The sequence below is a fragment of the Anomalospiza imberbis genome, chromosome 4 (genome assembly GCF_031753505.1).
Source record: "Anomalospiza imberbis isolate Cuckoo-Finch-1a 21T00152 chromosome 4, ASM3175350v1, whole genome shotgun sequence".
NCBI lineage: Eukaryota > Metazoa > Chordata > Aves > Passeriformes > Viduidae > Anomalospiza > Anomalospiza imberbis.
This window is the reverse complement of record NC_089684.1, coordinates 8304262-8376350: the sequence shown is the minus strand read 5'-3', so window position 1 is coordinate 8376350 and position 72089 is coordinate 8304262.

The following is a 72089-nucleotide window of genomic DNA, read 5'->3' as shown; positions in this document are numbered from 1 at the left end:
TTCAGCACAATTGAATAAACTAACACCAGCATTTATTTTTAGCCTTGATGTGTCTAACTTTTAGTTGACAGTTTTTTCTAATTTAGCACCTGCTTAAGGCATTTGTAATTCTCTGTGAAATAGTTGGAACAAAGTCTTTTAATCTTGTTCTCAAAATAAATTATTCCTTCTTTTTTTTTTTCTAGATAGTATTTTTCATATTAATATGAACTATACAAAAATGACTTTCTGCATTTTGAACATTGACTATAAACAAGTCTAGAGTGTGTTAGAGGAATGCAGACTGATTTAAAACGCATTTTAACCAAGGTTTGTCAAGACGTTGGTCAGTTAATGACTCTAAAGCTAGGTACTGAATGTACTCGTGGTTTGCATGGCTGATTGCACACTGATCTGCTAGTAGAGACTGAATACCATTTGTTTAACTGAGGGTGGGAATGAGGTTAGACTTTATGATGAATATTCCGGGCATTGTGTCTGATTCTGAACATTTGCATATATGAAATTGTCAGGAAAGTTAGGAAGAAAATAATTACTATTATCCTAAAGAGTCAAGTTGTTATTTACCAGAATTTTTCCTTCAATCTGTAACCAAAAAATTGTATCAGTAAACATATGTGGTGAAAAAATTTAAATGCCAACATAGCAATTATCTTTAATATTACGATTTCTCCAGTAGCTTTTGATTTCTTCACATCCTGCAGAACATAGAAACAGATAATTTTGGCAAATTTATTCTGTTTTTAGCTTCTGAGTTCTCCATGCTCTGATACTGTCATGACGATTTAGGCATTTTTCCAAATTTTCTGATTTTTTTTTTTTTTTTCATATCATAAGAGTAATTATCTGGTCATTTGTTAGAAGTTTTGTTGGTTGGTTGGTTTGTTTCTGGGTTTTTTTGTTGTTTTTTATTGGGGTAATTTTGGTAAAGTAAACCAATTTGCTTTTCGTTCTTCAGTTATCACTACTTCTTGAATCTCACCTGACAAGCTGGGAGGTAAATTAGCATGGTTCTTTGGGTGTCATTAATGAGACCGAGTGTCAGAGAGCACTGAATTTTTTTCTAACTGGTATAGTGCTAGATACATATGCTCACTAAACTTATTATTTTTACTGAAAAGAAATATTGTTTTGCTTATCTTCTAAAGACAGTTTAATCCTTTTCCAGACACAACAATACAGCAGATTTCATGGCACTACTGATTTTTTCAATATATATCTACAAAGAAGACTAATCATTCTTCCAACTTCTTTCTACAATATATGACTTGCTCAAATATTTTGGGAAATGTACAAAAACAACTGTACTATCTATCAAGTTTTTATATTTTAATTCCTTAACTTATCTCAAGATTTTTCATTATTTTCTTTGTGGTAATACAGGCCTTTACTTCTTGAATAATACAGTTTTGGAGAAAAAAGTAATCTCTCCTTTAGCAAAAGTGGTCTTATTAATTGTACTACTAGTGACAATAATTTCTGCACTAACAACTTGCATACCATTTTTACCTCCAAGCACTCAAACCTTTTCTGCATTCTAGATGAAAATACTGAAGATTTAAAAACTAGTAAAGTGGAAACATGCAGATTGCCACAAGACAAAAAAAAAAGGTGTGGACATCTAATTAAAGAGAAAAGGTAAATGAGAAAGGCTATTAGAAATGAAAGGATACAGAAGCAGGGACAAAATTAGTGGCGACTCTGAGATATCACTTTGACAAAGATAATTTCAAGAAGAAAGGGAAAAGGTAATAGATAGGAAAGAAACAAAGTAGCAGAGACTAGCAGGATTTGCAGTACAAGATTGTCTTTCAACACAGTGCAGAACAAAAGCATCTGACTTATCAAAAGGAAAAATGGAATATTTCGAACACAGAAAATAGATGGAAGCTCAAGGACTGCTTATTGGGTTTTGTTTGAATTTTATTATACTGGTCCAAATCCCTAAACTTCAAGTGATGTGAGTTCTGCTTTTGTGTGAGACTCCCGTTAGCACAGCACTGCTACAGATTTTATCTGTGTTTAACAGCTTTCAAAGTACTCAGTTTTATGTCGGAATGACAGCAAAACATTTTGTGATTTTGAGTGAAACAGAGTCAGATTACTTGATCCTCAAGTTTTAAGTTAGTCCTAATCAGATGCAAAAAACTGTCAAAAATCTTGTAACAGAAATCTTCATAAAATCAATAAATCACTGCATAACAACCTGAACTTGAAAAACTGTATTTTGACAGATTGCATGTTGGCAAAAGTATTTTGGCTATTTAAAATTTAGCTAAACATTTTCTTTGGGGCTGTGAACTCACTCCTTCCTTTACATTCTTCCTCAGAGACCTCATTTCTGAACACAAATATCTACATTTTAGTTTTCTGTAAGCTTAGGAGGTCTGAGATAACAGGTGTCTGTGACTGGATCCAGAAGAGAAAACTACAACAAAAGTTTTGTGAAGCAAATAATATAGCAAAAGATGAAGAAGCATTTGAAAAGCTATTTTCTTTAATGAAATAATACCCTGAATGATTTAAAGTGTTTACATCAAGTTCTAGTTCACTTCATTTGAATACATAGGAATAAAATGTAGATATGTTTGAACTTACTATATAGGAATACTGGGTCTTCACCCTGCCTAAAGCTTTTATGCAAATGCACAGGTATGCACACACACACAAAGACACAGACACAGGTGCACACACACACACACATTTTTTATATTTGTGTCTGTGCTTTCAATATTTTCAGTGATTTTTTTTTCTTTAAACTAAACTGTGGAGGTAAAAATAATAGATTGATATCATATGATACAGATATTACAGAAGTTTCCTTGAATATTACAGAAGTCCTTGTGCTTTAAATGGCAGATAATGAAGCAAACATTTGTTGCTGGGGGTTTTCATGGACAACACAGTCTCTTTCAGTGTAGCCAAACACTCATAGAAGTTAGAACTTATATAATGGCACCAGTAATAGATTTCTGTGCTGAATATACTTTTCATACGATTAAAGTTTCTGGTTCTTATGTCTGGTATTCAAACATTGAAAACCATGATAACACATGGTATATGAATATGCCTATGAATAACTATTTACAGCATATATAAACAAATCTATTAGATAGACAACAGCAATATTAGCCAGTGTAATATGCACACAAGCTAGTATATGTTTCTACCATGCCAAAATGCCAAAAGTACATTTAGAAATGTAGAAGGCACAGAATATATGGTTCCTTCATGCAGGCTCTCATAATTTAAAATTGAATTTATATATGAATGCTTCTTAGTAGTAAAAGTCCATAATTTAGAATTATATATGTATACACAGAAAAAAAAAATGCTGCAGCATCCTTTGCTTTAGCTTTCTCCATTGGCTTTAGAGACACTTTCTGGATTCATTTTTAAAGAACAGGAAGAAATCCTCAGGATTGGCTACATAATGCTACCAAAAGTATTTGCACAAACTCAACGAAAAATGTCAATTAATGTTGCAAACTTTTAAGATAAATTTCTGTTTGATGTTATGCAATAATCTCCCTGAGATAATTTTAAAAATGCACTAAAATTTTTATGCTATGGACATTAAGCAAATACGACATACATGTTATAGCTTTGAAAAGACAAAAGCAATAATATTTTTCTCCTTTCTTATAAACAAGTACATTGTTCTTCACTCCTATTAATACGTATCACATGAAATTGCCTACAAAAATCAGTCAGGTTGCATCAGTATAAAGGCAAACTGAGCTTATAATGAGGCATGAAAAGCTCTTTCATCACTTTCTAAAACATTAAAAAGAGAAACATTCCCCTTAAGATCTTCTGTTTTCTTTTGAATCCTTTATTACTCAACAGTTGTGCTTCTAGAATAAAGAAGAAAAAACCCTTTTGTGTAAGTGACTGCTTGCAAAAATAGTCTAGATATTAATTTTAATATAAAACATTAATATTTAAATGAATCAAACAATTTTTATAAATAAAAAATGTGCACTGGTTGTAAAGTTTTAGGATATATATATAAGTTACTAAAAATTGTCTTCAAACTATTTTCTTTTTCTTTTTAAATTAAGGTTTATACCTCATACTTATTTATGGGAAGAATTACAAATAATATCCTGGAGTATAAAAAAGAATCTTTCCTGGATTCCTCTAGTAAAATAGTGTAAAGTCACAGACTTGTACAGACAAAATCAACGATTTCCTTCAATTGAGTACAGAAGCATGTTGAAGAAATAGGTGTTTCACAGAATCACAGAGTCACAGAATGGGTAAATTTGGATGGGACCACATGGAATCATCAGGTCCAGCCTCCCTGCTCAAGCAGTGTCATCCCAGAACACATTGCACAGGATTGCATCCAGATCATTCTTGAATATGGGGGAGACTCCACAACTTCTCTGGGAAACCTATTGCACAGTCCAATGCTCTTCCTAATGCACCCCTTGACCTTCTTGGCCACCAGGTCACACTGCTGGCTCACGGACAGCTTGGTGTCCACCAGAACCCCCAGGACCTTCTCCACAGAGCTGCTTCCCAGCAGATCAGCCCCAGCCTGAACTGGTGCCTGGGGTTCTTCCCTCCCCAGGTGTGGGACCCTGCAGTTGCCTTTGCGGAATTTCGCTGGTTCCTCTCTGCCCATCTCTCCAACCTGCCAAGGTCCCTCTGAAGGACTGCACAGCACTCTGGGGTATTGGCCTCTCCTCCCAACTTTGTGTCATCAGTCAGCTTGCTGAGGAGGCACCTGCCCCTTCATCAAGTCATCGATGAACAAATTAAAAGATAGTGAGCCCTGTACTGACAAACTCTTGTTTGTCAATAGTCATCTTATCTAAATTTCTGCAAGATTCTTCCTCTCAACATTGACTTTCTTTTCTGACAGAGCTCTCAAAACCTTTATCTTTAGATGTCTTCTAAATGCTGAACCACTATTTGAAAGAATGAAAAGTGTCTTAAATTTTTTTTATTTTATTTTTTTTTCTAGAGATAAAACCTACATAATTAATAAATACAATTTAATAATATAAAATTTATATAGCCAGAATACAGAAATTATAGCTATATCTCATCCAATTTCAGGAAAAATCTTTTTGCTACTTTTGTGGATTTGGGTAGTGTAAGATATTCCTAATGTCTTTGGGGCATCATTTTATATCAGGACACATGCATTTCCAAGGGCATCCAGTTTTAAAGAATTTCTCTTACTTGTCTTTCAAGGTCCATGTAGAAGTCTGTTCAATGAACACATTAGTTTGTCCAACAGAAAAAAATAGCTTTGGTACATAAATTTATCTTTTTTGCAGCCATCTTTGCCTTAGGAAGCCCCAAGGCCATGCAATTCAAACAATATCTGAGAGCATCGCTTTGGTTCCTTAAGTTTCAGCTGACAAGGTGCCCTTGGTGCAAAAAAGCTTAGGGCATCAGACTAACACAGCTTTAGAAAACTGTCTTTGAGAAAACAGAAAGAAGGGATATCTTTAGGAAAACTGGGAGGCCATTGGATTTGAACTCCCATAATAAGTCAGATAATTATATTAAACCCTTCAGTTACAGCCAACGAATTGTGCACTTTAGGATGTTAAAACATGCCAAATAAAAATACAAGTAAATGAACAAACAAATAAACAAGCAAACTTCCCCGAAGTTGCCTTAGGGCATCAGCTTTGTTCAGGTAGCTTTTTGCTAGGATACCCCAATGGCATAAATGAATAATAAAAAGCAGTAGACAGACCATATCCCAGATGGACCGCACACAAATGAAGTGAAAGATAAAGGAGCTCTGTTTTCACTTTTTTTTTTTTTTTTTTTTTTTTTTTTTTTTTTTTTTTTTTTTTTTTGGTAAGGTAGGAAGAATGGGAATTGAAAAAGAAAAAAGAAATGGATGTTAATAAAGATAATTTGAAACAGAAATGAAGAAAGCAGAAGGCACAGCAGAGGATGAGGGTAAGAAAATAGAGGAAGAAGTGATTAAAAAAGAAAAGAAAATAGAGGAAGAAGTGATTAAAAAAGAGAAGGAAGGAAGGCAGATGGTTCAGGAGGGAATGACATGAGGTTCTCTGTATGTTATGGTATTACACACTATAGCAGAACTTTATTATTGTCATATCCTCTATTATATGTAATAACATTTTTACAGAAAAAAATTCTTATATAAGCTGACTAAACTTTTCAAAACAGAAAGTAAAATTTTCATCTTCAAAAGATTATACTTTTACTGAGATATAAGAAAAGTATGCAATTATAGATCAGCCAGAACACATGAATTATAAATAGGCTAAAATACATGGCAAAAGTAGTTTATTCAGGCAGGTCATATGTAAAAGCTGAATATACAAAATAACACCAGAAAGGATTCCCATATTTTATATTTGTTGATTCTTGTAGGAATCATGGCAAATGTCTTTACAGAGACTTATGAGAGACAGATGAAGATAGAATGAAAAAATAAGAGGAAAAAAGCCACTATAACAAAAAATCATTAAATCACTCTTTCTAGTCCCATCTTTAGAATAACGATAATAAACATATTTTTTCTCCTTCTTGTATTAAACTAAATGTTGATTATGCAATAATTCAGTTCAGTTTAAGCTATTAAGATCTCCAATAATTGGTTTTTAATGTCCCAACAATAATATAAATGTTTTGCTGCTGTTGCAATCCACTTCTGTATTACTACCCCATGTGATTTTATTTATTTATTTTTTCTGAAGATATGAATGCAGAAGGCGCAGAGTTTTCCTATCTATTATTTCGTCTTTGTCCTTATACAGAATATAGAGTGTTTCCTTTCAGGAACATACAAAATTAGTTTGCAATAACTCTGGAATTTACTTTGTGAATCATGCTGCATATTATTTAAGCCATATAGCAGAGAGTTCTTATACACAGGCAGTAATTATGTTTATCCCACTGATATTTACCACCTCAAGCAATTCCATGAGAGCTTGAGCAAGAAGGGCAAAGAAAAGTTCTTCCCACCTTGCAGGATCAAGCAAGCTGATAATACTAAGGGCTGAGATAAGCACTTGTGACATGTAAAATATGGGATATACTATCAGTCTTACTGATTTAATAATCTTCATTGAGTAAGGAAATGCTTCATAGAAAGAATGTTGCTCCAAATTATTATACTTAAAATTTTAAGGCAAACAGCTGGTATTATCCCAAGTATCCCATTCTTGTGACTTGCAGAATTTTTATTTAGCTACAAGCTAGTTGCTTTAAACTAGAATTTAGCCAGTGTTAAGAAGGCAAAGCAGATATGACGACGGCATATGCATATTTAATTGACTTTTCTGAGCATAAGGAAATAAGGGCTTTTGAAGTGAGAACCTCAGAAAAATAGACTTCTCTTAAACAGACTCCATATAAGATATTGATTCCTTATTTGGCAGTAACTGGGCAAGCTAAATGTTATCTGAAGGACTGGATTTCTGCTAGCTGCTGAAAACCTCAGACATACAGCTTTCTGAAAGAATCCTGAAATGTTTAGAGAATAATTATTACAGTGTCATTCTTCTCAAAACCATCCACATGATACATGCTACATAATACTATTGCAAGAAGTAAGTAAAGAAAAGTAATAAATAAAGAAAGAAAGTAAATAAGAAAAAAGCATTCGGAATGAATTATGCTTGTTTCGCAGTGAATCTGCCATCTTTGTCACATTGCTAAAGGTTTGCATTTAAAATCATGTACTAAGAGAATGAAGATTAAGAAATCTATATAAAGATCATTATTTGTAGAGTATAAAGAATATTTATAGGTTTGTATCATATCCATGTGTATGTGTATTTGTATGCATAACACATGTAGAATATGCATAAAGTAAAAGTATAAATCATAATGAATTATAGCATGTTTTAAAAGTATTCACAGAATTAATAATATATTTGTAAAAATTTACATCAGTTTCAATGTTTTAGGTGTACATTAAATCCTTAGTATCAACATAAATGGAGAAAATAAAAAGGAAGATTATTAGAATAATTATTTCTTGTATGTACTTTTCAGACTTATATTTTAATAAATAAAGGAGCATTCAGTTGAACTTTTAAGTTTATTTCAGTCATTAACTTTTAATCATACAAACACTTGCAGAGGCTTCTGTTGTTTGCTGGAGGAAAAATAGAGCCTGCTTCTATGTATCTACAGGGTAAACCAGAAAATTCTAGGTGAATTATTTAACTGTCCTTTAACACTTCTAAATCTGAAATGGCTTCAAGGGTCACAAAGTATACAGAAAAATATGCGAATACTATTATGTTGAAATTATATATACAGGGAAAATCTATATTCTTTGTGGTTATTCATTATTCTATTTTTTTTAAATGCTGCTGTTTAAACTCTTTAACACAATATTCCTGCCAGACAGATAATCAATCCCTCTCCTTTTATGATCCTATTACTTATTTCCCTAATTCTTGGTTAGCATGGCATCTAGACATGAAGTACTATTTATGTTTTAGTGTTACCAAAACCATCCAAATTATGCTGAAGGAAAATGGGAAAAAATATTATATTAAGGCCATTAGATGAAGCCTCTATATTCAGAACAGTGAAAGGAATTTAAATCCTGGAACCATCTGCATAAAAGTGACATCTGAGTGAGATTGAGAAAGGAATTATTGAAAGGCTGTTAGATAAATGAGGGATTAAGACAAGGATTAAACCCTGGAAGACAGATAGCATGAAAATTCTAGTACATGGTGCAGGTCATAGCATCATAGAATATCTCAAGTTGGAAGAGAGCCTTAAGAGACCAAATTCCTGTTCCTCACAGGACTACCTTAAACTAAACAATATGACTGAGAACATCATGCAGATGCTCCTTGAACTCTGTCAGGATTGGTGCTGCCACCACTTACCACTTCCCTGGCTAGCCTATGCCAGTGACCAGCCATCCTCTCAGCGAAGAATGCTTTCCTAATGTCCAACCTGAACTTTCCCTGATGTGGCTTCTTTCCATTTTCTTGTATTGTTGGTCACCAGAGAGTAGATACCAGCATGACCCTCTCCACTGTTACCTTTCACAGCTGTAGGCTGTCATGAGGCTACCCCTCAGCTTTCTCAGAGCACCCTACAAAGTTGTCACTTAATGGAAAGAATTGGTGACAACAGCTCGCTCAGAATCACAACATGGAATAATTGGACAGACAAAGACAGATAAAAGGACCATAAGGGTCGCAACACAAGGGATGTAATATTATGTATTGTTTCAAATACTTTGTACAAAAACATGTGAAAGGTTGTGTTCAGTTCAGATAAGCAGTGACAGCAGCAACAGCAGTGGCAACTCTGCTAAATTCTGGGGCAAAACACTACACAGGGCGTTCCCAGAGTCACAGAAACCTGTTGAGACAGCAGAGACATGGCAAGCCCCAGCAGCTCTCCGGGTAAGGCTGAAATCATGAGGATGTTGGCAGAGCAACCTAGGGAGATGGAAATGGCTCTGGGGAGCGTGAGTGATCAGGAACACAACAAATGGCACAGGCAAGCAGGATTGTGTGACAATCTGTATAGGATGGCACAGCCACTCTCCTGACTCCTGGAGCAAGCTCACCTGGTGGTTTTTGTCTGCTCAGCTAGAACAAACCCAGGGATGGTTTCCACACAGTTGAAAGCCATCGCTAGAAGGAGCATGGAGACCCTGATGGAGTTCTATTAGAAACATGAAGCTGTACTGGTGTCTGGCTGTAGGGAGTATTTGAGCCTGATGTTAGTACCAGAGGGCAGCAGAGGTGACACCTGTATGCAGCTGGGTGATCAGCTCAGCCTGGTGGCAGAGCTGGAAGTGGAGAGCCTGAGGAGTATCAGCGTGTGAGAAACTGGTGGAATTGCACTCTTCCACCCCTGGGAAATGCAGCAGGTGGAAGCTTTGCAAGAGTCAGAGGAATTTGTACACTCTTGTCATCAGGCAGAAGGAGACAACCTAAAAGACAGGGGGAAATGAAAACAGGGCCCTGCTTGGAGCAGCAGAAGTTCCTTCTGGCCTCCAGTACCTTTGCAGATGCCCTTACAGAATAGAAGGTATGAGGGTCTGGAACTTGATAGCGAAAATGAAGCTTTAGCCTGGGGGTTTCCTAGAGGAAGTCAGTCAACCTCAGAAAATGATATTTCATGTATTTAATAACATATTAAGGAATAACATACAGTTTTATAATACATTTTTTCTTCTGTTTATCTTGGTTTTAATCCAGATGTTCTACTTTCTTAATCGCTACTTCTGTCGACTAATTATACTTTGCTAAAGCAGGACTGTTTAGGAATAACTTGGACTTTGAATATGGATAGTCTCTATTAAGTAGTTTTATGGTTCCTGAAACTATAAAATAATAACAGGGACATAACTTTTGTAGTCAGTAAATGTAGATGTCCCCAAACAGTCATTATAGACACCACTGGTTTATTTGATGGAGATAGCGCATTATCTGTGGCTGAAGTATGTGGCCAAGCACTCTTAATATTATTTGGGAGTTTATTGTGAAAGTATTCAAATGATATGAACCATATTTCTCCCTGTAGATTAAGATGATTTTCTTAGAAGAGTACAGCAGCTTTTTGCTTTGTGAGACATAAAATGGCACTTATATACAAAACAAAACAAAAAACCCCATTGTAAATCTATTAGAGATGTTTCATTTTGTAACATAATGTGTTTTCCATTTAGGTAAATATTTGTGAGGGGATGGGTTAAAACAATTATGACGATAAAATGCTAAGAAGACCATGAACACAAAGGCAAGTTTGTATATTTTTGCCATATTTCAGTGATATTGAATTTGAGTACTAAAGATGCATGCAATCTGATGACTTATAGGCAAAAACATGTAAATGTAATCCTGCCAACGTTTATGCATGTGCTTACTCAGGTCAGTGAGACAATTTATGAACTGCAGCCAATAGGTCTATTTTTATAAGCAGTTACTACCTGGCATTGTGCTCACTACTCAAAGGGTAATGGATTATTCATGGCAGCAAACACATAATCTACTACCAAATGATGGCAGGATGGGTCTTAAGACCATTTGCAAGATTCATGTTGTCTGTTACTAAATTGTCTCTCCAAGTAAAATGAAGTTTCAATGAGTTGCATAGGTATAGAGTAATCAATGGGTTTTGAGGCTTATCCTTTTACATTGCATTAGCCTCTGTGGAAACTGGGCTACATTTACAAGTCCCTAAGGTATTTTTCAAACTAAATATATGGGTTTTTTTCAAACACTATTAGAAAAAAAAAGTTGAGCACAAGTTGAAAATGTTAACATCATTGTAACTAAATTCACTTTGTGTCCTTTCAATTTTTTGCATATACTATGGTGAACAGAGCAGTTAATCATCAGAGTATCAAAAACTGATGTAAACTAAAGGGAAATGGGTGTAATTTGCAGGAATAGATATATATAAATGTAAATATACATATATATGTAAACATATATATACATGTTAAAAAATATATTTTTGCTGATTAGTATCATGCCATAAACATCTGGTTAATGAGAAAATCAAACAGTGCTGAAACACATATTTATGTTGTGTAGATATTAGTAATGTTGTAGTTATAGCTATGATGGTCAAAATTTCCTTAAATGAGAGAAGGTGTGTACAGAAAAGTTAGACCAGCTTTAGATCAACTAGTTAGATCAACTAAGAAAGCCTGAGAAAAAGGAAAGGATTGGTGGGGTTTTTTGCCAGATTTTCTTCAGACCCTTAAGCCAAAACCTCTGCTTATTTTCTATTTTGCTGGAGTAGCTATTAGCTATTAATTTGTCATTCAATCCACACTTCATTCATTTGTTTCTCTATAGCTGTGACAAGTGGCAAATCTGATTCAAGCTCATTTATTTGTGCCTGGAAATGTAAATCCAGCTACATGTTCCATCATCATACAGCAGGGTGTCAACTGGATCCAAGAAGGACTTTGGGATTCTGACAAACCACTTTCCAGTCTTTTAATCAAAAATGTATAGAAAATAATACCTATTTATGATTAAAAAATAAAAGAAAATAATTATTCAGTAAGTTTGAAGTTTATTTCCAAGAAGAGGGGAAGAAAAATTTAAAAAATATTCTAACAGGTTCCTTTGTAAAAATTATTCTTACTATCAATGAAAAACTACTTGCCATCAATTAGATTGTTAGTAGAAAGAAAATATGTGCTTCTCAGAAAAATGTGAGCAGTGATGCAAGTTCCTTTCTGCCACCAAAATTAATATCCACCTGAGACCCATCATTCAAAAGTAGAAGACTGTGAAATGTATGCAACTGCAAGTTTATCCCCTGAAATTCATTAAAATATCTTCTAGAAATAGACACTCTGTTTTTATTCAGAATACAAAGAGTATATACAAAGTTCTAAAGAGCAGAGTCAAGAGATTCATGGCTCTAGGTCCCGAATTCAGAAGCAGTTGAATCCTTTTCCATGAAGTGAAGCACATTCCTACATTTTACCTTGTCCTACTCTGTGTTTATCAGAACTGTCTGAAATACTGATATTGAAGAAGATAAACAACATTATAAAGTTATGTCATAAATCAATCAGAAAAACTGAGAGGACTAAAGCACAGAAAACCATCAAAAGAGTGAAGCTGTTAAGGATGCATTGAGCTGTGGGTGAGGAAACTAACTGAACTCCCAAACACAAGAATTCTGTCTTACCAAGAAGTTTCCAGGTGTGCTGGTACAATAAGAGATGCAGCCTAAAGGCATGGGGGCTGCTGGTGATGCCTAATCAAAGAGAGGAGCAGGTGCTGTGCTAGAATCCCCCTCAGGCTCTAGAGAACAGTGCTAGAAATCTTTGCAGTCACAGTGTACCACAGGGAGGAATTCATTGCTAATGTGTGTTTTGGGTAAGAAAGTGAGGCTAATTGTATTTTTTATGTCAAGACATGGTGTTGGCAAAATGAAAGCTATATGAGGATATATTTTAGGATGTGAGTTTATTCATACCTTCATACCTGAGTTATCCCTTTTTAATGCAGCTCCAGACTTAGTTCCACATATTCAGTTTTGAATGTTACTCATCAAGATGTTGTGAAAAGTCATAGATGCATATAACAGAATTTCTAACGATGAAGCATAATTTCCTAACATTTTCTGTGATGCTTCCACAAGATAAATTGCATACATGTAAATACACATCTGGGGTTCATAAAAGCTTTAGGAATGCATTCCACAAAGTGTTGCTTTCAAAAGTATCATTATGTTTGCTCTCACTTTAAATTCAAATAATTTCTGATGAAAGGTGTTTGTAATTAACAAAAATGGATTGGGAACTAAATGAAAGTGAACTTTATGTGAGCCAAGGGAACAGGAGTAGAAGCAAAAAGCTAGCAGCAGTAGCAGATATATATCACAGCACCCACAAAACCTGCTTTAGTTTTCTAAAAATACATTGCAGTGCACTGATGTTTATAAAATATGTTTGAAAGCACAATGCCATTACAGAAATATACAAGGTTGCATGCTGAAAGCTGTGGTTAAGACCATAAAAATACAAATCAGGGCATCCTCAGCAGCAACACCATCAACATTACATTTCAGATCTTGTGCAAATCAGCATGAACATTATACAAATTCATATCAAGGTATGTTCAGAGTAATATCTTGGACTCTTACTGTTGCAGCTAACCCTTTTCTTTTATGCCTCCTGCCTTTCTTCACAATATTTTGCAATGTGTTAAATTTATAGTTCTCATAAAACAGGAACTAGTCCATCTAATTTACGTGTAAAGTCAGATTATCCTATGGTGAAATCCAGATCACAACAGATGTTCACATAAGCAAACACACAAAATGTGTGTGAAATCCATATGAAAAACTGTACATACACAAACTCTAGCTACCTTGAAAACGTGTATATTTAATCTACTTAATAAGAACTTCACTGAACAATTTACTATAAACTTTTTGGTAGTGAGGCTTCAAAATAAATGCTGTTCCTCTTGCCACTTCAGGTTTGTGAAAAAGCATATATACATGAAAAAAATGACTAAACAGAGATTTCTTTTTCTTTCAGGTTTTGTGATGTTAACATTTTAGAGTATTAGCATTTCTGTGACCACAAGAGGATTTTCAGTAACTTTATGCATATGTGATTTAAAACTTGAATTTCTTTATGCTATTAGTCACTCTCAATTTACAAAGAGCTGTTGAAAAAACTGTGGATCTTGCATTGCAAGATTCTTATCTCTAGAAAGGGCTAGATTTGTTGCTACATACAATTTGTCATAGAGCTAATACAAACGGCTAGCATGTTGTTGTCACTGAAAGAAAACACATGAACCCCAACCCTTTCTTAATAACAGAATTTTACATTAGAAGTTGGCTCGGGAGAATCCTCATATAAACAGTATCTCATATAAAGAAATTATGTTCTGCAATTAGGTTGGCTGCTGCATAATAAGAGCACAGTTTAGGTGAAGACATGCGTCCAGTTCCATGCCTTTATGTCACACACACAGTTATGAGTCTTAATAGAGCTGCACCATGTATATCAAAACTGTTGTTGTTTATAGACCCCAGCAATCACCAAACAGGGCAGTCAGGCTGTGGTCTCCTGGTAAAGACTTCATAGAAACACTACAGAAATATGAAATACATGTGAAGAACTGGGTTAAAGTTCACTTGAGACTACATTGCCTCAAAGAGTATTTTTGGAGACATATATTCTGCAATCCTTGTATTGCTTGCATAGTCCAAAGGAAGAAAATTATTTTAGGATGCCTGATGCTTTGGGATGTATATAGACAAGAAAATTTCCAAACCAATACTTGTTTCACCTGAAGTAAGCCAGTCACTATCACTGCAGAGTCTTATATCAAATAGGGTGCAGCATTTTTTTTTAAGTGTTTTTTCATAGTTACAACTTGCTGCTACTGCTGGATTTTAGAGACACTAGTCTTTAGAACATCACAGCCTCTTCTGTTCTGAGGACAACTTTAAAAAATGACTGGATATGGCACTCAGTGCCATGGTTTAGTTGAGGTGTTAGGGCATGGGTTGGACTCTGTGATCTTGAAGGTTTCTTCCAACCTAGTTATTCAGTGAATTGTGGGAATTCTGTGAACTTCCTGGCAGGCTGAAGTGCTATCAGAAGTAGATAAAGTTAAGGAACCACACTAAAAGCATGGTCCTAATTCTTATGTGTCCTCTCTCAAGTTGAACACAATGTTTGTCTTTTGCTTTTTCTTTTCTGTCTCTTTTAGGCAATTTGAACATCAGATGACAGGATAATATTTCTATACCTAAAATGACTTTAGCAAAATTTGCCCTGGAAACCCTCATTAGGTTGTGGCCTCTTGTCAGAAAAAGACATTTGAGTCTAACTCAATAGCAAAGAACTCTCAGAAAGCCCTCAGCATCTAAATATGCAAAAGATGGAGATATTAATCAGAATAGAATAGAATAGAATAGAATGGAATAGAATAGAATAGAATAGAATGGAATAGAATAAGTGCTGGACTTGTCAAATTCTTGCCTAGTAGTCTACAGGTATCTGAGACATGAGAAAACAAAAAAGAAAAGCAGCATTAAATGGTACAGGAGAGGAAAAGTCAAGATATGTGACAGGGTTAAACAGGACCTGCAAATAAAACAAAAGTGTTGTTTCCAACTGTTAATGCCCTACAAATATTTTATTCTGTTCAGAAGAAAACCTACATTTTATATTACTAACGTGGGTGGTCACTCAACTTGACAGACATATACCAAATTTTTTTTCCTGTGGCAGAAAAGTAAATAGAAATAAAAAAAATATATAAAAATATTTATCAAGAGGATAAATGATTCCAAAAGAAAAAAAAAAAAAACCCACCCTGTCTTTAGTGCTGTCTGTTGACTGATAAATCATAGATCAAAATCCCTCCTATAAAATATTGAAGCAAGACTTATACTCCTCAAGCATAGATTCACACTTTCAAGATTTGCACATAATAAAAACCATTTAAATTCAAAATAAATTTAAAATCCTGTACTGGTGTCTGATTTAATTTCAATTTTATCATCATCTGCTTGTGACAGCTCCAATCATAAGATTTCTGAAAAGAAGATGGACATTCATAAAGAGTGCTGTTAGATATGCAATCCATAGTAATTTTCACTTTAACAGTATGCTTAATTTTACTCCATTATAGACCTCCAGATATAAGCCGGATATATGGTCAGTAGCTCACGTGTCTAACCTTTTCATCATACAAACCACCTTTCATCTTCAACGGATTTTTTTTTTCTACTTTGTTTTCTGGAATAATTGGCTATTGTTTTCAGACAGGAAAATTACCTTTTTATTCTGCAGATATTCCTTCTGTTAAAAGAGTTCTCCTGTCTGTTCACAAATGGTATGCCATGTTTTTTGCAATAAAAGATGTGCAAACTTATGCAGGTCAAACATATCAAACAGATAATAAATTGCTGTCAGAATTGGCTTGCCAATGATAAAAGCTTGAACTAAGGTTGTGACAAATTTTCCTGGAGGCCTTAATTGTGTACTTGAATAGAAAGCCAAAATTTTTTTTAATAGGTGACATCTGCAAAATACTTAGTTGTCCTCTACTCTTTCATTGAATTCTCTTTGGCCTTAGAAGATACACATACTTTTTAATTCTTTGTTCACTTGATTAAAAGGCAGAACCCATCAACACAATTAAACTACAATCAGTCTTCAAACTAAACCATGTGTTCATTTTTTCCTCATTACATAAAAGAAGTCGCAGGCCATTAAGTACCAAACCTTTGCACTTAGAAATATTTTTGAGACACTTGTATGAGACCAACTGTTTTTATATATATCTGAAACTGTGTATGAAAATCCTGTGAAATAAAAAGCACTTCATACTTGTTCACACTTTAAAAAGTTTGACCACCATATTCAAACTGCTTGGAGCAATGGTCCCCAGGGATTGATTTTTCATTATTTAAATTGATGAATTTTGTTCTACACAGGAAGATTTTCCCATAAAAGAAAATCTCTGATTTTATTTTATACAGAAGAATAAGGCATTAACATGCTTTAATTTAATTTTAAGTCCCAAAGCAAAAAAAAAAAAAAAAATTAAATTCTGCAACAATATTATGGAAAATTAGCATTTTTCAACTATCACAGTTGATAGTTGAAAAATTCTTACACTAGATTTTTCAAGTTTAGTCTTAAATCAAGAAGTCCTGTGCTCACAATATTTGATTTCAGGATAGTGTCAATATAATAATCATTTATTTATTCTCAGGTAAGGGATAAATAATTTCATCCATAAAATACTCTGAGTTTTTTTTCATAGGGTAAATTTTGGGCATGTTCTCTGCTTGGATAAACTGTTCCAGTGCCATCAGACAGTCTGTTCTGTAAAGTTATGATAATACCAGAGAGAATACATTTTCTATCTTGGCAGGCAGATTTTAATAAGAATTTTCTAAGGGTGAGCTACATGAAGTAGGACTTGCTAGAAAGAGCCATTGTGAGTTTCCAAGACATTAAAGAATATGCATTGGCAAAGAGAACAGTGTTATCCTGGAATTATCCATCAAGCACTGGTGCATTCATAGCTTCATCTGAATCTGTGTGGAATTTGCAAGATAAGTCTGACAAGTTCAAGGAATTACTGGCTTTCCCACAGGGACATCTCTTCCTCTGAAACACCATTTTCCTCCTGCTGTCGTCTTTGCAGAGCAGTATTCACAACCAGTAGTTGAACTCTGGCCATTCTTAATACAGTCATGTGTCAATGAATTCATTCTTTTAGCACTGTTTTCTCCTTTTTGTGTCAGATATAAGAAATTCTGTCCTCAAGTCTATGATAGAGCCTGGCAGTTTGCAGCTATTGCTTGTAAGTACATGTTCCAAAGATACTGCCTTGTTTGTTCACTAGCTCTTGTGTTTTGGAATTAGGAATTTCTCTGAGTAAGACGATGTCACAAAAGATTTTCTTCCCTAAAGGTGTTTCTGCATAACCAATTTCATTTTGTTGCCTTTTTAAAGGTGTTTTTAAAATTGTGTCTACTCACATCTGGCAACTGTCTGCTGTATTCAGCAGGTAAAGGGAAAGATCTCATCATGACTGCAGAGCTTATGACTCCCAGGGCTGAACTAATGCTTTCCCCCTTATATTGCTGAAAAGATTACTTATTGCTAATGCCAACATGAACACTAAAGCCAGTCTTCATAGCTTAGATGAGCGTTGCTATTCCTCATGCAGAGTCAGATTCCAAACTATTTCTCTTTCCAGCACAATTTGTAGGTGCTAACACACAGAAAAATGAGGATGGCCAAACATGAAAGAAACACCTGTTCATTCAAAGAGTTTTTTGCTTTTTTAGTGCCCCCACATCACTCAGTGGTATCTGACCCATCCAAGAACATCTATGGCAGTTTGTGCGAGTGTGTCACTATATCAGCTAATGGTATTCTAGGTATTTCAGGGGGAAGTATTAATATGAATTTGTAGAGCTCTCATGATTTTAATTTCTTAAACATGACATGATTTGGAAGTGTTTCTGATAAGGAAAGTAGGTAAATAGATGAAGCCTGAAGAGCCCTAAAGGCACTTAAGACTATTTCGGGTCTTGGCACTATTCCTTTACCTAAGGCAATTCTTGCCACGATGGTAGTAGGATGCTTTATAACCTTTAGCTCCACAATAAACTTTTCTGATGCCAGCAACTGTGGCACAATTAGAGTTTTAGGATTGAAGACATCAAGTACAAAGTTATTTGGGGCCAAATAAACTGATGGACTAAGATACCTTACATAATATTGGAATGTAATGAATGCAAAAACCCTCAAAGTTCACTCAGCTGCCATCCCATTGTAAGGATTTTATGTCCAAAGACATTTGGGTAGTTTATGTCCTACAGTTCTACTTTAGGAGAAGTCTTAAAAAGCCTGAAGCTTTTACCTGATTGAACAGTTGAATATTGAGCATGTCCAAATCTCACTAGCATTCACAATTTGGATGTATCTGTACAAGAGAAAGAGCCTGTTCCACTTGGTATCCTCAGAATATATCTGCCCTGAGAGAACTGCCAGATAAACAGATCCATTCTTCTTCTTAAAACATAAGTGCTGAAGGAAAGTACAGTGGAGGTTGTAATGTCCCACTCTTTCTATAAAGGCAAGAGTAAAACAGTCTGACAGGATGTGAAAAGTCAGAATCAGCTCTCCTCATCACCTGCCCTCCCCACCTGAAAGAAATGGGAGCCATACCACCCACCTTACAAATGAAGGCTATTCTAAGGCATGTGAGGCAGGGAACATCTCAAAATCTTAATACTAAAGTGTTTCTGCTTTACATGAAATATTTGAAAACTTGTGTGGAATTAGAGGATGCCATAAGAATCAGAGGGTCTTATCATCCAGAAAGAGCATCCTTGTTCCAGTTCCAGCTCCAAAGATTATGTATTTCAGTGGCAGGGGATGTATGAGACTCTTAAAGGACAAAATGGAACTCAGAGGTTCTGCTTTCACGTCACTGTCTTTTTTGCTAAATAACATTAGAGAAGTGTACTGAACCCTGGTTCCCTCATCTTATAATACAATCAAAAAAGGTTGAGACGAGATAGCTCTATCAGCTTTCCTGGCAAAAACACCTGTGTTTTAAAGAAAGAAAAGAGACAGTGGAGGGAGGCTAGACCTTTTTTCAATATTTTCCTACCAGATTTTCTAGGTTAGTGCTTAAGCACAGTACCATTGCTGCTGTGGTTCCTATCTAACATCCCTGAGTCCCTCCATCTCAGAGGGAGTTTCATCTTCCACAGCGGCAATCAAAGCTGCAGGAAGAAAACATTCAACAGAGAGCAAGTTTACTATGAATACCTTTTTAAAATCCTTTATGCCAGTACTGTTACAAAATATGTTAACATGGTTTCACTACAATAATTTAACAGAGGTTTCCACACAGTTTTCATGCATTTTGCATGAAAGTGGTCTGATGAGACAGAGCTGAAAATTATGAACTTCTGGTGTCCATGTAATATTCATAGTTTTTATCATCCTATATATGGTCTTGTTGCATGCTATTCTGTCATATATCTTACAAGAACTGAAAAGCAGACTTGTTTTTCTAGCATTTTAAATTATATTTTCTATGATATTAAACATTGTGTTATATCACAGAAAGAACGTTTTTACAAGGCAATCTATCATCAATTTCTTATTTGGGCTAAATATCATTAGCTCATAAGAAAAGGCACCAGAGCAAGAAAAACTCTAAAACTCTTTATTGTGTTACTTTTATTTAAAAAAGAAGGAAAAAAGGAAAAAAGAAAAAAGAAAAAAGAAAAAAGAAAAAAGAAAAAAGAAAAAAGAAAAAAGAAAAAAGAAAAAAGAAAAAAGAAAAAAAAAGAAACCATACAGAATACAGTAATTTTGCTCAATTCTTAAGTGAACATGAACTCCAACACTTTAAAGACTACTGACACTAAAATGGTTGAATGAAAAATGTTATTGAATGTCTCTGATCTCTAAACTTTGACCTTACAGTAATTATATTTTCATTTTCTGAGACATAAACATCTTTGTTATATGTCTTTTTATTTGATCCCCATACCGATGCTTTCATATCAGACTATTCAGCATTGTATTTGTACTTTTACCTGCTGATAACACAGTAGCTGCTGGATTGCAATGAAACTGCAAGATGCTCCAGTTCAGAGCCTTGCTAATGCTGACAATTGATTTAGCATTGTAAGCTACCTCAACAGTGCTGGGCTGGTTTTTGCTCAGAGATTTCAGTAGGGAGTTATTTTAAGGGATATATTTCCTTTGTTGGGGCAAAAAAGCACAGTTTGTCTTAATTATCCCTGACGTTTCAAACCTCATACCAGGCACTTCCTCCAGGGACAGAAACAAACCGGTCTCCTCCAGAAACCAAGTGTGAAATGAATAAATAGAGCTCTGGTTTCTTAATGGCATAGTGCGGTTACGATTTTTACTGTGGGGGAAAAGAGGCTGTCTAGATTGTTTCTTTTTATCTCTGAGGAAATTCAGGGCATTGATAGGTGAAATATTGTGGACAATTAAGAAAGAAAAAAATCTGGTCTAAAAAAGCAATATTTGGTAGGTACTTGGTTGGCTGGTATATTCAATCTGAGAGCTAAGTTTTTCTCAAAGGAAAGAGCAGGAGCAGAGCAGCTATGTATCACAAACAGAGGCTGCTGCTGTTTTTATCTGCAGTCTGCTGAAGATGATAGTAATTAGAAGCTTCTCTTCATTTTTTTTTTTTTTTTACTTTTTTGGTGTAGATTTTAAAGTAATTTTAATTTATATTTCATGCATATTTTTAATGAAATGTCCGGTGGGGACCTACTATTGTCACATCTATCTGCAAATTCACAAAATCTTGCCGAGAATCTTGGTGAGGCTAAGCATAATGATTCCAGTGAAGTAGATGATTATGGAAAAATATTTTTTCCTTATTTAATGCTGGTAGATCAATAGATAAATTGAAGAGCTCCTTTTCTGAGCTGAAGGTAACTATTAGGTCTTGATTAGAAAGGTCTTAGGGCTCTTTCATCTGTTTAGGAAATTCTGTGTTTCATGACAAGTACTAAACTTAATTGAAAAACAATGATCTAGGAGTAAAAAAAAAAGGTATTTCTGTTTTTTTAGAGTTTTTCATATGTTTGTGAAGGTGATGCTCTGTCAGAAATCTGTATTGCTGATACTTACTGTGATGATTTCAATGAAGGCAGCTCTAAACTGAAACCTTGGTGCAAGGGCATTTGTACCAGATTCTCAAGGCTATTCCTAACCAGATTCAAGGGCATTTCTCAAGGGCATTTCTAGTCAGATTCTGTGGGGGTCTAGTTCCAGGGCATAGAGGACAGTCTGGTGTCTTTATTTTACTTAGAGTATCATGCTCATGCTTGCAGCGTCCATATGAATGCAATGCTTGCTTGTGAATAATCAGAGAAGTTCTGTGTTTTAATTATTCATTAAATCTATTTTATAGCACTTCATCACCACAAAGCAAACTTCAGATGGTGGCCAACTGAAGATTCAAGATTTTTGTCTCTCACAAAATTGTCGGGGGTAAACTCAGAAAATGTGGAGTGGATAAGTGAACAGTGAGATGAATTAAAATTTGGTTGAATCCCAGAGGGTCGTAATCAGTGGCACAGGTTCTAGTTGAAGGCCTGTTACTGATGATGATGTCCTCCAAGGTTCAGTGCTGGGTCCAATATTTAGCTTATCCTTGAACTTAGATGAAGAGGCAGGTGCCTCCTCAGCAAATTGACTGATTACACAAAGCTGGGAGGAGAGGCCAATAATCCAGAGGGCTCTACAGCCCTTTGGAGGGACCTTGGCAAGCTGGAGAGATGGGCAGGGAAGAACCAACTGAAGTTAATGAGGACAAATGCAGAGTCCTTCACCTGGGGAAGAATAACCCCAGGCACCAGCACCGGCTGGACCTGAGCTGGTGGAAGGCAGCTCTGCAGAGAGCAGTCTGGGGGTCCTGGTTAACACCAAGCTGTCCATGAGCCACCAGAGTGTCCTTGGGGCCAAGAAGGCCAGTGGCAAGCTGGGGTGTGTTCGGAAGAGCATTCCAGCAGGGTTAGACAGGTGATCCTGCCCCTCTAGTCGGTTCTAGTGAGGCTACATCTGGAGTGCTGTGTCCAAGTCTGGGCTGCTCAGTACAAGAGAGACATGGAGAACCCGGAGAGGGTCCAGCAGAGACAAATGAAGGTGATTAGGGGACTGGAGTATCTCTCTGGCTAAGCAAGGCTGAGTTGAGGCTGTTCAGCCTTGAGAAGAGACAACTGCTAGAGGACCTCATTAATGCCCGTCAGTATCTGAAGGGAGGGTGCCAAGAGGATGGAGCCAGGCTCCGCTTGGTGGTGCTGGGCAATAGGACAAGACACAATGGGCAGAAACTGATGCACAGGAAGTTCCACCTGAACATGAGGAAGAACTTCTTTATTGTATAAGTGACCAAGCACTGGAACAGATAGTCCTGAGAAGTTTTGGAGTCTTCCTCTCTGGAGATATTCCAGAACCATGTGGGCACAGCCCTGTGCAATGTGCTCTGGGATGGCCATGTTTGAGCAGGGAGGTTGAACCAGGCGACTCCCTGTGGTCCCTTCCAAACTTATCCTGTCTGTGACTCTGAGTCTGAGTCTGCAATGTTTGTGGATTACTTTTATAAAAAGACAGTCTTTGAGTACAAAGAGCTGAAATAAGCAGTTCTGCCAAGACTTAATTCCATTTGATGACAAAACATGTGGGACAATCTGCCAAATGATATTAGTGAGGCTGTAGTGCTGCTCTCTTTGTGGATCTGTATTTGTTGAAGAATCTGGACTATTCTCTACTGAGACAAAACCTTAAGCTAATTCTGACAAGGGAAAAAAACAACTATGGAAGAGAGAGATTTCAAGGATTTCAATGTATCCACTACCATGATAATTAAATTCAGTTATTTCCTTCTGTATCCACAGTTTGCCACTGTTAGTGCTTAATTAGTGTATAAAACTTGCTAGTGAAGGTTTGCAGAGAAAGTAGAAAAGCATCATGCAGAAAATCCATACCTGGCTCTGAGCATTTTGAACACACTGAAATTCATACACATATCCTGAGAGGATTGTATGCAAACTTTGTACCCAAACTCATGCGTGCATGTCTGAATTCTAGTTACAGCAGTATTCAAGCACTTCTAACCCCATATAATAGAAAAGAATACCAGATGCATTTGGTGTGAAATGAATAAAATGCAAAACAGCTTTGAAAGGTCCTTGCCTGAAGACAGAAATCGAAGAATGAGTATTTATTTGCTATGGGGATACATATGAGCTGAAGTTCTCTAAATACCAGATATTTTCAAGATCATTAAAAACAATGTTATCTTTTTTTTGTTAATATTACCAGTAGTATAAGACTGACAAAAAGACAGATGAGGTTTTAAGGACTGTAGCACCACTTTATTTAGTGATTAATATGCATTATTTTATAAGGCTTAATCTATAAATATATAGTTGGATATAGTTCTGTGATTATATCTTGTCCATAATTATCTTTTCTGTCCTGTTGGCATAGAAATTTTGTGCTTATAATTTTTTTTCTATAATTAGTGAAAATTTGGCTTCAATAAGAGTCACTTGAATGTACCAATTTTCATTTTGTTAATTTAATAATGATTTTTATTCCCCTATCGTACTAGGCATACAGTAGAAGTTAAAATTAATTTAGAGGTGACAAGATAAAATTTACTCCAATAATCAATGTTTTAAAAATATGACCACATCCTCTATGAAAATGCTATCTACTAAAGTTAGACGACCATGCTTTAAAGATAGGGTGGGTGTGCTCAGTTGCACAAAAGTTACATTACTCATCAGCCTATAATAATATTGTAGTCTATAAAAATACTACAAAATTATAATGTTGTTATGTGCCAAGACATTATTAAAGGATATTAAAAAATTCTATAAAATATAAAAAATAGTGATTATCTGCTCAATGGCTAAAATAGTGAGACAATTACCTTGCTTCCATTCATAGTGAGGTCAATAAAATTTTTTCTTTGTTATTTTGACCTTACCCATTACAGAAAATGAATTTCAAATGACAAAATAGCACCGTGCGAATTCTGGAATCTTAAGTGCTACAGAACAGAAAGCAAATATTAGCCTTAAGCTATATTAAATAAAATTATTTTAGATAAAAAATATATTCAACTGCTTATTTAATAGTGATGCCTAAGATACTGAGAGAAAATAATTTATAAATTTTTGCTTCTTTCATATCCTTTTCTTGTAAATGAGCTCTGGTGCCAAAAAAAATCCAGCTATATTCCTTTGTCATGCATTACAACATTTTTTGTTTCTATATATACTTTTTTTATTTAAAAAAAATTATATATATATGTTTATATAAAATCTTGATAGAATTAAAAATCTTTCACAGTCAGATCTCTTCAAATGGTTTTAAGGACATGGTCTCATTTTTTTTCATAACCACTGAATCACAGAATAGACTGTATTGGAAGGGACACACAAGGATCATGTAGTCTGGCACCTGGCCATGCACAAAATCGTCCCCAAGAATCATGCCTTGTGCCTGAGTACACTGTCCAAAAACTCACTGAACTCTGTCAGGGTTGGTGCTCTGGTCACTTCCCTGGGAAGCCTGTTCCAGTGCCCAACCACCCTGTGGGTGAAGAACCTTTTCCTACATCCACCCTCAACCTCCCCTGACACGACATCCAGCCATTCCCTTGGGTCCTGCCACTGGTCACCGCAGAGAAGGATCAGTGCCTGCCCCTCCTCTGTCCCTCACGAGGAACTTGTAACTGCAATGAGATCACCCCTCAGTCTCCTCTTCTCCATGCTGAACAGATCAATAAAATACTACCTAAGAGCTGCACTATACTCTGTTTGAATTATTCTGAATCTTCTAGATATGTTGAAGGTTTACAGACTAATTTTTTTTCCAGTAAAATACTTTGCTCACAAGAGGCAGCAAATACAGATATTTACAGTGGACACTAAGCCTACACCCTGTCTAGGGACTATCTCTGTTAACTCTGTTCTTGTACCTGTTTGATTTTAGGAAACACACCATAGTGTTCTTGTTGATTTCTTGCTTATCATTATTTACTAAGCTACAATACACAAAAAAGTTACAACTGAAAGGCAGATTAATAATTCATACCTCTATTATAAAAATCTGTAAATTGTATTCCGAGCAATGAGCTGCATCTGTTACCTAAAAATAAGAAGACAGGCACAGCATGGTAACAATTTAGAATATAGAGCATTGCACGGCAGGAAAGTTCCCGTTGAGATGACTTTGGCTTAGATGAAAGTCCTAGCTGTCTACCTTCTTTGATTGAACAGTCTCATTTTTTAAAGTAAACACTACTGTATATTCTGTGAATATTGCCTGTCTCAAGGAATGTCAATAATCCTTTCTGACAAAGCCAAACTGAAAAGAAGAGGTTAGGTTGAGGGTACAGCACATATTGTCTTACAAAAATTAAGGGAAATTTCTTCAGGAAGCTGTCTGTTTCTGATATATAAGAAATATTTGCCTAGAGACTAGAGTCATTTGTAATGTATTCTGTGTTGGAAAAAGTAATAATTTGTATCAACTTCAGTTACAGAAATTTATTAGTTGACTTTAACATCCTGGCTTCTGAAGCTATTACAAAACAATCTTAATTCTGTCTGCAGTGTGGATGAAGAGGGACAATATATCACATCAAAAACTGATGAAATACAAAAGAATTTTTCCAAATTTCATTTAGATCTTTGCCTCAGGAAAACAGTGGCAATCTCACAGCCAGTCTACCCTGCTCCATGTGTGCTGTCATGGCATTTTGTATACAGACCTATACATGTCATCCTAGGTAAAAATCAATGACATTTTTTCTGTGTTGACATTGAGGTCAAGGTTCTCTATAATTTTACTGGGAAGTAGCATGCAACATGCTTAGATTTTTTCCTCAAACTGGATTTTCAGAAACTAAATTTAAACTTTAACTGAGTGCACTGTCCTTCTTATGTGAGTACAATGACTAGATAATAATATACCTTTTCTCAGTATTTCTGTTCTCCATTACAGAAGTGCAAAACAAAACACTTAGATACAGGAGTTCTTAACCATCCTGAAACCATCCTGAAGAATCTGGCTGCTTTAATAATAAACCAAGTACCCAAATTAGTGAAAGGTCATTTCAGTTGTTTGGAATGTGGGTTTTTGTTTGTTTGGTTGGTTGGTTGGTTGGTTTTTTTTTTGTGTGTTTTTGTTTCTTTTGGGTTTTTTGGTTTTATTTGTTTGCTTTTAAATTAGCATAATTCAGTGGCAACTTTTTGCCGAAGTTCTTTCAGAAATAAAACAATTCATACATACTACTCTGATGATGTAACATAAAATAGTATTTGATGACTTTTTAAAATAATGGCAGAAATTTCCCAAAACACAGGTATCAGAAAACAAATAATTCAGTTAAAAATTTTGGTCCTGCTTGTACATGCTCCCCGTGACCCAAAATGTCTCTTCTGCACAGTGGAACTAGGTTCACAAGAAACACTGAGAAAATAATGTTCCAATTTTTCATTTTCCTTCTACCCTGAGGTGCAGAGAGGCAAGTATTTTGGGGAAATCTCAGATACAGAAAATTTATTTTGAACTCTGCCTGGCTAAAGACAGACAAATTGGAAACTCTATGTTCTTCTACTCAGGCATCTTATTTATTAAATAAGCAGAAATATATAATAGAAAGCTGCTTCTCCTTTCTTTTTGGGACTAAATAAAATAATAAATAAATAAATAGATCTGGTGTGAGGCTCCTGGCCTGAATTCCTAAAACTGCTACAGTTTTAATGCAGACATCATCTGCAAAATTTTACTTCAATCACTGGGAAAAAGAATCCTGACTTCTGCTAAAGCAAATAGTAAGATATTTGACTTCTACTTTCTGGAGAAAAAAATTGTGTTGTTTGGAAGCTTTTAATGAAACGAAGATATTAAATAGAAATCACGTTTACAAACTGTACTGATCAGTCATTAACAGATCTAATAAACAGGTATCAATTTCAATAGTACAATTCTTTTGTGGTAGATTGTGTCTAGTCTTCTTGAAGTTTTTCTTGCCAAGCCATTTGCTCCTGATCTACTGTCCAGTAAGCCAAGACAGTCCATGTGGCCAGGATGGATAATGGTGATGCACTTTTTGTCAGCCTCACATGAAATGTCTCAGTCACAAGAAAGAGCACGCCTTAGAGCTGAAACATTTCTCGGGTTATTTGTTCAGCAAGGCAAGCTAGCCAAGCCAATTCTATTGATAAGTTAAAGGTGATAATGGGAGGTCAAGTAGCTCTTTTTGCTTTGGTTACAATTAACATATTGTATAACTCTGCAAGCTTCTTTAAAACACATTTTTCATACATGTGACATTTAGGTCATGGAGGTATTGCATGATGCTAAATTACTGTAATTTTTGGTGGGGTTTATGAAAATGCATGAAATTTTACTGCTCAGAGCTTTGCTGAATGCTAAACACTGATTAAAAAATAGGTATGCCAAAATGTTTTCTTTTTCTGGGAATGAAATTGGTTGTGGAGTTACAGCACACTCTTTTAGACTGTATGGTAAGGAGAAAGGGCAAAGTTTGTATTGTTTTTAGAGTGCAAGTCCTGTCCTGAGATAGTCTAAGTCCTGAGATATTTTGAAAACCATCAATGGTAAAGTGACGGGAAGGCCATCCCTACAGGTTGTATCTCCTTCTATTCAGTGGATTTTCCTGCCCCCACAGTCTGGAGATGTAGATGGGAAAGAAAAAAAGTGATCAAGGCTAAGGTGCCCTCAGCTTCATTTTCACATTCCCTTGTAGAGTAGGATTCACAGAACAATAACAGCACTATTCGCAGATAAAACCCAAATAGTCCCTTTGGAACCCTTAGAGTGGTCTCTCCTACAATTAACTCATACAGCCAGTTCTGGATGGCTTCAGTCAACTTCTTTTCTAATATGTTCTCTTCAAAAGAGATTAAGCAATTACTCCTTGGTGTGTATTAATCATGAGTGATAAAATTAAATTAAAAATTAAGCTTGATGGAAAATAATAGCAGAAGGTTTTGAAACCAACATAGAGAAATCATCATTTGTTCTGTTTCACCATAAAAACCCTCAAACTTTCAAAGCCATGACGTGTCTTATAAAGACATAAAGCTTTTGTTCTGTATTTCAACTTAAAAAACAGTCTAAAGTGGATAGCAACATTCTGAAAACCTGGGGTTTTTTCCTAATATGAATATTTTTGCAATACACCACACTCTGTGTTTCTGTAAAAGACACAAAAGTTCTGTCCTTATCACTCATATCAGCACCACATGTTTGCACAAACCTGTGAGCTACTCAGTTTACTTGCCTAAGAATGTCTTACATATGTCCACTTTAGGGCTGTAACTAGGGCAAAATAGATAATATTTGTTCCCACAATGAATTTCTCTGCTTTATAGCCAACTAAATTTTCAGGCATTTAAAAAATAAAACACTCCAAACCCACAAATTTTAACTCCATTACCTTTAGCTCTTATTGTGCATTATATTTAACACTAAAAGATGGCTTTCTCGACTTCCTAATATATCCTGATGCTTTTGTTGAAAACAAATGCTATTAGTCACCACTCCAAAGAAGTTTTATCCTTAAAGTGGAAAGTTTGAATAAAAAAAATTTTGAATTAGGGACAACAATTGTAGAGATTGCACTATGAAAAACCTCAGTTCTTTCAAAATGTTATCCTCTGCACATGGAAAATAGCAAGCAATGCATGTTTTTAGTCATAAGTACTTTATTCAGCATGTTGCCTTCAGGTCATCTACACAGAAGGTTGTTTCATACATTTGTCTTCCAACAGACATCTGTGTTTTATTCAAGTTCTTTCTAACCAGATTCACAGTCTCTGCTCACAAAATCATCTAATTCCAACAGTAAATAAACAGACCGAGAAGAATTCTGTAACCTTGTGTGTAGGATTAGATAGTTTCTCTGCAGCCATCTTATGTCCTTGGATGAGAGAAGCTGCAAACAGAATGTAGAAAATTTCCAGTAAATTCTGCAGCACAGAAGAGACAAAGCCAGACTGTATTCAATTCTGATGCATTCACAGAATTCACTGTGTGGGAAAAGAGGCAGCACTTTTTTTTTTTTTTTTAATGTGATATATGTGATTTTCCAATATTTTGGAAAAATGTTATGCATTCACTCATAGAATACATGAATTAGGCATAGTTCTCCCTTACTAGTATCTTTAGTTTCTTTCCCTGTTTTCTGTGTTACCAGGTATGTAGATTTGACAGAATGTAAGGGTCTTTTAATTCTCTGTGTTTTTTAAATTGAGGATTGCAAAAAAAAAAAAAAAAGTTCTGTTAGCATATCTGTTCAGATATAATCTTGAATAAATTGCAAAATTGCTCTACAGGTGGTGGGCTATGACCAATATTTAGATGGCATTGGAATGTAAAATTACTTTTACTATCTCCTTTCCTTTTTTTCTTCAGCCTTCCTCCTTCCCTCTTCCCACTTTCCTATTCCTTTCCCTTCCTTTCCCTTCTTTCCCTTTTCCAGATTTTCAAAAACTGCTTAAAATAATAATAATAATAATAATAATAATAATAATAATAATAATAATCTGGTTTAAAGTGCTTACCCCTTCCTTAAAATTAGCATTAGCTAAAGAAAATTGTTTATGGAGATCCAGCAAAACTTAGCACCTCCAACTAGAGCACAAATACATTGTCACAAAGCAGGAAGCAGGTGGGGATGTTTAAAAAGTAGCTGAGGTTCTTAATGTTTAGAAACTGGATTTTTTTTCTTTATATATTCTCCAACACCTTAGTTTCGGCATCATTCAGGTACCTGTAGATTAATACAATGCTGTTCAGTATTGTGGTTTAACAATTTCTTTAAACATTAAAACTGTTTATTGCAATTGGACTGAATATTGTTTTTCATTTGCCTTGAAACATATTTATATCTAAAGGTATCCAACAAACTAAGCCAGACTTTTCTGCATAAGTAATAAAAAATATTGTGCAAGCTAGTTTTTAATTAAAATAAATCTATATTTCAATAGCTATCACTGAAAAAGGACATGAAAATAAAAAAATTTGGAACTATTGCTTCATTGAAATGACTGGAAAATTATTAGAATTTTATAGTACAGAAGGAAGCAACAATGAATTATTTGTAGCAAACAATTTGTTTGTGGAATCCAGGGCAATTCTATTTATTATACACAAACTGAACATAATCTTCATTCATTTGTCCATTTAAAAAAAAATGACATGCTGCTATTTCAACATACAGATTATTTGTTAAAAGTCCAACTGTCTGTGTTTCCATGGAAATTTTTATGCATCTTATCACAGGGCATTCTCAAAATCCGAGCTGTGTTATTTGGCATTTTCTTATATATGACTTATAGCTCACATTATGTTGGTTTCAGCTTTAGTTTCAACATTGTTTTGCTGCGCCCACTGTACCAACAATGAGTATTGGACATTAAACATCATAAATTTTAACTGCTTTTGCCAACAGGAATTAAAATGGCAAAGTCAGAGTACACTGGGGATAAACAATTTCTACTACTGTCATCCGCTGTTTTACATTTTTCCTTGCGTTCTACATCCTAACAGAAAACTGACCTATGCATTCTTATTATCCTGTTCTTCTGCTCACAATGTACACTTCAGTAGGAGGTGCGGGTGTCCAGTGACACTGAAAATCAGGCAATTAGTGTCTCTGTTTTGGTACTGAGGCATGATTAGCCTCTGCCTTGTGAATAACCCCTTTGACTTGTGAGAATTATTTTCATGCAGTTTATTGCTGTAGTTAAATTCCTAGTTTCAGCTGGGGAACAGTTTGAAGCTGCTGTTTTCTTTTTCCAGTAGATGAGTTTATATTTTAAATAAGCCCTCCATGTATTATTAATAGTCGATCATATTATAAAAGGAACACAGACCCTGGGAAATACATAGGTTTTTTTCCCCACTCTCTTATAGTAGAAAAGGCAACTCTTCGAGTGAGAAAGGGGCAGTAGCTGCAAACAGAAGGTGGGTTTGACTCAGGAAGAAGGAAAAGGAAAGGAAGGAGGGGGAAAAGGAGAAGCAGCAGCACTAATTTCTTTAGGAAAAAGGACAAGGAGTGCAACTGACTACAGTGAGCATGGGCCACAGACTGACTTCTCCAATACCTCCTTGTCTAGGCAGTTCTTACAGATAAGCATGGGTTTTTTCGTGTTTAGTGCTGCCTGAGTGAGTCCACAGATTTCTAGAAGTGCCAGATAAAAGGATAAGAGCTCTCTGTGTAGACTTACTAAATTATTTTCTGTTTTTCATAGGGTACAGAACAGCAAATAGAAATTTTACACTAAAGCCTCTATTTCTATGCAACCATTTCTCCATGTTTATTATGGAATGCTGATACAGATTTTGATATCTACATGCAGTTTTACGTGTTTTCCTCTTTTCTGACAAGACTTACAACCACACTGGCAGCAGTAATAGCACTTATTTTTGCTCGTAGTCTAATTTTTACTTACAGCTACAAGAGAAAAAAATGACATCACTGTTCTACAACATGAAACAGCTGTCAGGTGAATTAAAAACTTGGACTGTTCCTGGCTTTCCTGCAGAAAGGATTCAGCCCTGCTTATATCCCCACCTTGACTTCACCTGTGCTAAATCACCTCCTGAGAACATTATTTTTATAAACCCTAAGCACAAGTCTAATTTGTATAGTAATGCTGCAAAATGGATTTTCTTTGTCATATCACTGTGTCTTATCTGCTAAGTAGGATAGCACCTTAGTTACTGCTGTAGTCCTCCTCTTTGTCTTAGTGAGCTTCTGCTGAAGTCTGCAGAAACACTCCTGTTTCCCTTAGTGGGAGGAGAGTTTTGTCAGCACTTTGTGAAAACCATATGGTGAGTGCAGAAATAGCCATTAGATTTAATCTGAAAGTATACATTTTGTTTAAAAAATTTCTACCACTGTAGCAACATCCATTAAAAAAATACTGCATTCAGTGCACACAGTCTCCATAAGCAACACATAACTTTTTTTTTTTTTTTTTTTTTTTTTCCTGGAACTAAATTAAAAGGAACAATGGGTGACACTCCAGGAAGCAATCTGAACCTTAGTTTTAAAATAGATATGACTTACTGCAATTCACATGCAGTTTCTGAATGCAAGTAAGAAAACTAAAATTTCAGCGATACAACATTTGACAGAAATCAAGAAAGCTCATGTTATCATGGTCTTAAACACCAAAGACCAAAACTCTTGTCTTTGGATGACCACATCTCAAAGTTCTGTCTTAACATTTCTGATGCTTTTAACAATAAATAAAGAATCGCTCTCAAATTTTGAATTATTTTTTCACAATTAAATCACAATTAAATCACAATTATTAGTGACCACTGTCACACTATAATACCAGTCTTTACAGCAACTATACCTCTAATCAAATTGGAGTCTTACAGTAGATTATGTGTTTTTGTAGAATAATTTTTTTCTCTTGAATTCAAGGCTACAGGGACCTTACTGCTATAGTGCATTGAAACCTACATGGAAAATCATTTAATAAACTATAACTTATAATTCTCCAGTTCCACAATTGTTAAACCTATCAGTAGAAAAAAAATCTTTTTGAGGATCCCCAAATGCCTTGAAGAAGCTGGAGGATGAAAATCTAGGATCCTACATATACATATACATATACATATACATATACATATTCCAAAATACAGTCTATCATATCCAGTTAATTAAAAGCTTTTCTAGAAATTAAGTGGACAAACTAGCAAACACAACGGACCAAAATAAAAACACATAATCAACAAACAATGGAGACACCCAGTCACAGCTGGAAGAAGATCCTTCACAAGAAATACTTTACACTTGACCTCTCAGTCCAGGATGTCTAAAGGAATATCTATATAATAAATTCAAAAGACAAGCCTAGGAACTAAATTTCATCACTCACTGGACATTAAAAACCATAGACCTTCCTGGAAATACATGTTAAATATTTTTCCCTGGAGGTTGGAAATCTCTCCAGATTGCACAAGACCTAAATATTTTATTGCTTATTCCTACTACTCTACAACTGCTTTTATTTATCTTCACATTAGTTCTGATTAGCAAGTTCACATTTAATTCAGATATTTTGTTCTTGAAGTCTGTTTATAAGATTTTCTTCTACATAGAAGTTTGATATTTTTATTCCAGATTTGAACCACTATCATGCAATGAAATGTTCCAGTTTTTCATCCACTGTATCGGTCCTGGACTAAAATATATTCTCTCTTTCTACAAGTTTTGCTAGAAAGTTCAGCAGACTCACCAATTTTGATTTCAAGTTGAGCAACAATAATCACTGATCACATATTTGGCTGAACTCCAATTTGGAGAATAAGAGGGCATACTGCCACTTCTAGGACTTGTAGAAACAAACTGCAACCACCTGATTCCTCCTGACAGGCCTAAATAGTGTTCTGTTCAAAAAGGTTGGATTTTTTTTTTTTTTTTTACTAAAAATCTTTTTGTTGTTATTTTTTTCCTTCTCATTTATGGGGTGGAGAAGACATAAAAGACTCTCCTCAAAATGCTTGATTAAATTTTGAGAACTAGTATCTCTAGAAAGATTGAATGATACTGTTACTGAACAGAAACCTGTTTAGTTTTGCACTAAGTTCTCCCTTCCGTTTCTGTGAGTTTGACACAAAGACTGGTCAGCTGACTTCATCTGAGTCAAAAGGATACTCCATGGCTTAGAGCTCTGCTTCCAACACTGTGATCAGCAGGTTTTGGAAGTCATTCACTTATCTTCTCCAGAATGTTTCCTAGACATGGGCACTCTGTTCCTTCTTCACTGGATATGTAACCCTAGCAGCCAGAATTATTGATGCATACTAACTGATATTGGGACACATTTTGACAGATTTCTAGACCCACATCTAAAACTAGATTTTAAAGGATATTTGAAAGGAACAGTGCATAGTACAAGCAGGAACATAAACAGTAAAATTAAAATCTTCATTTTTTACTTTCTATTATAAGAAATTTTGTAACTGCAACACTGTCTTGTTGCACCTTTCTCTTAATTCTTGATCCAGGGACAGGTCCTCAGTTATTTTAAGTTATGCAAGAATCTCCTCCTGCCTTTTCTATTTTACATACTCTGAAGAATTGTTGATTTCCTTTTTTTGGTCTTGGAGAGTGCTCATCTCCATCACTAGGGAAAGCCTTTCTGTAGTTTTCTTATTTTCTTCCCACACCATTCTCTATTTCTCTAATGTTCTTTTCCTAATAAGTACTTAAGTAATTTTACATTATTCTAACCTCCTTTACAGGCAGCAGGCATAGAGAAAACCTCAGCCTTCAGCTATTATGTTCTCCTATTATATTCTCTCAACTGCAGAAAAAGAGATTTTGTGTCATTCTATTACATATAATAAATTTTTATTATGTGGACATTAACATGAAAAAAGTGTTTCATAAAAGTAACTCCACAACATGAAACTGAAATCTCTGAGCATCCAACAACAGATTCCACAAACATTGTCAGCATCTTAAAACACAGACAAGACAAGAATTCAGTAGGGCAAAATAGGAAAATGAGGCAAGAAACACCAGCTGTAATGATGTCCCCTTAACCTTCTTTTCTTTGCAGCTCATTGAATACTTTCATATCCAAAATGGTTTTGGAATGTTAATGCACAGACCATGTACTCATCAAGCAAGGGCAAAGCCACCTCTTCATATGACTTTATAATCTTTAGGTAAACAATATAATAAGCAAATCTTATGGTTTTCTCATGGTTACAATACAAACAACAATGGGTCCAGGTAATAAATAAACATCTCCCAAAAATCAATGTCATTGAGGTACAATTTTGTACTTCAACACTTGTGACAGTCAGTGTTCTTGGCAATTACAGTCCTGGTATTTACCTTTTAAAACAGATGTGGGAGAAAGAATTCAATCAAATACCACCTATCCTTTCCTCTACTCTTCTAAAAAGTCCCAAATATCCCAAACATCATATTGTGTCTGGTTTCCCCATAGGTGCTTGAGTAAGGAGAATACAGGAAAATTTATGATCTGCATTTTTTACAGGTAACATCTCATCTCTGCTATATTCAATATCTAGAAATAGATACCTTGCTTTATGTAGCACCATTCAGAACTTGACTGGAGAATTAGGTGTGGTATATGACAGATGTGCAGATAAAAGATGCTTAAAACAGATAATTGCCCTTTGCAATATTTTATATCTTCTTTTTTTTGATAATGCAAATAATTGGGTCAGCTAAAACAAGCTACATGCATTTCCCCAAGGCATATAACGTCGAGATGTCTGAGTCCACTCTACATGGTTGGCAGTTTGTGGCATTTTGTATGTGTGATTTAAGAAATGAACATGTTTTTTCTGAAGAACAAATCAAGCTTTCAAGCACGAATTTTTTAAACGTAGAGGTTTAACTACGGAAAGAATTTCATCCCATGTGTTCAAGAGAGATTTTGCTTAGGAGGGTAAGGTGGAACTGCAAATATTCAGATGATTTATTATAATTTCCCTGAAACAGAGAAACAAACAGAATATGAGGGATGTTATCTCCATCTCATGCGCTAAGGAGCAGGCCCATACAATGATACACAGAAGCTTTATTAAAAATTCATTAGACTGTAAAGTCTCTCATTTTGTAATCAGAATTAAGTAGTTTTCCAATGTCATTAGCTGGAAGACAATTTAAACCACTATCAGCAGTTGCAACACACTCCAAAATGCTAAATTGAATACAACAAATGTTTTCCACTTATTTTTTATTAGAAATATTAGAATTTCATATTATGACTCAAACCCACATGGCAGTGATATCTATAAGAAATAAATTTCCCCTGAATTTATTTACTAGTCACATTTACGTTGGTCAAAGAAAGTGAAGGAGTTTCAGAAACAGAAATCCAGTGCCAAGTTTAATTTCTAAGCCAATAGAATATTGATGCATGGAAAAGCTCAAAAGGTGTGCAGTTTTCTCCTATAGGATAGCCAGGTCCCTTGACAGTAACAACCAAGTGCAGTAAGCTACAGCAAAGAGATCCTAGAATAAAGAAATAGTAACTTTCAAAAAAAAAAAAAAACCACAAAAACTTTTCAATATAAGAGTATTGTATTAGTTACAAGGATAGTTGATACTAGTAGAAGCCACAGCTTCTCATGTATGTAGTTGAATTTTATTTGCTTCTGAACTTAGGCAGCAGCTGTGATCTTAAACAGAATTTTTATGTAGGCAGATATAGCTTTTATTTTTTCTAAAAACATGCTTATACCCAAGTATTGCTAAATTTACAAAGGACATTAGGAAAAACAGTTTTGTAATATAATTATTTTAGTTTGAGAAAAATTGTGTTTTCTAAATTAGTTTTTTTGAAAATGATCTAATTTTCTGGGAAGAAGAAAATGGATACTTCCCTTTAAAGAAATTAATCTTCCTTAGGGAACTCATGCAAGTTATCAAACAAATTACTAGCAATTTTTAAAAGTCCTTTAGCTGATTGTGCATACATCTCAGTGGCATTAAAGGAGCTCATATATAGGTATGAGGTCAGATATAACCTCTTGGCTTCTCATATAGCATATGCAGTTGTTCATGTTTTCAAAAGAAAATATCTCTCTACAGTTTAACATAATCAAAATAAATAATAGAATATATATTTTGGAGTCATGAATTCAGTATTAAAAATCACCCCACACTGAGCTCTTGGCTGGCCAATTATATTAAAAAATTCTATGTAGATTGTCTTCTAAAATGTATATTGGTTAATTTCATACATTTGGCTTTGACATTTACTCTAAAATAGTTTCCTGCAGCCATAGTCTCCACTCTGTATTGTTGACTGGTCCTTAGAAAGTGATAAAATATTCCATTTAAAAAGCATTCAGTCTTTTGTACTTGAAAGGCAGTACTTGATGGATTTTGCATATTGTGTATCCTAGCATTTCAGAGCCAAAAAAAAAAAAAATCTGAAAACATCCTGCTTAAGCTGGATATGGATCAGTCTGTTTTGGAGAAAATTATTAGGTTCTTATTATTTTAACAGTTATTATGCATGCTTTCATTTGATTTAAACTAAAGCAGTATTTCTCTTGAACACTAACAATGAAACGTGACAGAGAACTTGGCATCAGGTGTAATATTTGCTAATATTTCATAACAAGTATTTAAGATGTGTGTAATCAAGGAGACCTTTGCATGAAAGGGCTCATATCTAACCTAGTAATCTGTTGTAATAGATTTGCAAAAGAATTTATCAGACAAACTGAATTTGGAGGATTGCTAAACAAGCTCTGCTGGCAAGTGCAAGATGTTTGGGAAAAGCATAAGTGAGGAAGAGGAAAGGGCAGACAAACAGAAGCAGATTTACAGCTGCAGAGCCCTGTGCTGAGACCAACCTGCTTTCTCTTGCACCCAGGACATGGGCAAATCCTCAGGTGATCCCTGCTTGTCCTGGATCAGCAAGGATATTCACTGCCTGTTCTTCAACAGCTGACAGACTTGCCAAAGTAGTTGTTGGTACTCAGCTACCCATGTGGGTAATTAACATGTGGGCTATGGCCTTTCTGAGGAAGCAATACCTTTTCCCCTCTTCCTGGATAAAAATTGCCAGGTTTGGGAGGCTCTGAACTTTAATGCCAAATCTTTTGCCATGTTCCCATATAATTCTTTACGCCCGCATACACAGCTAGGATTATAAGCTAGCGACAGAGTTTGAAACTGGTTATGAAAACTCATTTTAAAACTCATTTTAGTCTTGAATCAAAAGGTACATTGGACATCTGAAAACATCTTGAAGAATTTCATCCCATCTGTAACTCAGATTTGGTCTGGTGTGGTGACAGATTTCAGTGAGGATCTGAGTGGGGCTAGTCAATACCTCTTCAAGCAAGCTTCACTCCCATGTGTCTTTTCTGTTTATGTAAAAATCTTGTGTCTACCCTCTGTCACTGTCATTTGACTTTTTAAATTTCATTCTCTAATTTTTTTAATTGAAAAATACCGGATAAAATGCACTTCTGACCTCGCACTTCACTGATGGCACTGTATCAAGCACTCACATTTCACAGATGAGATCTAGAGCAGTAATCAATATGCAGAGGTACAATTGTTCTAAAGATGCTAGAGTATAATTCTAACTTTATATAAACACTTGAAAGAGTGCAATTCTGGGATGCCTCACCTGGAGACAGAAAACAGTCTTAGTGGCAGATAATATGCTGTTTTAGAAAATCTGTTCATTACAGTTATATGGCCCTAAACACTCTACCTGTGCTTTGATTTAGGCAAATTTAAATAATTTTAACCTATTTGCACTATTCCATTACTTTTTTTTTAATGGGATTAGCTCTGCTACTTTTCTTCTAATCTTATGGTTATGGCATTAATATGATTCAATGAAACCAATGAGTACAAATTTCTCTTTGCATTTCTTATATTTAAATTGTATTCCTATGTAGTCTTTTGAGTAAAAGGATGTAAATTTACTGGCTAAAAACAATAAGCAAGTTTTTGGTCTTTATAAGTCTTATTTCAAGTATCTAAATAATGACAATATAAATACTTTTTAATATGACTGATGTGGTTTGATATCTATTGTAAGACAGATGCATCTCAAAGCCTATTAAAGAGGAGAATGGCCTATTCTTGTTCCTTCTTGATGGGATTATCCAGCCATAAAAGATGAATTTCTGTGGTTTAACATTTTGTTCCACTGATTATTACCAGCACAGTGAAGTGGTAAATACAAATGCTAATTTCAACATACATTCAAAGCAAATCTTTAATGTTTGATAGGCTCGCATGGTATTTTAAATTAAAATGCAAGGTACTGTAAAATCCATTTTGTTTACAAACAAAAAATGGCAATACAAATGCAAAAGACGCTGAAATGTAAAGCTTATCAAACAACACTAAGAATAAAAAATTATGGAAAGAGAGTTAATACAGAGATAACACCAATGAAAGCAGCCATTGGGAAGTTTGAAAATAATATGGGAATCAAAAATCTCACTAGTGCTGTGGGAAAAAAACATCTTTTGCAACAAGCAGCAATAATCATATTCACTTTAGAAGGCTATATTTTAAGAGAGAATATACCAGAACATTAGCAATTAGGATTCTTTGTCTTCCATTTTTACGTGCTAACTTCTTTTGTCACTGTATATTCAATGTTTCTTTGGATTAGAATTTAATCTATTTTTCTTTCTCTGAGAGTTAGAATAAGATCATATATTTGTAGAAAAAAAATACAAATGTAGAACGTTCTAAAAAAATTGCTACCATTAATTATTGAGAATTTGAGCTTCTTTTTATTTATATAAAATTTTCTGCTTTTCCAGTAAATTTTGTTGTCTCCTTTGCCATTTCTTTATCATGGGTTTTGCATGTATTTGTATGAAAGAAAATAGTTTTCCACACCCATATATATATAACTTCATATCATATATACAATTTACAAAACTTTCAAAAAATATATCCTCAGCTTATTTTAGTTGAATGCATTTATTCAGGGAAATTCACTTTGCATTTTGAAAAGTGCAGATATTGAAGATATCGAGATCAGGAATCTTTTGATTTCTTCCAAGTATCAAAAAAATTTACAGAAGGATGAGTGTTCAGTTTCTGTAAAATGTAGTCTTTTGCCATTTTGGCAGATATGATGATCAACAACAACAGAGATTGCAAATCACTGTTATCCAACACCTTGTGGAAAGTTTTCTTTCCTTCTGCAAATTTTGCTGTAGACCTGAACATAAAAACATGTGGAAAAATGGACAATACAGAAGAGCTGTCCTTTGAGAAATGCCAACCATCTTTTGCTCACTTTCACTTTTGTGAGAGTATTTTTGTATGTCTCTTTCTGGACAGCTGCCTAAATCAGGTTAAAGATTTTTTGTTGTTTTTTGCTTTTGTCTTTTTTTGAAGTATATACTTATGGGTCAAAGCAAAGGTTTTCTTTACAGGGAAACATTTTAGTACCACTGAACACATGAAAGATATGAAGGAATCTATCTTTTCACAGGAAACCTTCCATCTCTTTTTTTTTTCCCCTGTACATCTCATGTCTGCTTTTCCTCACACAATTCTGTTAACGTGACAGGTATCCTCAGCTGCCAGTGAAGTAAGCAGTGTATGAAGAAAGGTTTGGGGGAAAAAGCAGTGTAAAGATACCTTTTGCAGTGCTGTGATGCTGGCAGTATCTAGGCTGCATTGGGATCTGCCTGCCTGCCCATTGCTTAGAGGAGAGAAGCTACTATCCAGGAATCAGAGGCACATAGCAATATCTGTGAGAGTGAAGGGGTTACACATTCTCTATTCCAGAGGAATACCCAGCAAAGCTCAGAGGAATTCCAGCTGTGGCCTGTCTAGAATAACAGAGAGTTAGAAGTTAACAAAGCTCATTTGATTTTGCTCATTGATTTTCATGTGTATTTTAGCATAAAAAAGTTCAAAAACTCTAGTATTTACAAAATGTGAAAATGAAAAGGTGGTGAAAGTAGTGACATTGTTCTTGAATCTGAATGAATTCTTACTAGTTTTTCCTTGGCAGGGCACAAACACGTGTGAACAGCGGCGTATGCACTACTTAAGTGACATTTAGTTTAAGCCCTCAGTGAATTTTGCTAATACAGAAATCTAAGGTCAGTCATTCCATTTTCCCTGGGAAGCAAAGTCGACTTAAGCAGCTTTTTTCTCCCTTTGCCAATGATTTCCACCCTCTGTGACTTCCCTTCACCTGCACTGACAGCACTGCAAAAATGAAGGAGGAGCTTTAAATAATATGATTTTGCCATGCAGTTCTTAAGGGAGAAGGAGTGGCAGGATTCAGAGGCCACTTATGTCAGCCTTGCTGCCAGGGGAAATAATATGGAGCAATAGTCCTGTGCTTATGGTGTGTGAAAAGTAAATCTCAACACCTGCTAAGATTTTGAAAGAAGCTTTGAAAAATGCAGAACAAATCACATATCTCCTTTAGATATGGCCTTTCAGCCATGTGGAAGATGCTCAGTCCTAAGTGCAACAGGCAGTTCAAGTGGAAAAATAAACCCCATAGGTAGCTAACTTCAAGAGTTTGAAGGATTACAGTTTAAATTATTAATTTAAGAAAAATTGACATACTGTGAACATAGTGGACTAAGATATCTTTAACACTCCAATCATTAAAGATACTGCAGTGGTATGGTACACTGGAGCCGATACACAGACTGAATCAGCCAAGTCTCATTATAAATCAGCCTTTCAATCAGATACAGTCAACATTAGCAGAAGCAGGCACTCTTTATATACTGAATAAACTTACTATTTTTAATTTCCAATGGCATAAATCTGGTAGTTGTTATTAGGTGTCAAATGAAAGCAAAAATTATTTAAGTAAGTGCCTTTGAAAAGTACAAGATTTTTCTTCTCTCTCTGTATGTATTTTCTGTGAAATGAGCCTCACCTTATTTCCTTCAACCTTGTCAGATTTCATCACTGTTAAATCTCAGCAGAAACTATGGGTATAACCAAACAAAAAAAAATTCTTCAGTTGGGAAAAACTGCTTTTTCCAAGAGGTCTTTGATTTTAAAGAGTTTGCAAACATTTAAAAATAAATTGTGTAATATCCTTCTTGAATAACACTTCAATATACTGCTACAAATTAATGTGGAGTTCAAGAAGCATTCACATTAACGCAAAATGAGTTCATCACAATTACCATTATTACCATAAATACCAAAGGAATTAATTATGATTAGGGTGATATTTTAAAGCTTTCTTAATTATCGTGTACATTGTTTGTAAAATTCCAGGATGATGATAATTACTGTAAAGCTTCTCTTTGGACAAGGTTCTCTTCCCAATGGAAGGAGAGCCCAAAGCTAAATGCTTCTGAAGTCCCTCTGAAATCCTCAAAATTGGAGTTAGAATGCTTTGCACATACTTTAGCTTGGAGATTGCTTTCCCTATAGTGTAAATTTTAACAGTAGGCTTGATGTAAGTAAGAAACCCCAAGAAATAAGCATTCAAGACAAACTTCATTTTTTTCCTGAATCTCTGGATGGTAACCAGCATAGCTCCTCTGTGCATGTTGTTGCTAGATTTGTGATTGGTGAAGAAAGCTCAAGGAGGCCTTAGTGAATTCTATGTAATTCTGTGTTTACTTGTTCAGTAATTGAAAAAACCCTCAAACTGTATAGCAGAGAAGCCTTTCAGTTGAAAACCCATTGGAATTTTTAATTTTTCTTAAGAATGAGATGTATAATACTATCATGCTTAATCTTCTTCAGGGGAACATTTTGAAAGACATAAAAAATTCAAATTATGGCTCTTCAGTACGTTAATGTTGGCAGCATGGGCTGCCTTTTGACTACTTATACTGCCTTACACATCACCTTTGATTTTAGACATGCATTGCTTAGGAAAGACAAGGCAAAAGTGGTTTATAGACTTTACTCCTGATTTTTTTCTCCCACAGTGACTTTCAGGCGTACAAGGTGACAAAATCAGACATGGAAGATAAAGAGTTATAAGCATGGTTTGCATCAAGATAAACCTACTTCTTTGGACAGTCCAAATCTTTCCATTTTTAGAACAGGCAGTGTGCAGAGAAGCAGCCTAGAAAAAGAAGTCAGTTATGAAATTTTATTCTGAGTTTCAGTAGATTGATGGTTCTTTCCCTTACCCGTCTTATTTCCAGTGCATAAAATGGGGCAGCCAGTGCAGATCTCACTTCTCATCCTGTCATGGTTCTATTGTCATCTCCTTAATGAGCTGACACTGCTTAAAACTAATAAAACAAAACAAAAAAAAAGGCAATAAATGATCAGGTCCCAGTACATCAGCTCTCCACTTGAATAAATGATGCAACCATTGGACCTCAAATGCTGGCATAAGGGAATGGAAGGGAATGTGTGGCTGGGGAGAAGTAGAAACTAAGAGCTCACTAGATTCCCTCTAACAATTTTCTCAGGATTTAAAAAAATCACAAGCAAAGCAAAAGCTACTAAAATTATAGAAATTATCAGTCTATTCCTATGGAAAATTTCGACTCTTAAAATGGCACTTTTTATGTGACAGTCTTTTTATAAGGTTTAAAAGCCTCAACTCTCAGTTAAGTGGTTGCTTTTTTGTCCTTTAACTTCCACTTTTACATTTTATGTCTAGTGAGAAATATTTGAAAAACCTAGACTTTAAATTTCCAAAGCGTTTAAGCCACAAATGCTTGTCATTGCTGAAAACAAAATTTGCCTTCTAACCTATGTACATGGTTTTAGAAATTCTGTGTGCTAGATGGTGTGCTAACATTTAACTTGGAGATGAAATTTACTTAGTACAGAGTTCATGCATAAGTGTTATAAACTTAGAGGTAGTTGATAATTTTGTGTGAAAATCAGCTTCTGGTAGGAAATATCTTTTTTCTCTTTTTTTTTTTTTCCCTAAGGAATTGGTTTTTATGGTGGAAAGACTGAAAATGATGGGTCACTGGTTGCTCACCTAGAAGACCGCTATCAGTTTCAATTTTTACATGAATGGTCCAAGTTCCTGGATCATTTGCTGCTTTCAGCAGGGACAGGCAGACTGAGCATCCATGGCTTTTTGGCAGTGAGGCTGAAAGGCTGAAAGGATGAAAGACTCCTATCAATTTTTCTTAGTGGAAAAGCAAATCTCACAAGAGTCTTCAATCTGTTACTCAAAACAATGAAAAATTCCTTTTCTTTTTCTCTGGAATATTTCATTTTCCTGGAGAATCTATCATGTTTTTTAAACTTTTGTCTTCCTTTGACTCAATATACTTAAACATAGGACTCAGGCCTTTTAGCTGCTGGTGATATGCACCTGAGGGCAGATACACAGGCAAGGTACACTTCCAACATGCTGTGCTGACAGGCTTGATGCCATTATGGCTGGGTATTGTGTGTTTACATCCCTGTAACAGTTCTGTAATGGTTTGCCCCTTCACCCCCCATTTTCTCCCAATGGTTCCACCCTGAATTTTCCTGCCTTTCCCTCAATGCCAATCTCCCTGAAAATGCTCAGTCATTCCCCTGTCCCCTCCCTGGTACCCGGTCCATCATTTGGTGCGGCTTTTCACCTGCCACGGCCTCAGGCTGCAGGAACGCCCAGCTAGAGCTGCCCTTGCGGAGACCGTGGTTGCCACGTGGACGGGCTCTCCAGGTCTATGGCGTTCACCTCCCTGCTAGTGCTGAGCACTCCAGCGTGAGTTCGCAGCTTCGGTAGCTTCAGCTGAGAGGAAACAAAGGGACAAGAGAGGCTCACTTTGCTGGCAAGGCTGAGAACTTTTATTTCTCGCGTGGCCACAGCAATGGTCAGAGCAGCTGTTCTCAGTGCCAATGCAGGGCAAAATGGCCCCGGGACAGAGAAGGCATCGGGTTAAATAGGGGGTGGGCGGACAGGGGTGGAAAACCCTCTCACCCAATGGGGACAGACAACAGGGGAGTGGCATAGAACATAACGACCTGTGGGAACATAACAGAGGTGGGTACAGTGTTCTGGAACAAATGGGAATGCAGAGGTGGGGTGATTGAAACAGAACTTTCTGTGAAGAAGCAGGGAGTGGTTACAAGATTGACATGTAAGAGCTCCTGTGGTAGACAGCTTGGAGCAGACCATTATGAGGGGAAAAGAGGTGTACAGAGAACTAACCTAACTAACATTTATTAAAATCCCTAAGTAAACCAACTCAAACTACAACAACTTGGCTCCCCATCCCACTCTCCCAGACTCTTCCACTTTAGACATCGAGTGAGTGGATGAGGCCCAAGGATCCCTCCCTTGAACTTCCTCCATTGGTTTGTGTGTCTGTCTGTCCCTCCACGTTCCGCTCCCCTGAGTCCCCCCCTTGGGTGGTGGGCGTCCCTCCCCCCTGGTTACCACCCCGGTACTTAAGACGATTGCGAGAGCCTCGAGAGTACTTTCAGCTGTCGGGACAATGGCATTCGGAGCTCCTTGGAGCTTGCATTAAACTTGAGACCTTTTCCCCGGCCTTGAGTCAACTCCCTCATTACCGCCTCGGATGCCGCCTCTCCTCCTTACAAGGCAGACAGCGCAGCGCTCTGTATTAGCCGCTCCCTGAATCTTGTCGAGAAACAGATGAGTGTCCTCTGCTGCTGACCATGCCTTGGCTGGGCAGGTGAAGCCAGGGAGCTTCAGGGCAGGCACGGCAGCAGCTGGGCATCATCACAGTTAGCACAGATGGGGAATAGGATTTTACTGATAATTATGGCTGAGAATGGACCTTCCTCACTTTCCGCAAAGTTAGAGCTGCCTCTGTCCACAGGGAAGGGTATTTCTGTAAATCTAAAGCAGCTTTCTTTACAGTGCTTGAGGCCCTAAGCTATGACAGCACAATTCAATGTGTGGTGGTTTGTTTTAAGTGTGTATTTCTTAAATGTGAACATGAATTCTCTAAGTCCAGAGCTGTTAGGAGGCAATAGTGATACAGGGATCCTTTTCACATTGTGATCTATTGCTGTTATTGGAAAATTTTCAACTTGTTTGGCTTTATTGAGCATCTCCCAGAAAGGGGAAAAGGGGCCATAGGTAAGGAAAGTACATTAGTGACTGAATGACATTTGAACTCCTTGGAAGACCAGCAATAAAACCAAGAAGTTTGGAAGAAAGATAAACTATTAGAAAATTACCAGTCATGGATGTTTAAAAATTCTTTCAGAAAAAGTAAGGGGAAGACGTGTAAAGATCTTCATATTACTCTGATTGGTGCAAGGAAAATTCATACACATTGAGAGTACACCTTTGATTGTATTTTGGCAACTGCCATTAAATTAATATTTCTTGGGAAGTCATAAAAAATTAGGTAAATTGCAAAAAGCTGCTGTTCTATCCAGCTGACATAAATATTGTATTAATTAAATCTATTAAGAACACTGAAATGAAATTTCATTAACTAATATCCCCTATTAGGATAATTATGACTAATTATAGTTATTAGACTAATGGTTTTAATCCTCAAGCACAATGTGTTACAGAAGGTTAAGAGGCCTAAGATAAATTGAAAATCAAAAGTATGATCAAACTCTTTCTTAATATTTTACACAGCTACCATCCTATAACGGTAACTATGACAGAAACTGTTTCATTTTTTGCAACTCACCTCATGCTGGGAAGGAAGATAATTTTTTATGATTTGCTAGTGATTTTACATTTCCAACAGGAAGTGTCCTGATTTTTAGGCTGCAGGTGCTAATCAGTATAAAAAATTAACCTCTTACATGTTCTCATATAACTGCATAATTTTGTTAAAGTTTTTGGTAGAGTGTCATCTTAAGAAGGGAAAATTCCATTAATATTAAAATGTGATTTTTATGTAGCTGCACAGAACTATTCTCTTGTATGTATTTGCTAATGTCTCCTGTAGAGAGGTATGTACTATTTGAACACTTATGTTAGTAACTCAATATTCACTAGCGCATGAGTAAAAAAATGTGCAATACATGACCTTTGAGTCCTTCTGTGGGGGAAAGCCAGACAATAAAAACCCCTATGTTCCATAATAGACACTTTTTCCTCCTTTGAGGGTAGACAAATGGGTTAAATTTCTTGGGGCTTGAACTGTGAAATTCAACAAGATTTTACATGAAGTAGATCTGTCACATAACTAGAGTGTGACTTGGATTACCAGCTGCCTTTTAAGAAAACACACAAAAGCAGCTGAGCTGTACTCAGCTCTTGAATGGATAGTCATAAGGGACTACCTGTATTCAGAAAATTTACCAGTTTTGGATCTTGGGTGGATAGAAATGACCGAGTTCCAGGGGAAAAAAAAGAGAGGCTCCAAACTGTATCCAATTTGGGAAACTCAGAGTTTACCTAAAATTAGAAATTTGCATCTAAATCTTAGTAATTTATCTTTTAGATGACAGGCATCAGAAAGGAATCCAAAACAGGTTTGGATATCTAAATTGTGTAGGAAAAGACACACTTTGAGCTCAGTACTGTAAAGGGTGATTCATCTGCCTTTTTGTTCCCATGCAGAACAGCAGAATAGGAGCAGATAGAAATATCTTCCTACAGTGTACATGGAACTGGGATAGTGTATCTTATAGAAGATTATAAGGCTGTTAAAATGCTAAAACATTTCCATGTCAGAGAGAGCACTGTCATTTCAACTGCTGTTTCTGAAGTTTTCAACATAGCATTCTGAAGATTTGGAATATAGTGAGAATACTAGTTTGAACAATATATTAAGTATAGAGTCAAAAATGGTTTTAAATTATCAGTGCCATTTTACAGATTAAAATGGTTTTATTTTTATAACATTTGTTCATGTTGCAAGATAAAGTCTTTATTATCTTCTCATGCTAAAAATAGAGTGCAAAATATTTCAGTTATTTGAGTGAAAGAGCTAGTTTCTTATAATAATTGACCTTGCTTCTCTGGAGGTTGGCCCTGGCAAATCTTTATTGATCTCTCTGTACAGTTGATTCAATAAACTTAGAACTCCATTTGTTTGTTTGCTTGTCTTTCATATTGTAACATCTGGATTTCTTCTTTTACCTTGTTATCTCCTAAGTAGAACTTTTATAATTGTATAGATTATTTCTTTCAGTTGATTCCAGTTCTACCTGAGTTTTCATGTCTCATTCCTGTGTAATTTCCTAATATGCAGTATGTGTTTCTCTTATCATAACAATTATACACACTTGCCAAATCCTCTGCTTGGAGGCCTGGAAGGGAAATTGCACATGTTACTAATCAAGAGTTGGCATGTTCTTTCATGGCTGGTTTCCTTTAAGTCACAGCTATTAGAGTTAAGAGTTTTCTTATCGGTAGGTAATAAAGCAGAGTTTCTGCCTTGGATAAATCACACAGAGGCAAGGAACACAGAAGCTGAGATGCTGAATCAGACAAATGGTTGGACATGGTGTTGTTGTGATGCTGAAGAATTCAGAATTAAATATAAGATACTTTTAACAAAAGGAACTTCTCTTCCTAACCCTAGGCAATTACTGCTAGGTCTTGTGTTGTAAAGCATGAAGAATGACATCACAAGCATGTTTTTTAATCCTTGGCAAGGCAATTGTGATTCCTATTGTTTGGAATTCCTATTTCTTTTTCTTTCCTGAACCCTAACGTTTTATGTCTCAAATGTATTTCAAGACAGCTACTTTAGCAGTAATAATGTCCTTATAAAAATTGCACAAGCAGAAAACTAAGAATGTTCAAAACTAGAAACTAAGAAATATCACTAAGAAGTTGTTCATGCTATGTGCACTTTCTGCTCTTTCCTATCATGCATTTTAACAGTTTACGCTCAGTGATGTAGTAACTTAACCCAGCAGGTAGCTAAACACTGCCCAGTTGCTTGTTTCATCCTCTCACTCAGTGGGATTTGGAAAAAATTTTTAGTTTGAGATAAAGATGTTTTAATAAGACAGAAACAGAAGGAAAGAATAATTAATAATAATAATAATAATAATAATAACAATAATAATGGCCAGATTATAGAAAACATTGTTGCACATTGCAATTTCACACCATTTGCCCACCAATGCCCAGACAGTTCTCAAACAGTGGCCCATGGCCAGCTTTTCCTGTAGTGCATACACTGAGCTTAACACCACATGTTATGGAATAACCCTTTGGCCAGTTGGGGTCATCTGTCCCACCTTTCTCTCTTCCCAGCTTGTACCTTTGAGGCTGCTTGCTAGTTGAATAGTGCTAAAAGATGAAAAGTCTTTGACTTAGTGCAAACACTGCTTAAAAACAACTAGAACATTAGTGCGTTATTGACATTGTTCATATTCTAAATCCAAAAGACAGCACTATACCAGCCAATAGGAAGAAAATTAATTCCCTCCCAGCCAAAAACAGGACAATACCCATTCCTTATTCTTTACTATTTATATCATGCCCAGATCTCACATTTTCCAAGACATCCTTTCCTGTCTTCTATATACACACGCAGACATCATTCCCTAAATTTACAGGCCATTTCTGAAAATATCCATTTTTTTTTGATTTATAAAATGATATTGAATTGTACATGTCACAGTAGTTTCTTGAGGCAAGAGAGGTGGACTGGTGTGTTTAACTGTTGTTTAATGAAGCTAGTTCTGGTTAGGTGGGGCCACTAACCAGGCAGCTTTTGCTATATAGGTGTCCTAATGTTTGAACAACCCAGCATAAGCACACATTGCTGCCAGCACAGTCTTTAAAGGACCATTGTAGCACTTGCTATTCCCAGAGGCTGGTGCACCATAAGCTCTGTGATATACCCACTCAGTGCCATGCTCTTTGGCCCAGGTGTCTATGAGGTTGTTTCAGAAATGAATCCTGTTGTATGACTCATGTTTCCATAAGAGTTTCTTTTCAAAGGCCAGAATTGTGTTCCAGTCAGTGGCATGGGGTGTGGGATATGTTTCCAGCCATCTGGTGATTGCTTCTGTCATTGCAAGCATAAGGCACTGGCCTAGGCAGGTTTGTGGGAGTGTGATATAATCGATCTGCCAGACCTCCCCATTTATATTTCAGGCATTCTCCTCCATACCAGAGAGGCTTTAACTGCTTGGCCTGCTCCATTGCAATGCCTGTTTCACATTTGTGGATTACCTGTGCAATAGTGTCCATGGTTGAATCCGCACCTTGATCATGAGCCCATCTCATATTGCATCTCTTACTTGATGGCCTGAGGTGTCATGGAGCCCTCCAATTAATCCTTATGCTGCCAGCCCACACCCATCTGTGTTACTTCAATACTATCAGCCTGATCTATCTGCTGGTCATGCTCTTCAGCGCCCCCACTCTTGGGATATGCCTTTAAAACCAGATTCTCTACCTGAGCAGCAATATGCAGTTCATGGTACAGTGGGGCCTCTTCAAAAAGCATCACCTCCTCCTCTGGTGATACTCCAAAATATTTGCCTGGTGGCCAGTCCAGTCCATGATTATTTCCAAAATTCCTGATTGACTAGGTCTTCCTATTGGAGCCTATTGTGTGATCAGTGTGACACATTTACTCCATGTAGAACAAGTTGCAAAATGTGTAGAAGAAACTGTCCCTTTGAACAGCAACTACTCTAATGTCAGGAGAAGTTGTGTTTCAGGAACATTAAATTCTGAAGCAACTCAAACCCCTGATCAAACCCCTTCATACACTGCTATATTTTCTTTTTCAGTCGGAATATAGCTGGCCTTGGATCTTTTGTATTCCCAGCTCCAATACTCTAAAGTCCAACCTGAAGTTTTCTCTTGTGCTTTCTGCCAGAGATTCCAGGTAAGTCCATTCTCCCTGACTGCCATGTAGAACACATTTTAAATATTTTGTCCTGCTGGACCAGCTGAATAGTTACTGCATGAAATATTTCCTGGCTAATTTTTTTAAAAGCCTGTCATTATTTAAAACCTAATTTTAAATTGTTCTTCTTCCACATATCTTGACAGAGAGGGCGTACAGTCAGTCTGTAGTTTGAAAAGTCCATTTTCCATAACTCCATTATGCCTAAGAAAGCTTGTGCTTTATTTTGCCCATTGGTAGAGACACAGCTGTTATTTTGTGGATTGCATCCATTGAGATCTGATGACATCCATATTACCATTTTATTCCTAAAAGTGGGACTTCCTGCGCAAGTCCCTTCACCTTTGTTTTATAGCAAAATGGGTGTTGAGGATTCTGACTAGTTTTTTCCTGGTCTCTTTCTTCTAAAAACGTATTCTGTGCTGCTGCCCCATACAATGATATCATCAATGTGTTGCAAGTGTTCTGCTTTGCTGTGCTCCAGTACAGTCTGAATCAGTCCATGACAAATGGTACAGCTGTGTTTGTAATCCAAAGAAGAACTGCACTCTACAAACTGTAAGCTTCATAGCCTGAGAAAAAGACTAAAAGGTTTTGTTTTTTAAAAAGCACAAAACCAATGTGGTGTGTTCAAATTCTACCCCAAAAACTGTATCTTCTCTATTTTAAGGTTTCAAAGGAGTTCAGTCACTGAAGTGTATTACCCTACAAAGAATCCATGAGAGTTCAGCATTATTTACCATGTTCATCTACTAAGAACTTCTTTTTCAAATGTTCAAAAGAACATCTTTTTCAAATTAATTTACCTTGTAATGGAGTGAACATGAATGGTTAGCAGGTAACAGCATCCTCTCTTGTAATGATAGATGTCCAATAAAGACTGAGTTTTTTTGGGGTTTTTTTTGTTTTGTTTTTGGAGGTTTTTTTGGGTTTTTTGTTTGTTGGGTTGATTTTGTGGGGTGGTTTTTTTGTTTGTTTGTTTTGGTTTTTTTTTTTTTTGTTTTGTTTTGTTTTTGGTTTAGTTTTTTTTTTTTTTTGCTAGAAATTTGGTATTTTCATTCATTCCAATTATACTATTCAATTCTGACCAGTTGTTCTAATTTAAATTCCCCCTTTGTTTTGGCATTAACTTCTTAATCTTTATTTCATCTCGATTTTTGACAGTGCCCCATCTTCATTAGTAGCCAAGAATAGCTTTAGGGCAGGTGTATATCTGCCAAGTCTGGTAAAGAGGGATGAAAAGAACTCATCTGCCTTTTCTGTAATATTCAGGAAGAAAAAATGGTCTTCTTACTCCCTGGCAATCTAGTTTAAAATTGATTCCTTAATTAAAAGCTGATCAAGAAAAAATGCAGAGAGAACTTCACAAGCTCAGATCTTTCCTTCCATGTCTTCAACATGCCAAAAAGCCATTTTCATTGCTGCCCACAAAAGCAATCGGAATCTGACCAGATGCTTCTCTTCACATTATTATCAGTGAGTGAGTCTCTGCACAAGCATTTTATTTGAGATCAAGTGTACAATTTTTACCTAAAACTCTCAATAACCTCAACTTTCTGGGATTTTTGCTTGCATATCAAAGTGGTAACAACGTACGAAAAAATATGTTTCTTTCAGATGAAACTAAACTAGCAAATATGGTCTGGGTATCTAGTATCTAATACCCTCTAAGTCATAATAGGCATTCTGTTCCAAGAGCAGAGCAAAGCGCAGCTGAGTATGGTCTGAAAGTCCTCCTGAAACATATGTAATGTAGTTGCCAGTTCTCAGCACCACGTGCTCTGCCAGTTTTCCTGTGCTCTTTGTAAATCTAATCAGAACTAATTCCAGATTATCTGTTTGCCAAAGTCAAAGTCTTTGGCCCATCTGCAGCCCGCTGAGCTGGCAGTCTGACATTCCTCAGCGGATGGCTTAGTGTGCTGTGGAGGAACCTGGAATATTTTCGTGGAGGAACCTGGAATATTTTCGGCCCTTCTCTGAGATATTAAGAACTAAGGTTCTGAGCTCCTTAACAGCATCTGGCACTTGAGAAGCTATGTGTTTCTCTGAGCAATCTAACTTTGAATTTATGTGGCAGAGTGGGTGTGACTAAGAGCCACCCATCATCTAAGGCTGTAGAAAGTCGCAACATGAAATGGGAGGAAACCAGAAACCTGGGATCCATTTTAAATTTCTACACATAAGCTTGCTTCCGTGACATTAATTTGAATCAGATGAAAAAAATTATGCATATAAAATTGTTTCTTTCTGACTAGGTCTTTCCTTTTATATCAGAGAGACTATTTTCCTGCTTTCTCTGTACGCTTTCAACATTTGCACTTCAGATTGCCTCTGAAGCCACTTAATTTATGTTTTATCTAACAGAATTTTATTTTCCCCTCTACTTCACCAAGGCTGGGTTTCAGTCTTCCGGGCTTGAATGACTACTTTGATTTGTTGATTAATCATGCTATTTTTTTTTTCCTTTCTGCTTTATTTTTAACACACAACTGTTTAAACTACTAAGTTTGATAAAAAATTATCATTCACAAAATACATATATTCTACTGCTTTTACTGGCTGAAACAGACAGGCCCAACTCCCTTGCCTGACTGTACAGTCTTTTTGGTTACACTGTTAAGGCTAGTACAAAACTGGGTTTAAGACGCTGAAGTGAAAAATTTTTCCTACATCTTGTTCCTATCTGGAAGACCCATATGATATCAAGCAATAATAATGAGGAATCTATTGCACTTTTAGACCTTATTCCAAGCAGATCTACTGTTGGAAAAAGAAACATTTAGGCATTTACTAGAACAGAACTTTACTTAGTGAAACTGATGATCATTTTAGCTGAGATTTTTATTTATGCCTTAGATTCTCATGAAAGGAGATCATATAGTATCCAAGTTTATTGAATACCATTCTCAAACCCCCACATTTCTTAAATCAAAAACATTTGCTCAATCTCAGCAAGAACCTAGGTTCAAGTTAAGTAAGTGAACTGTCTCTTCTGTTGTTAACTACCTTGGAGAGCTTGCTGTTGTTTTTCGATAAATTTTAAATACTATTTGATTTTGCATTTCCCCTTCATCACAGAATACAAATTTTTTTCTACATTTATTAGTAGACAAATACTTGAAGTAGTATTTGAATATCACTGTTATTCATTCCAAATCATTATGGTAAACTTTCAGGACTGTACTGGGATTCTGGACCTTTATATAGTATTGATCTACAAGGACAAAGTGTGTTTCTGAATCCAGCAACAGCATATTTCAGGCTTCAAGTAAATAATTTCTTGCTCTAGTGGCATTCAGAATGTCTGAAGAATGATACTTTCATATTTCCATTTAAATCTCTAGATGTTAATTTATTTGGTGGCTCACATTTCTAACAGAGCTCTTGAAAGCTGGGGGTGTTATTTTTATCTTCACTGAGTTCATCCATAATATTGTCCATTAAGAATTATAGATGCCTGAGAGCATGCAAAAGTCAAGTAATTTGGCTGCTTAAACTTCAGTGCTTCAGATACATACATAATTATTGTTTTGCGCATGAAACTATACCACTTTTTTATAATAGGACCATTTAAGGTGTTTCAAGGCAGGGACCTAAGAAAATGCTAAGGGGATCTAGAAATACTGGCTAGAAGAAAATTTTTCTCCAAAGAATGAATGACATAACTCAGAGATTTTGAAGCCCATTATTTATAATCTAATGTCTATAGATATTACCTCATTCATTTATAGTTATTATACATTGCATATATTATAGTAAGTAATAGGTATTATCTTATTTTGCTGTCTTTTCAGCCATGAATCCCTATGTCCCCGATCCATCAGGTTCTTGAATAATCTTTTCCTCTGTGAGGGTAACTTCCAGAACCACACAAGGAGTTTTGGCAGTGGTCTAACTTTGAGTGACAACTCAAGATTTAGGAGCCTGATTTTATATCTCTTACATCTGAGGGCTAGGCTCTAGATATCCCTCTTCGTGGCGGCCACAAAATAGGAATTGATTTTGGTTTTCATTATATTGGCTCTGTTTTTTCTACCTGCTGGTGCTATGAAGAAAGCACCGACTTGAGCAATACCTGGACAATTCTGTTACTCCATCCAAAATTTCTTCTTGATTTCTTGGGTATATGAATTATCAAGGGTTCTCTGCGCCATGAACCTTGTCAACTCTTCTTGCCACCAGTGAATTAGTATTTGTCTACCTCCTGTGGTTCTAAAGGGTAAAAAAAATCCCAGGTTTACAAAGACATTTCCTCTTCTAGAGTTAGTGATACTTTTTTTTCTTTTCCAGAAGAGGCAGAGGAACAATTGATGATTCACTGAGAACAAAAATAACCCATAAATCTTCCTACCATCTTTCTGCCCAGACTGACTTTCTATTTCAGGAGTGGGTTAACAAAATAAGTATTACTGCTCTTTCTTAGAAAACCATCTGTTGCTTTGTTAGACCAGCTGTTGTCTCCTGAATTTGACAGATCAGTCTTTGTCTCACCTTAATTCTCCTTAGTGATGGCATGGTTCCTCAAAAAGTCCAAACCAGAATATGCTGGCATCACTGCTGGAACTTAACACTAACCCCCCACTCATGTCTGCCCATCCTTACCTTGGCATTGCTCTTCATCTGTGCTTGCACAATTCTTGACTGAATCAGAGAATCAAGCCAGAGAAAGAGATTGAAATTACAGCAAATTGTGCCAAAATGGAAGAGGCAGTGCTATATGCATAGAGTAGTGCAGGCAGGGAGAGAAAAGGATGAAATGGCTGGTTCAGCAGAAGAGCCTATTTATGCCTGCCTGAACTGACTGTGAAACTGTGGCACTGCTGTGCAGATATCCATGTGATGCAACTTAATTAGCAGAAATGTATCTCAGATCAATCCATATATAAACTAACATGCAAATTATCTAGACAGGAGATATCTATCTATCTTTCTATTTATCTGTATCTATATCTATATATAGATCAGCATCTATATCTCTATATATATCTATATATATATTATTGATGTCAGCTGTTATCAGCTGAGGATGCAGTAAGTTTTGGGGTGGCTTATTGTGACTTTGTTATAAGAATAAAACCAAGTCTCCTTTGTTGCAGTCTAATTCTAAGCTGCTTCTCATTTTGTATGCTTGTGTGAGGCTTTTAAGTTTAAGAGAAACAAATCTCATCTCTTCCACTTAATCAAAAACCTCTAGTAGTGGTGTGTTTATGATACAGCCCAATGTTGTGAAATAATCTCCCACTGCATTTTCCAAACAAGATTTCTGCTGAAGCATTCAGTTTTCATAGAGCACTTACCTTTTTAAATGTGCATTTAATTCTTAGCTAATTGCCATCAATATTTATGCTGCTGAACTTTTATCCTGCTACATATTGTATAATTGCTACCATTAGCTTACCTCCCAAAGGTTTTCTTTTCAGATTCCTATAATGTATCCATGTTATTCTTTTCCAAAGCACAGATTTTTATAATATTGTTAAATTGTCTAATACTGTTTATACTTTGGACCACAAGTGAAGTTGATTGCATTTGAAAATTTAGTAACTTCACATTCACTTTTTCATTTGAAGAGAAATGCATAAGTAGTGTTGTTGTTCACTATTTTCAATTGGTTTCTAGAATCAGGGTTACAGTAGGTATCTTAGCATCCTGAAAGCAAAATGTATCCCCTTAATCTTAGGAATTTTCTAGTTGTTTTTCAGGTACAGTCACAAAAGTCCTAAACTGAGCTACCCTACAGAAATAAATTATTTTTATTTCCAGATAAAAGTGACATAGAAAGAAATGCCAGTCACCTTCTCACTCAGAGGACAAATAGGACATTCTGTAAAACCCTTCTACTGACTACTGGTTCTCCAAGGGAGATATGGCCCTCCTGCTCTGTTTGTACTGGTAACCAGCTCAGGGCAAGGTTCACACTAAAGATCATATTATGGTGAGATGGCCATGGCTAGATGCCAAGTGCCCACCAAAGCCTCTTCGTCATTCCCCTCCTGACTTGAATAGAGGAGAGAATTTGTAACAAAAGGCTCATACTTTGAGATAAAGGCATGTAGAGATCACTCAGCCATTACAATCAGGGCCAAACCAGACTAAATTCAGGGAAATTATTGAATTTTTTTGCCAATAAAATCATAGTAGAATAAAGAGAAGCAAACCCAAATCTTAAAATCATGTTTCCCCAATCCCTCTCTCCTTCATGGGCTGAACTTAATTCCTGATTCTCCACCTCCTCCCCTCAGTGCTGCAGGGGCACACAAAATGGCAGTTGCAGTCAGTTCATCACATTGTTTCTGCCTCTTCTTCCTTCTCAGGGAAAGGACTTCTCACGCTGTTGCCTTGCTTCAGTGCAGGTCCTTCCCACAGGCTATAGTTATTCACAAACTGCTCCGGTGTGGGTCTCCTCCATGGCGTGCAGTCCTTCAGGAACAGACAACTCCAGCATTGGCCCACCACAAGGTCACAGGTCCTGCCAGTGTGGGAACCTCTCTTCATAGAGCCACGGGTCCTGCCAGGATCCTGCTCCAGCATGGGATTCCCATGGAATCACAGCCTCCTTGAGGTATCCACTAGCTCTGCAGGGTGGATATCTGCTCTACCATGGACCTCTCTGTGCTGCAGGGGCACAGCTCCCTCAACACGATCTTCATCACAGGCTGCAGGGGAACCTCAGCTCTGATGTCTGGAGCACTAAATCCTCCTCCTTCTGCAGTGACCTTGTTTCCTGCAGAGCTGTTACTCTCACCTATTCCTATTCCTCTCTTCCCTGGTTATTGTTTTCATGCAATAACTTTATTTTCCTTCTTAAATATGTTTCCACAGATGGATTATGCTGTCATTGAAGGGCCCAGTCCTGGATGAGGCATGTCCAGCTTGGGGCCAACTTGGGGCCAGCCTGGGGCCAACTGACACAGCCTTTGTTGGATGCAGGGAAGCTTTTATCAGCTTCTCAGGAAAACAAAAAACAAAAACAAAACATGTAGCTGCTCCACTACCAAGACCTTGCCACAGAAACCCAATACACACGTGATAACCCACACTGTTTAATAGCAGGTCCAATTCCTTACATGCTATTTTGCCTACATATATAATCACTTTCCCATTCAATGCCCAAATAAGGTTTGATTGAGTAGCATGTTATAGTGCCTATTCCCAAAAAGATGAAGCTAATTCTGTGGGCTTTGGAATGCAAACCATGCCATACAACTGGCCTTAAAGCCAGTAAATAATAGCTGTTGGGAATTTTTGTTCAAAATTAAGGATACAGCCTTTGACCACATCTAAGTTCTGGGTCCTGAGAGTGAGGGAGAAAATTCAGCTGCAGACCATACAACCAAATCTGAAAATTCTCTGTGTAAAAAATGTTAAGATATATTGCGAAAACTAATTATAATTGTTACTAATGTGTGTTGTATGAAGTTTGTGAAAAAACTGTGCAAAAGTGGTCTGTTTCATGATACTTTTCAGATTTCTTTCTTTTTTTTTCTGCTCTTAGCCTGGTACAAATGTGCTGGTTTTGGCAGGAGTAGAGTTAATTATCTTCACAGTGGCTGGTACCGGGATGTGATTTGAGCACAGGTTTGATAATATGGAGATGTTTTTGTTATTGCTGAGCAGGACTTACACAAATCTAAGTCATTTTTTGTTTTTCATACTGCCATGCTGGGGAAGAAACAGGGTCCATGAGAAATTGTGAAGAAACGTAGCTGGGACATCTGATCCCAAGTCAAAAAGCAGTATTTTATGCCATATGGTGTCAGGCTCAATATATAAAGTGGGGAGAATAAGAAAGGAAGAAGGAGAGGACATTTGGAGTGATGCGCTTCCCAAGTAACTGTTGCACATGGTGGGGTTTTTCTGCTGTTCTGCTCAAACCTGTGAGAAGGACGCATGTTGATTAACCAATCCAGAAGAGGAATTTATGTGTTTGCCATCTTTCAGGTAAGGACTACAGGAGCATGACTCAGTGACAGAAAAGATTTTGGTGAGTTCAAGGGATAATGAGTTGGACATACAATTTCAACTTAACACTAGGTTTAGAACCGGCAGAGCTTTGGAATCAAGCATTTAAAATCTCAAAGAAAATAACAAACCGCTGTTCTTTGTGTTATGTAGGTCTGCAGCCACTATGGAAAAAGGATCCTGATTTTGGTATCCATATATCAAAACACTTCAGTTCTTCTGTGTGCCACATGACCAGCTGTAAACATGCTTTAAAATGGGTGGGGTGGGGAGAGTAGTTGGGTATGGGTGGTGGATATATGTAAAAAAGCCAAAAAAGGGCAAAAATAGAAGTAGCCACGGAGTTTATTTAATCATGTTATTGAAGAATTCACAGTGTCTAGAAAAAAAGTTTATTCACAGAATTCTTCAAAACAGAATGGAAATATTAAATTAAATATCTGGCAGCTATAATTTTACAGCTGGCTTTACCAGTTGGCTGATATTGTTCCCATATTTCTATGCTGCAAAGTTCATTGATATTGTAGTGGATGAAAACATTTCATAAAGCCATATGCACTGTCTGATGTGTATGCAAAGAACAGGACATTTAGGTCATTGTTTCAGTTGCAGGTTTTGTCTTGAATAAAGGATATTCCATCAAGACCAACAGAGTTTTAATTAAGGTAATTAAAAGATAGTTTAAAATAAGGAAGTTCTGATTATGTCCAAATTGGGGGTAGGAGGGGAGGAGAAAAGAAGGAGATTTGAAAGTTTATGCATTTTTTTTTAAAGAGTCTAGTCCTTTTGCCTTAGGCAGGCATATTACAGTGGTGTCACCAGTACCAAAAAGAAATATGAATAATGGAAATACGATTGCATGTTTTGAGGAAGATTACAAAATTCTATACCATGCACATAGCCAAAGTCTGTTTCACTGTAAGACCTTGCCTTGAATTTCAGCATTCACAGATCCTTAAAAGAGACATAGAGAAGTAGAACAGTATTCCATAAAGGCTTTTTCTGCTCAGTGAGGAAATGGAGATGTCAGTGACATCAAGTTTATTATTCACTCATCTTATCAACACACTAATTTCCTTTATTTGCAAGTGAGTGGTTCTCTTGCATGGTTTTACAGAAGGGCAGATGAGTGCTGCTAACAGCAGTGGGAATCAACATGACATCAGTTGTAGTTTTCCTTGATTGTAAGAAACTCACTGTAAACAAGGGTCATATCTCTTTTGACTGATTATTCCTTCATCTCACATAAAGCTTATGTTGAACTATCTCTCATGGGCAAATTTAAATTCTTTTGCCACTTGCTCCTTTAAGGCAGCCTATGCATCAAGTAGGTTTTTTCCATGTGGTTGAAAGGTGGGTGAGTATCCGTTGCTTTTACTGCACTGCTAATTATTTAATAGTCACTTCCCAACCCAGAATTTGTGCTTGTCTATATTTGTTTTTTCTCTCTGTTCAGTGACCCACAATAAAACTCATTAATAGCCAGATGCCTTTAGGGAACACCCTCTTTGAACGCATTACAATATGCAACAGTAATTAAGAATACATTTGGAAGCTGTTACACACTTATTCCTGACATTTATGTCAGTTCTAAATTCAGCTAGACATTAAACTCATTTTGCAACAGGTTTTCTCATGACTGGTTCTGAGCACCTGATGAGCAGGTTGTGCATCAACACATTACTTCCACAGATAGCAATTGAAAGGCTGAAGTACTGCAGTACTGCGGTAGGAATTTCCATTCCTGTACATCACTGAGTGTTACGCTTGGTGAGATGTGATAGTCACAAAAATGTCTAAACCCAGAGCCCAGTTTTAGACCTGGGTCACAAAGCACTGCTTTAAAATACTTTTCCAGGTGCTTTTCTGCAGCTTTAACTATGGCAAGATTCTGCTGGATATCAAATCATTGGGATGGATATATTATCACTTTAAACAAATATAAAAGAGCTATTTTAAAAATTCCAGTGACTATAATTCTGCCACAACTCAAACTCAGAGATTTGATAGTCCAAACAACTTTATTCAGATTTTATGGTGGCACCAAGGTCACAAATGCACTTTTCACAGCATAAAAAAATACGTGGTGGCTAGTAAGTAGTTTATGGATATCTCTTTTTTCTGAAGAAAGCTTTGCATTTTGAATGACATGGGACCATGGGCTTATGTATAAGAAGAATCATGTGGGTATTAAACTAAAAAACCCTCTGAATAAAAGAGCTTTTCAGGTAACATGCACACATGTGAAGACAAGTTTCAAAAGCCAAAGAAAGCATCTCACATGGCATTGAATCGTTGCTGAAAATCCTCACATGTAAGAGGATTATGAGCTGCCATTGCATTATTCAAAGGACAGAAGCATGAATTAGAGGTCCCACTTGATGTCCAAGAGAGCCAAGCACATTTTCTTAGTAACATATAAAAGAATATGCTTCAGTAAGTATCTGGTAGGTTTTTCTAGTAGGAAAAAATATGCCAACTGCAAACTATAGTAGAAAAAAAGATTAATAAAAAAATATATATGTCTTTAAAGACAGTCCTTTAACAATGAAAAATAGTGAACAATGACAAAACCAAGTCCTTTCCAGCAAACAAAAACTCCCTGCTATATTAAGGCAAAGTGCTCTATTTTCTACCTCTCATTTTTAATACAAATACAATATTTTAGCTATAAACCCTACTCACACAATTAACATTATTGAAGTTGAAAAGAAATCTGTTGGTAATTATTGAAAGGATGACATACATCAGCAGCAGGGAGGTAGTGTTCTCAGTTTCACTCAGTAAATCATGCTGGAATGTTTGTTAGATTTCTTTAAACAGTTTTTGATTACCATCTGTTAGTGATGAAACAGAAACAGCTACTCTGTTAATCCATCCACTGGGGGGAAAAAATTAAAAAGAGAAAGTGAAAACAAATAGAGAATTGAGCCAGAACACAATTCTACTAAAAACATATCTGAGAAAAAAGGTGGCAACCAGGCTACTAATTCATTATTTCTGGGCAGAGTCCATTCTTCAGTGTTCAGCAGTTTAGGGGGTAGTATGAATTTGATATGTGTCTTTCCATTTTAGAGGCATAAGAAACTTTGACACCAACATGGTGTGGTGAGAGAAGTTTATCAGTTAAAGGGAGCAAACATGGAGCAAGAGCATGTTAAGGATCTAAGCTCCTGTCCTCACTTTGCTCCTTGGAGCAGCTGATCAGCAGAGCTGCACCGGGAGTGGGTGCAACCAGATCTTTCAAAGGCCTGGTCCTCCTTCTGTCCAAGGAAGCTTATGAAAATGTGATTTAGTGGCTTTTTGTGTGGTTACTGCCCCAAAGTTATGGTGCATAATGCCTGTTTAAAATGCAGAAGACAGAGGTGAAAATGTCATGGTTTCCAGTCTGTTCTTTGTCCCTTCCTGAAGACCTCCAGTTATTTAGTATTGCTCCTAATAACAATGGCTCAATCTTCCCCCTTGAACAGATGCTTAGGGCAGTGTCATACAGGAAAAGTTTTTGAAGGGGAAAAGGGAGGCTCAGAGAAACCTAGCCAGATTATGATGGTCATATTTATGCACAAATGTTAAAATTATGATTTATAAACCTCCTAAGGAAGAATTGATGATGTAAATTCTTTCCTCCCCCTTCTGTTTCTTCTTGCTGATTTGATCAAGGTACAGATGAAAATACTTGGAAGGTCAGACTCAGTGGGTAGTCCAACTCATTTACATCTTCCTGGAAAGACAAGATAATATTTAATACTTCTAGGCTAATGAGCCTTTGATATAAGTATACTTACTTCTTGTGACTTGCATTTATGGATTATAATGAGTTTTGTTCCTTGATGGTGAGAAGAGGCAAAAAGCCCAAAATCCCAACAGAGGCACTGTATTTCCATATATTCTTTATTTAGAACTACAAATGAATAGCCACAACAGAAGGAAAGGAGTCCTTTGCTTCTGTCTCTTGATGAATAAAGAATAGTCAAACACAGAGGAGTTGTCTGCATAATGGTCTTTGAACAAAATTTTTTTGGGAGTCACAATTTTCTGGAAACTTAGAATTGTTCACCAAACCAATTTGTCATACAATAAGAAAATATTTTCTCTTGGAAAGGACTTCCGAACCCTATTATGAGTCCTATCCTTATCCATATAGATCAAATTATTTAGAACAGCATACTGTTTGGTAGAAAATTACATAAAGCTGCTTAACTTCGGGGGTTTTTTGTAGTCATTGGTGATGGTAGTCTTTTTTCCCTATGGACTGCGATGGAGAAAGAAAACTGCTGACCCACTGAAGGAAGCAAATGAGCCTCATGGTCCTTGAGGCTCTTCTTATCTAGCTAGTAAATATCTGAAATGACCAATTCTCATCATGTGATATGTCCTGAGCAGAGGAATGGGAAACACATCTTAAGGGACAAAAGGCAGAACAGCGTGAAGACAGTACAGCATTCATTGGAAACAGGATAAATGTAGTTTGGAAGGTGAGGGAAAGAGTTTTCATGGAATATTCATCCATTTGATATGTGCATACCTGACTAGGTTACCATGCTAATGACTGTTGCCAAAATTATGTTTTAATTCTGTTTAGCACTCATATATAGTTAAATAAAATATGTAATTTTCTTAGTTACAGATGTATTTATGCCCTTAATATAACTTTTCTAGTTTCTAATATAACTGTAGGGCATAAGGAAAAAGCCAAAAAAAATTTGTGGTTACAATGCAAAACAATTGATGATGTAAGAAAAACTGCATGAGGTTTCAGAAGAACATTTCTTAGCTTAACAGGGAGCCTGCATACTTCTTGTTGGAATTTTTGGGAGTAGTATTTGCAGGACACATCTTTGGAAAATCTAACTTGAGTCATAAGCTGTCTTGTAAGAAATCTTGTGAGTCTGTGTTGCTATGGTTGAAAAGCAGTTGCATCAGAAATGTGTAAGTGCATATTAAGTTTATTGATCTTTGCTTTTCCTTGCTGCAAAATCAGATTTCTTGCAACATGACCACAGTCAGCAAACAAGAAATTTCCAATGTACGACATGAAAAAAAGACTAAAATTTCACTAATGATATTCCTTGGCTTCACCATCTGCCTGCACTCTATTGCATTCAGTGGTTCCAATAAAATCCCAGAGAACCAGGGATGAGATGTGTATGTCTAGCAGAACTGGCTGAACAGAAAAAAAAACACCTAAATTTCACATTTCATACAAGAACTTTCTCCCATGCAACACACTGCTTTCACTTTCCCTCTTAATCTATTTCTTTCTTGCCTTGGTAAATGTTAATCATGCGGAGAATCCTCCAAACAAAACAACCAAATGTAGGTCTGTATCTTACCCTTTTCTCCTATGGCTGCTTTTAGACAAAAATCTGGGGGACAAAATGCTCCACTGTGACAGTTTTGACCACTCTTCATGACAGGTCAGCAGATGGTGTCGTTAAGTGATGAATCTGACAACTTTTGGGGGTTAGTTGACTGAAAATGAAATATTATAATGGAAAAATGTGCACTGTGTTCTAACTACAGTTTCCTACTGCCATCCAACAATAGCATAAATGAGGATTCAGTGCTGGTCAAAGAAAACCACTTCCTAATATAAGATTTGTGGGCCATTAATCTTGGCTGCCCATCCTCCAGTTTCAGTCTGAAAAACATTTTAGCTCAGCAGGTGATGCTGTCAGTGACAAATGAACAAGATTAAAATCAAGTGATGTGGACAAAGCAAACTGTCTCAAAATGAATCTTCCTGTACTTGGAAAATACGCAGGTTCTTATGTTGCTGGAAATAGGGCTAGTGGCTTTGTGAATTTAATCTAGAGGAATTAAGAAATGGCATTTCTGTCATAGTGAACTTAAAAAAAAAAATAGAACCTTCATGAGAAGTAACTGGCATATTTCTTGAAGGATTCAACCAAATCTTTGATAAGGTTTTGCCTTATCTCAAGGATTCTTTTTTACAGGGATGTTAAAATATATTACCTAAAGATAAGAATGCTATCTCTGCCTATGAAATTTGCATACTGAATAGGGTCACAAATAAAAAAGATGGCACAAAGCAGTGTGTCCAGTGGTCCAGAAACAGTCCAACTGTGAGAGCATGAAACACTGTGGAGGAGAGGAGTGCCTGTGAATTTGCAAATTTGCACTGAGTGGAGATATGAAGATTATGAGAATGGCTTCTGAGACACTGGGAGCAGCAGTATAACTGAAGCAGCAAGGACTCACTTTTTAAAGCTGGCTCTGGGAACCCACCTGGAAAAACAGAGTCATTTAAGCAGGTAAGAAAGAATTCTCTACAAGAAGTAGTCTAGTAGATCCAGAGAATGAGAGAGCAAAGAGAGCAAACCCTCTTTTAAGGGTAGGGAGACAAGATTTTCCTATACCGGTGTTTTAAGGATCCGAAAAATAACACTTTTAAAAGTTTAATTAATAAAGAAGGAATGAACGGGATAGAAAATCAGATCCAAATAACTCCTTACACCTATAGACTGCTGTAATGCCTCTGCGAAGAGAGGCGGAGAATGGAAAAATGGCGCAGAAAAAGGAAGTACAAATGGAGAATATTTTCTGAGACATTCTGATGTCTCATACACTTCCCAATATTCTGAAATCAGCAGGCAGATTGTGCACATCATAATGTGGGGGCACATTCATCTCTACTCTCCAGATGCATGAGCCACCTTGCTTAATGGGTGGTAGGTGGCAATGTATTAAGACTTCCAAAATATCTTCCTTTAGGAGCAGTATGGTGGATGGGCATGTTTGCTGTCGTGAGAAGGGCTAACCCCTACCTAACCTCATGCTTCGGAAAGATATGGTGTGGTGACTCCTGTGCCTGATGCTAATGACAATAGCAATTTAGATTTGGGATTCTTGGCTGTTCTGGGAAAGAGGATGTGAGAGACTGAGGTGGTGGCAGCTACTTTATCTCAAGGAATTCCTTTCTTGAAGGGGAATAAGATGATAGAGAACATCTAAGAGCTGAGGAAAAAAAGAGTGGCATAGAGAAGAAGAACAGAAAAGAAAATAGACACCTGCAAAACTGCTGAGGAGAAACTGGAGAGAAGGAAATGGAAGAAAATTATGGTGTATACATAATGTTTTCTTTGAATTTTAACAGACATGAACATTTAGGACTGTTTTTCATCATTTTTTCCTAGATGACTGCTAGGGAGGTTTGTGCCCTGGTAGAAGGGAGAAGAAACTCCCACTGTTCCTAAATCTGATCCCTATATTATGCAAAATTGGCAGAATTATATGAATTTGTGTCTATACTGAGCTCCCAAAAGTACACAGTCAAGAAAAATGTTGCAACAGTTGATGAAGACAAACACAGATTTAAAGCATAAGAAAAACAAAAGAGTGTAGTTTACTGCCTTTACTTGCCCCTCTAGGTGTGTGTTGAACAGGGATTATGTAGACCAGTACTCCTTTAGGCTTCAAATAGTGTTCAGAAAGTTATAAGACTTGAGGAATTTCATCTCTCCCTTCAAGCTTTCTTGTCTGCTTTTCCTTTCACTTAACTATTTTCCAACAATTGCTGTATCATGTTACATTTAATTTTAAAATTGGGTTTTTTTCCATGTTTCACTTAGAAAGGGATGTTTTTCTCTAGCCACCATAGGAGATAATTTTGGAAGGCTTATTCTTATGGCATAACTCTGTCCAGCTTAACTTTGTTCTTTATAACACTCAAATGCTGTACCTTGTTTGCATGCTGTGTCTGGCCCAGGAATTTCTCTATTGTAGGTCAGAATTCAGAATTTAGCTACTAATCGGATAGGAAGCAACTTACTGCAGATATGTGAACTGTATAACCTCTGATCTAGCCAGTTATTCATAAGTAATAGAGGTGATAGAAAGCTCTTTGCTGATGGGGACAGGACGGAGATGCTGCCAGAAATGAGCCCTAGATTGGGAGGGGTGGGGCTGAAAGGCAAGGAAAGGTTTATAGGGAAGCTAAAGAAAAGAACAGTTCTCTCTGAAAAATTCTGTGTAAATGCAGATGTCCATCACTACTGGCAGATGTCTTTCAGTGTTGGCTTGAGACGTCATCCAGAAAGTAGCTCTTCCATGATAACATTTTCTAGGCATGGAAGAATGATGCTCAGTCTTGTGATAAAATATTTCCCTTAGTAATAGGTAATTAAGTTTTACATGTATTCAGATAACAAACCCATGAGGCTCTATGGCTGGAAATTTTTGTAGGCAAATCTTAAAGTGAGTTGAAATATTACTGAAGTTTTCTGTCATCCTACTGAAATCTATTTTCTTCTCTGACGTTTTTATAGAGGAGGAATTGTGGCAACTGAACCAAAAACTGCCCCAAGAGTTGTAGGACTGTGAAGGATGAAGAATTTTGCCTTGCTGTTTGGAGAATCATGGAAAAAAAATACAAAAATAACAGCATTCCCAAATCATCTAAGTGCATTCTGGCCAGCAGATTTAGGGGAGATTAGTCCCATGCCTTAGCTGGTTTCATGAAGCCTTAGACATCCAAGATTCTCTATTTATCAAAACAAGTTAGTTCAGGATATCCAGCTTCTAATTGAACTGGCAGAGAGATTTCCTCAGATACTTCCTGTTTGTGGCACCTGTGTGAAACCTAATGGAGACTTCTGCAATACTTTGTAGTCCAGATTCTTTGTCGACTCTCAAATTTTCAAATCATCAGAGATTTACCTGATTTGTGCTGCTGTGAATGAGCACCAAAACAGGGTTCAGGAAATTCTCTAATATCTCAGAAAATATTCACCTTGCAAGCAACTTATGTTTTTATTACTTTCACTACCCATCTGAACAGACTATTTTTCCACTTACATTATGTGTAAGCAGACACACCAATATTAATAACTTTGAGCATGTCAAGAAAATATTGCTTGTTGCTGAGGAAACAGGATGCTAGTCTCTAAACCAACATAGCTATTCCCTTGTAAACTCCCAATTAGGTGGTAAGGATCAACAGGGCATGGAGATATCATAGAGTAATCATAGATGTGGAGATTAATATGACATAGTAGAATTTAATGGCATAAGTCCATGCAGGACATGAAATCAACTCAATAAAAATTATGAATAATATGCTCAGTCCCCGAATTTTTTTCTCCTAAGTCACAATAAAATTACATGGACAGGACACAGCACCAAATTTTAAAATTTAGGGTTTTCTTCTCTCTATGTGTGTGTTTAAATATTCTAAATTGTTTTTAGTCAGACTCATGCAGTACTAGATTATGATACCTTTTCTCATAAGTCTGGTATTAGTCCACAGCAGCAACTTTTTGGAAAGAAATCTCAATCCCTTCCCTGTCAGAGGATTGAAGCCAACACTGCCATTAAAAGAGCTTCTCTGTCTGGAATGAAAATCCTGTACAGAGATCTGCATCAATAAAATGTTATTCCTTCTTGGCAGAAACTCAAAGGGAAGGCAGGTGGCAGTAACACTGCCTCCACTCTGTTGATGTGGATCTCTCTGCAGAGGTCTGTGGGTTCAGTTCTGACATATGAAAATACAACATCAAGCATCTTTTATTTGATTTGGTGAATTTAGTTCTTTTGGTTTTCTTTTCACTTGAAACAAGTGCTCTGATGTTCTTTCACAGAGTCTTAATAGAATCCACGATAGTTCAGGCATATTGAGATACTTTAGTGTCAAAGAACCAAGTATGTGACATTTAAGGGTTTGGTAAAATGTGATAAGGGAAAGAGCTTTCTCTTCCCAGCTGCCAAAAAACCAGCATACAGGGAAGGCGTACACCACTTCAATAACTGATTTTTTTTCCTGTCTATAATCTGTGTAAAACCATTAAAATGCCTGAAAGGACTAAGCAGCCAGGTTCCAAGAATGGAAGGACTTAGGGGAAAAATTAAAATAAACCATAATTAATCTACTGTTTTGATCTGGATTGAAGTATAAATAGTTCAGGTATATTATGAAGAAATATTTTGATGACCTAGCAGGCTACTCTCAGCTGTCTGGATCTGAGACTCATCCATCGTGCCCACAGGCAATGGAGTGATCAGTTGTCTTTCCCTCAATAAAGACAAATAGGGAGTGAATCTCCTTCCCCTGCTGAACACTTCAGCTTCCTTGAGCAGAAAGAAGGAGACAGCAGCACAAACAGGGCAGTTGAAATACCACTGCAAATGTCAGAGTGACTTCTTGGCAGATAAATTTCTTCCACCAGACTGGCAAACAGAATAAAATTCCTGGTGTTTCAGCATGTGTGATCACAGTCTGGGGTTAAGCTTATGTTGAGCTTGGAGAATTTGTTGCCTTGCACACTGATGGCAACATGTATAAGTGGCAATTAATTGTATTATGAATGACTTTAAAATATTCAGATTTAATATATCTTAAACAGTGTCTTAAAGTCATCTAATGAGATGATGTTTGTCAAATCTACTCTTTAATGCCAACATTTTTCACTTTTCAGGGTTTGGTAAACTATTGGAAACCCTGAATGAGTCTGCCTGATACCTTACCAGTTGTACTGAAGAAGCAGGAGGGCTGGAAGTTTCCCAGGGAGGAGACAGAGAGCTTCATGAGTGCTGAGGCAGCCATGGGATGATCGAATACCATGGATTTAGTGATGATGGCTTTAGAAAGTAAAATAGCAAATTAACTGAATTGTTTTAGAGTTCACAACCCAGAGTCAACTTAGAGATAGTTTCACTTCCTTGGCATCGGATAAGAAATCATAATACCACAGAAGCATAGAATGGCTTGAATTGGAAGGGACCGTAAAGATTTTCTAGTTCCGACTTCCCCACTGTGGGCAGGGATGCCACCCACGAGATTGGGATGTTCATATCCTCATTCTGCTCCTCTGTTAGAACAGCTTACCAGGACATCTCTCATCTAGTAATTCTTTAAAAAGATGGAATTTCACTCTTCCAAAGTTCAGATCCTTGTTCCTAAGGATCACATAATTGCTACAGGCTCCCTCTTAATCTCTTTAATTATATCATTTGCATTGATGAGCACCAAGTCCAGTAATGCTTCTTCTCTGGTTATTTTGTCCAACACCTGGATGAGTAAGTTATCCTCAACACAGTCCAGCAGTCTCCTGGATTGTGTACAACCAGCTGCATTTCTTACCCAGTAGACATCCAGGTAAAAATGCGGGTGTTGGAGTAGCGGTTGCTGCTGCCTATAATCTGGCCCCAGCAAGCCTCTCCTGTAGAAAAGCAAGTTAGCTACATCCAGGCATTTGAAATCCCCCATCAGGATGACAGCCCGTGAGGGTGATGCTGCCTTACAGCAGAAGCAAGAGGCTTCATCAACAGGCTTCTCCTGCTCAGGCAGACTTAGACCCCAACCACAATGTGTGCTTGGTCAGTACTCTCCTTGATTTTTACCCAGAGGTTCTCAGCACGTTTGTGGCTGTTTTTCAGAGACAGCTCTTCACAGTTTATTCATTCCTTAAGGTAAAATGAAACACCCCCTCTCCTCCTACCCAGCTTATCTCTTCTGGGCCTGTAGCTCTCAATTGTCGTGTTCCAGTTGAGAGATTCATCCCACCATGCTTCTATGATAGCAATTAAATAAATTTCTGGCTCCATCATGATTTCCAGCTCCTCTTGCATATTACCAATGCTGTGTGCATTGATGTAGAGGTACTTCAGCTGAATAAATCTTCAGAAAAAAAAGAAGAAAAAGTATAGAAAAGAAAAAAATAGAATCCTCAGTTTTAGATCTAGTTTTATATCTACTTTGCAGTAGATATCTATAAACTGTCTTTTGGAATTATTCTGTTTTGATTAACATGCCTAACACTCATTAAAACCAACACAAAGCAGTGAGTAAGCTCTTGTTAGTCTCCCAGCTGAGAAATGTATGTAGAAATAAGGACATCACGGTTTCTTTTCCAACTCTGCTGAGTGCTTGTTTATGTAAACATTTCTGCAACATATCCTGGAGTTTTATAGAAGGCAAGTAATGAACTGCTGGTGAAACTCTAAGGCTTCATCAGGCAATGATGATTCGGTCTGTGTACCTACAGTGAACAAAAAGATGATAAATTCCTCAGGTCATGTGTTAATCCAAGTCCAGATGCATATGATTTTCATGGCATAGCTGCAAAATCCATGCAACAGCTTTCTCTGACAGTGCTCAGACAACTCTACTGGCTCATCTAACCTTCCTGGTAGGAATAAGAGATGCCTAATGTGAGGGGAAGGAAATTGACTGCAAAGGATGTGAGGAGGTGGCATCAATCTTCTGTAAGTATTGGAAAGACAAAACAAAACCACCAACAAAAAAAGCCTCACCACACCATCAATTCTTAACATGTTTTTTTCTTTATTTTCAGTTTGCTTCACTAGAAAATGGATCATTTTTCTCGCCGAGAAGGACAGTAAATATTTTAAATTTTGTGGATGTTGCATTGAGAAATGTCTATAGAGCTGTCTTCAACGTACTTTTCCAAAACAATTGCTTATTGTTTCTCTGATAATATATTTCTTAGCTCTTTTAAATATTTAAAAACAAAGAGGTCTGATAAGCACTACCAACTACATATAAAATAATGATTTTATTAATATAAGTTTTTAGTGCTATCTTAAAATTTCTCTCTCAGTTCACATTTGAAGGTGTAAATTACTAAATGCACAATTTTTCAGCAAAAGCTCAGATATTTTTATAAACCAAATATATATATTGTGGTTACTTAGTTTCAAGAATAATCATGGGGTAAACATATTGCACACTAGCTATTAATTTTTGTTTCCAATATGCATTTTTTGTGTATGAGAAACACATCTTTGATTAATCCTCTGTAGTTATTTGGCAACTTTTAAAATACAGTTTTTCCACTTCCTTGTAAATCTCCTTTATGGTAAAAAATCTGAATTAAACAATATGAATATATTAATAACAGGGATTTTTCCTAGAAATATGCATTCTATGTAAAATTTAAACTGAAGTATCAATATGAAGTATCAATGTATCTTTTTATATATATTTTTTTTGCAGGTTTTTTTGTGTGTGTTTGTGGAGTTTTTAGATTGGGGTTTTTTGGGGGGTGAAGTGCTTATAATTTATACTTATGAACTATGAAACACATGGCACAAGTCATAAACCGATATTGAAAAATTACCTTTTGCTCTACATATGGAGGTAAATTTTATGGCAAAGTGGTAAACAAAACACATTTTTAAGGTGGTTCAGTGTTGCAGTGTTATATTTTGCAATACATTCATTTTTAATTAACTATATTGACTTATTTTAACAAAATATTCTATTTACCTGAATAATGAAAAATATCAAATAAAAAATATTTGCTTGAGGGAAATACCTGTAATGATAAATTCTCTGTCAACTGGA